Raw genomic sequence first — 72,089 nt, 5'->3', positions numbered from 1 at the left:
GGGGGCTTAACGATGCAGGTAAATAACGCGAGGTCCTTAACTGTAATTAATCAAGGGCCATATCGCAAAGTTACCCCTTCAAACCCGAAAGGTCAGGTTATTAATTACCAAAGATTCGATATTAATTACAAGATTTAGTAATCATTTCAAAAAGATACAATTTTAACCCCTTACGGACCGTAAAGGGTATGCCTTACGGACCGTAAGGAGGGGAATGATTGATTTTGATCCGCCTATGGCTTACGGACCGCAAGGCCGAAGCCATTCGGTCCGTAAGCGATGCCCAGCGACAGAAATGTGGCTGTTGGCTGATTTAAACGGCCAAACATGTGGGAATGGGTTTATCAGAGGTATGGACGCCCCCTACTCGACCCATAACACCTAGTGACACCTGCCATTCATCCATGGTCACTTGTAGACCAATGTGTGATGATCTTGGACCTTGTCTTTGACTATAAATAGGCTTGCATTGTTCATAACTATCACACACCTCAAACACACCTTCTCTGATCATTCTAAGAGCTCTCAAGCTTTCTTCTTTGTTCTCTAAGCAAGCCTAAGCTTCTGTAAGTCGTTTAAATCCTTTGTGGTTTAATTTTCTTAGTAATATCGCAAAAAACCAAACCGTCGTAACTACGGTTTGACTTCAAAATAAATCCGTGATGGCTCAGTCTTATGACGGATCAAAAGTAGTTATGTGTTGGTAATTATGTGGGTGATAAACCTCTAAAAGGGTTCCCTCTGATCACCACTCTAACTAGTTCAAATGTCGAGTCAAATGAACGTTTAAAAAGTCAACAGAAAGCCATTTTTGCGATTCTTGCATAATCTGTAATATAAATGCTATGAAACCTGTTTAGACACTCATAAAACATGATATTAAGTATATAAACTTGTTTACGCTCGTTTGAATCAACCATTTGCTATATTGACCCGGTTCGGAGCTGAATGTCGCAAAAGTTTGACTTTTGCTTTGACTTCAGTTCTGACCCGTTTTAGTGAGGTATAGATATGCCTTAGGACTCTCTTAGGACCAGGTTACATGATGGTATAACCCTCTGTGACCGGTTCATTGTTTGTCCGAGTCTTTTACGCATTTCCATTAATCGCCTAAAAGTTGACCGTAACGGCCTTTTTAAAATAAAACGAGTATTTCGGACGCGTGAACGGACCATAACCTTGCTTACTAAATTATAAGCATGTCCTTAAAGTTTCACGTCAATCCAAGGTCTAGAATGAGAGTTATGCTAAATAGCGCATGTATAAGAAACTTTTGTAATAAACGGCGCAATTAGCATAACGCCTATCTAAACCAAGATTTCGTCACCAAAACTTTTACCCACTGTTATAAAATAATATTTTTGGAATTTTAAAGATTTTTAATAATTTTTACCTTGCTCATAACCTGCGGTTATGGCTACGGTTCGGTAAATACCGAATATGCCCTTTTCGGCCAAAACTTGAGTTCTACAAGGTCTTTTGACCCGATTCCAGTTGCTACCGATTTTAAATAATAAATAAAGTATTTTAGACTTTATAAACTGTTCGGGAAACTCAGGTTTCCTGTAGAACTCGAAAAGCTCTTTAAAAATCTTTAAAATGACCGAAAAACCCCTACGGGGCGATATAATGACTAAAACTCGTTACGGGCATCACGGAAGGTATCCTACTGATACCACAACCTCTTTAAGGCATATTGACATAGGAAACAAGCGTTGGACTCTCATGGTTAACCGTTTCGCCTATTGTGCGCACGGTTCGGCTTATGAAACTAGTTTTCATAAATTAGCCGATATGGGTCAAACCATATGATTTTGACCCCAAAACCCAGAGTGTGAACCTTAAACCCATATAAAACAAGTCTCTGAACTTGTTGGGTCAGAATCACACTCCATTCTCGGTTTTCGCCTTTTCGCGCGATTAAACCGTGTTTATCTTTCGAAACCAACCGGTCTAGGCTACGGCCAATATAAAGACCCGTTAGGATTCTAATAGGTTAATTAAAACCTTCGTTCCAGAATAGGAGCCCCAGTAAAAGCTATCTGTGACGTAATCCATTAAGGAATATACTTGCAAAGGTAAATACTTTAACTTATTTTCCCTTATACGGGCTTGGGATACGGTATATTAATACCGCTTGATTGAGCATCATATCTTCCATCGCTTAGGTGGTTAATTGAATAATGTGATCGGCTCATTTAAACAGTCTTGTTACTTAAAAGCCTTTGGGGGGTTAATGACCGTTGTCCGGGATATCCTTGGCATCATTTTACGAAATGGCCACGACCTCGACATCCCGGTGTAGGCGTACACCCGGTATTTTATGTCGACATTATTATTATTAAAAGACGTAGCCGTTGGTTTTTACACTACGGTTTTACGCAATGTGGTGTGTCTATTAATCTTTAACCCGGACAGGATCCGGGCTACTGAACGCATAAAAGGACATGTAATTCGTTCACAAGATTTTAATAATTTTCCCAAGTTATAAAAGAGTTTGTGCCTTGTGCATTCAAATCAATTTTAATAAACATTTTCAAATGTGTCAGTTGAACGTATTTACCAGTGTAAACTGACGTATTTTCCCCAAAAGATTAAGTGCAGGTACTACACGAAATTTGGCTGGTAATAGCTTCCTAGCATCACGAATAGTCTCGCAAACTTGATGCTGTATCTGACTGAACAATACTTTATTTTATTTATGATCCCCTGTGGATACAATTCGACTTCTGTAATACACTCGATATTACATTCAAAAGGTTGAATTATATTTATCTTTATGCTTCCGCTGTGCATTCATATAATTGTGTGGTTTGACTATATTGTTGCCAACTACGTCACAGTAATCCCCCACCGGGCCCACCGGTGAGACACGTGGAAATCGGGGTGTGACAATATGTGTGTGTTGGATTATAAAACAATGGGCCCGTCGCGAGCGTCAATGGAGGGACGATGGGGACAGGACGAACCAGGGGTGTGGACGTGCCTCCACGGGGCTCGACCGCCCTCCGCGGTCCCCCACACCTCATAGCCTTATCATAGCCATATGGGGGAATAAGGTGTTCTTTAGGTTGATTTTTATGTTATTTGAATTTTCATAATTTGAAAATTATGAAACTATTCCAGAATTTAAAAACTCAACTTTGGTTATAACCTGTTAAGAGTTAAATGTCTGGTTGGTCCCTGTGGTTTGCAGATATTGCAGAATTGGTCCTAAGGCTTCAATAATTAGGGGGGACGGGGCGCCCCGTGATGGCACCTCCATCACTCGTGGAATGCAAGGGAACACCGCCGCCACCCCTTTTTATCACTCGTCAAGTTTATAACACGTTGAGATTTTCACGCGTAAAGAACATGCAATTTATTTTTGTTTTTTTAATGATTTTGATAGTGTGTGATGAATGATGTACATTTCCACTAAAAACCATCACTAGTGATGGATTTAGTTTTGTTTTTTTAATGATTTTGATAGTGTGTGATGAGTCATGGACATTTCCACTAAAAACTATCACTAGTGATGGAATAAAGCTCGATGACATGGCGAAAATTGATTAGATGTTGTGAGTGATGAGTGAGTAGTAAGTGATGGGCGCCCCTACCCCCTTACAGAGTTGGTCCCAATATTTGTAATTTTTGCATTCGTGTGGTCCTTATCACTAACTTGTGTTAAGTTTTTCAGTTAAGTGTGTATGAAATGACTAGATTACCATTTAACAATTTAAAAAAATAATAGAGACGACTCACATTTTTACTCATCTTCCCTATCTTTCTTTCTATTTTTCTTTCTCTTTCTTCAACCCGTCTTCTACCATAACCACCACCATCCGTCTTCAATGCGGTCCATCTACCACCATCCATCTCCACTTGTCTGATTGTGTATTTTTGTGTAGGGATAGATTATGGTACAAACTTTTGTACTTTTCTTCTAGTTTTTCTTGAACAGTTTTTTCTGTTTTTTTTTTTAATTTCTGATCAGTAGTTATGTGGTTTAACGGTTTTCTATGGTTAGTTATCAAATAACAAATAATATTAGAAGGGGTCATTTATGATAATAGCAAAGTATGAGGGTCGCTCATATACACTTGTATTAGTTCTAACATGTACTTAAACACCATCTCATCATTTAGGGGTGTAAACGAGCCGAGCGGCTCGCGAGCTACTCGAGATCGGCTCGAGAAAAAGCTCGAAACGAGCCGAGCCTTATCAAGCCCGATCCGAGCTTGAGCCTAAAAACAAAGCTCGTTTGTTTATCAAGCCCGAGCTCGAGCCTCACATGTGAAGCTCGTTATAGGCTCGTCGAGCCTTATCGAGCCTTAGTGTAAACGAGCCGAGCTTATTTAAACTTGTTTACAAGCCGACCTTGAACCTAAAAATAAGCTTATTTAGTAAACGAGCCCAAGCCCGAGCTTTACTTATCGAGCTCGCAAGCCTAAAAAGTCTAGTATTTATATTATTTTTATTTAATATACTAATTAATAGATAATAAACGAGTCGAGCCCGAGCCGAGCTCGAGCTTGATAAAATTCAAACGAGCCGAGCTCGAGCTTTGAAAACAAAGCTTGAATCGAGCCGAGCTCGAGCCCGAGTTCTCATAAATTAATCGAGCTCGAGCTCGAGCCTGGCTCGGCTCGTTTGCACCCCTAATCATCATCATACTCAGTAAATCCTACCAATAGCAAAGTTAAGGTAGGGTCTCAGGAGAGTCAGATGTAGACAACCTTACGTCTACCCCGTAGGAATAGAAAGACTACTTCCAGTGAGACCTCCGACTCAATGGTAGTTTTGTATCAAGCCTTGGACATAAGGCACATAACACTCGGCAATTAATACAAAGGCCGATTAGTGCATGTACTCCCTTGTCTTTCGGCTATCAACGCCACCCTTGTCTTTCGGATATCCCCCTCTTTTAACATTATTTTCACGAAATTAGTAAAATAACGTTAAAATTAATGCACTTTCACTTTTGCCCCCCGAGCGCCCACACATATATACTTAAACACCATCTGATGAATGAAAAGGTATCAATGAATTGAATTGAATAGGGTTATTCTTTCTTTTTTGTGGTGTTCATCTCTTTATTGGTCTTGAAATCTTGTTATTATACCTTAAAACCATTTCATCTTGTCTTCCAAATTGAGGCTTGATCATTTCGCTTAAGCGCGGTTGGTAGGTAGCTTATTTCACTTAAGCAGTTGTACGGGTCTCTTTGTTGCTAACTTTTTCATTGTTTAGTTTATCTTTTTCTTGGTAATGTGATTTTTCTGCACATCTATACCAACTTTGGTCAGGGCCGGCTCAACCATTTTGGTGGCCTAAGGTGAAGTAAAATCTTGTGGCCTTTTTTTCCAAAAAAATGTTTGTGATTAAAAGTTAAACTTAAAGGGCCCAAGTGTAATTATTTGAAAGATTGTGTTATAATTTAAAAACAAGAAAAAAAAATGGTGAACCAGGGATTCGAACCCAGGTCTCACCAACATCCATACATACACAAAACCACTACACTACCAACTATCAATCTATCGATAACCCACACCCTAAATCTTTTATAAATAGACTGTGGTTTCATAAAATTGTGGAGGCCCTATAGTTTTGGTGGCCCAAGGCCCAAGCCTCATTTGGCTTACCCTTGGGCCGACCCTGACTTTTGTATCCTTGTTTATAAGTTGTTTCTAATTTTTATATTTGTATATTTTTTCCATGTACTATTTTGTTACTGGTAGCTTTCTATATGTGTGTTGTGTGTATACATAGCCCATGTATACCAATAGCTTTGCTATTCGTAGAATTTTGCTAGGTTTGGTTGTATTTATACCAACTTTTTGTCTCTTGGCTTTCTTTTTTTTTTTTTTTTTTTTTTTTTTTTTGAGATACTTCAGACTTATGGTTTAGTTTTGTGATATTGCTATACAAATGTAGGAATTTGGAACATGAAAAGTCACAAATAAGTAACTTTTGGATTTTATGGATAGTATAATGTGTGGTTCAAATCACCTGCCAAGTCAAACTTGGAAGTTAATGCGTTCCACAGATTGTTTTTTTTTTTTTGAACGGCCAACGAATCCTCCAAACGGGCTACTGGCGAAATTCATCACATTAGGATACATTCGCCTCCGAACCGGGGAAAACCCTCACCTAGGGCCGAAGCCCGTGAACACTCGCCCGAAGGCACGACAGTGCGGTGAGGTAAAACCCGCTCAGTTCAAGGATCGAACTAGCGATCTCCACCTATTCGCCTAGTCTCCCATCATCACCAGGTGCCGCAGAAAATAATGGGGATGGCAGGAATCGAACTTGGGTCCCTTAGAACACCAAGACTCTCCCTTACCACTCCACCATCACCTCCAGGTTCCACAGATTGTATTTCTTGATTTTTCAGCGAACATGATCATTTTTGGTGTAAAATGATAAGCCTTGATGCGGAAATGTGGAGTCCACGACCTTTTATGAGATGTTGTGATGTCATTCATTTGTTTATTGAGTGCCAACTAATACTGATTTAAATGTACATGAATTCTGTTATGATGTTGCTCGATTCGGTTGGACGCATACATGCTCAAGATGAATCGGTATGAACAGAAATTGAAATCGGAAATTGCAAAGTATTTGGCTAACACCCAAACGTTTATTACTATTCAAGAAACTGACTCAAAACTTGAATTACAATTACTAATACCCAAAGCATGGTATTTATAATCTAAACACTCCTATTAGACTATAACTAGGATTGCTAATAAACCTATTGTTTTGGACATGATAATTATCACTAAATAATTAAACCCAAACACGTTTAAATATTCTAATAATTATCCACTCCATAGTTCCTTGCCTTGCACGCAAAGGAATCTCTTTTAATTCGAAATTTCCAACAATCACCCCCGGAATTTCGAACTCGTATCTGACAAGTCTTCAACTCCAAGCTTTTCAGTCATCTCCTTGAACTTGATCTTCCCAAGAGCCTTCGTCAAAATATCCGCCTTTTGATCAATGCCACTAACATGCTCGACCACGATATCTTCACGATCAACACATTCCCGAATATAGTGAAACCGGGATTTAATGTGTTTGCTTCTTCCATGGAAAACCGGGTTCCTCACGAGAGCTATTGCCGATGTATTATCAACACGTAACACCGCCGCTTGAATTTTCTTGTCGAGTAATTCACCAATTAATTCTTTTAGCCAAACCGCCTGACACGCGGCTGCACTAGCCGCCATATACTCCGCCTCACACGATGATAAAGCAACTATACTTTGCTTTTGAGAACACCAAGTAATTGGGGAAGACTCAAAATAAAACACGTGTCCCGTAGTACTTCTTCCATCGTCCGGATTTATGTTGTGACTACTATCACTGTAACCGACCAACATATTTTCTCCTCGAGTATAGGTAATGCCATAACTAAAAGTACCTTTTAAGTAGCGAAGAATTTGCTTGATGAGAGCTGCATGAGATTGCTTCGGGCATTGCATATACCGACTGGCTACTCCGACCGAAAACGCCAAATCTGGTCGAGTCTGTAAAAGGTACCGGAGACACCCGACCATCTTTCGATATCTCGTTGCATCAAAATCTTCTTCGTCTTCAAATTTAGAAACTTCCACGTTCAGGTCTATGGGAACATTAGTAGGATTGCAGTTAATCATACCGGCTCCCGTCAGTATTTTCTTTGCATACGCCTCTTGCTTAATTTTTATCTCGTCCTTGCTCTGCGACACTTCAATTCCAAAATAATAAGTAAGCATTCCCAAATCCGACATTTCAAAGTTTTTAGCCATCCCGTGCTTAAACTCTATAATAAGTTTCAAGTTTGAACCCGTCACAATTAAATCGTCCACGTACACGCCGATTAATAAGATGTCCGTTCCAACGGTTCTTCGGTATACGGCTTGTTCTTGCGAGCACCGGTGAAATTTCATATCTAATAAAATATTATTTAATTTCGTATTCCACGCACGTGGAGCTTGCCTTAACCTGTAAAACGCCTTCGATAATTTATAGACTTTATGCTCTTCGCCTTTTTTAACGAATCCTTCCGGTTGAACGACATAAACTTCTTCTTTTAATTCGCCATGTAGGAACGCGGATTTAACATCTAGATGATGTAATTCCCAACCTTCATTCGCTGCGAGAGATAAAAGTAACCGAACTGTTTTGAGTCAAGCAACTGGTGCGAACACTTCGTCAAAATCAATTCCGGGTTGCTGAACATAACCCTTTGCCACGAGTCTAGCCTTGTGTTTATTTAGTGAGCCATCCGCATTTCGCTTAACCTTGAAAACCCACTTCAAACCAATCGCTTTTGCACCATGCGGTAACTCGGTTAATGACCAAGTATTATTTTTATTAATTGATTCGATTTCTACGTGCATTGCTTTCATCCACTCCGGTTTATTTTTGGCATCATTAAAATAAGCCGGTTCGTCATCCGCAAGCAATAAAAATTCTTCATCAATAGTACTCGAATTTAAAACATAATCGTTAAAATGTACCGGTGTAACTGTTGCGCGATTAGATCTACGAACAACCGGCTCGGGTGTCGCCAAATTATTTTGTTGTGCATTACTGTTCACAAAATTAGAGTTAATATTTTCTTGAGATTCACGCCCAACTATACTGCCTTCATGATTTGAGTCATGTGATCCATTATTCCAATTTGATTTTTGTGAAATAATATTAGTAATTGATGGAATTTGCTGCAACAAATCACGTGACCCAACATTCACATTGTTAGTTGGGCCTAATGAGCTAGATGTCATAGTTAATGGGCTATGACTATGTGTATGTGCTGAACTGCTGCTGATGAGTTCTTCTGAGCTGCTGGTCAACGGACCAGTTGACTCAGTCCCAATTTCATCATTAAAATTTTCCGAGCTTGCATCTGTTCCAGAAGTGGACCCACCAAGTTCGGTATTTACGGTTCCATCTCCGGTGTCAATTACGCCACCAAAGTCTACCCAAAACATACCCGGTTCGCGAGACTCTTTGTTATTAAAAACAATATTTTTCCCCAATTCCAACCACGCGTTTCATCAAACTCCGTATCCCCGTCTCGTCCCACAACAATTCTTCGAGTCGTTGGATTGTATAAACGCTACGCCCCCGAACCTTTTTCGCTTCCAAGATAAACTAGACGAGTCGAACGATCGTCTAATTTTGGAAGATGCCCGCCAACAATTTTCAAATAAGCGGCACATCCGAACACCTTAAGAAATTGAAGATCCGGTTTCTTTCCTTTTAACATCTCGTACGGTGTTTTGTCTTCGTGTAACGCTCGTGTTGGAGTTTTATTTATTAAATTGGTTGAGTGCCTCACCGCCTCACCCCACATAAAATTAGGAACTTGTCGCGCTTTTAATATACTTCGAGTCATCTCCATTAAGGTACGGTTTCGCCTCTCCACAACCCCGTTTTGTTGAGGTGAACATGGAGCGGTTAAGTGTCGAATAATCCCTTCGTTTTCACAGAACCGGGAGACGTAAATTCTCCCCCTTGATCGGTTCGAAACGTCTTGATTTTTCTCCTTACTTCAACTTCCACCATGACTTTAAACTTTTTGAAGGTTTCAAACGCTTCACTTTTTTCCTTCAAAAGAAAAGTCCACATGAAACGTGAAAAATCATCAACTAAGACAAATACATACCTATTTCCCGCTATTGTGCTCGGAGAAATTGGACCGCATAAGTCTCCATGAATAAGTTCCAAGGCACGCGTTGCCCGAAACGACGCCGTCTTCGGAAAAGATTGTCTCGTATGCTTCCCGACTAGGCACGAATCACATATTTGATTTTCATGATTGATTTTTGGCATCCCCACAACCATATTTTTATTCACCATTTGTTTCATGGACTCGAAATTTAGGTGACCAAGTCTCGCGTGCCATAGCCAATTTTCGTTATCAATCCGAGCTTTCAAACAAACGGGTTTTCCAACTTTTAATTTAATCGTATAAAGACGATTTTTAGATCGAGTAACATTCATTAATACCTTGCCTTGAGCGTCACGCATTAATAAATAATCGTCTTTCATACGAATATCACATCCACACTCCGTTGCTTGACCGAGACTAATTATATTACTACGTAAACTAGGGATGTAATAAATATCGGTCATTAACCTTTGCTCCCCCGTTTTACCCAATAGTAATATAGACCCTTTCCCGCATATTCCGACTTGAGAACCATCCCCGAATTTAACTTTGCCACCAACACGCTTATTTAATTCAGAGAAAAAAGATATATTACCCGTCATATGGTTGCTCGCGCCATTATCCAAATACCACAAGTCCTTTTCTTCCGAACCGCTCTCGTAATTTTTTGGAATTACTTTTTCTTCATTCAAGTAAACGATTTCTTGAACATCTTGCACCATAAACAAAGACGGGTCAATTTCTTCCGCATCGATCAAGTTTGCTTGTTTCTCTTTCTTTCGCTCTGGACATCTCGAAACAAAGTGGCCGAACTTGTCGCATCGAAAGCATTGAACCTTCGAATAATCCTTCTTTCCTTGTTGTTTATCCCCTTCGTTGGACCCGTTTTCTGACCCGCGATTTTGACCAGATTGGTTTCGACCGCGTCCACCACCACCACCACCACGTCCACGGTTCGAGCCTTTCCCGCGTCCCTTACTCGAATCGCGTGAAGTCTGTCTAGAACTTGAAGAGCAATTCTTCATCTTTTATGCGTTCTTCATACGCCTTTATTCGACCAACAACATCGTCGAATGCAACTATTTTTAGATCCACAAGTTGCTCAACTGAGGCTACCATATGGATGAACCGCCTTGGTAAACCACTAAGAAACTTTTTCACGATCCTTTGTTCCTCTATTATAGAACCGAGAGACGCCGCTTTTGAAGACATTCCTGTTAACTGGCTAGAAAACTCATCAACTGTACTAGAATCCTTCATCTTCAACGCCTCAAATTCAGACATGAGTGTCTGTAGTCTTGCTTCACGTACCCGATCGGCTCCCAGATGGCGCGCTTTTGATGGAGTGTGTGAAACCAGGATGTTAAAGTGTGTTATATTACATGTTTACGGTCGTTTAGTTGATTATACGCTTTGAATATGTTGACTACGAGCGTTTGTGGTGTTACAGGTAAATCGGGTTAAATCGGCGAAGTTAGAGAGTTCAATGATGAAACGGGACAAGCGCGGAGGATTATGAGAAAGATATCAAGTTAAACGGGAGTTGTGCGGGTCAAAAGATAGCTCAAGAGAACAAGAAACATGGAATATTGAAGTTGAGGGGCCTGGATGTCATTAGTTGAAGGTTGATATGTATTTACAAGGGACCAAGGATAGCGACCGTAAGCTACAGTATTCAAACCATAGCCTACGGTGGAGTGATGCCAGAAAATAGAATGAACAGAATATTAAAACCGTAACCTACGGTAATAACCGTAGGCTACGGTTGCTTCAAAAGGCAGCCATATACATCATCATCACACGAAAAGTCAACAACATACATCATCCTAAAGTTGGACGTGACTTTGAGGGTTTGGTCAACAAGCATCATCATTATCACACCACATCATCCATTATCTAAAGAGACATCACATATTGAAGTCAGCCATGATTGAGGTTTGGCGTCATCACAATCCCAACAAAAGTTAATGGGCCAATTCATCATTAAATGGGGCGGCACTTGTGGACTTTATTTTTTTGATTGGGCCGATAACTGGATCCACACACAAAAGAAGCAAGACATGTGGGAGGGCATTACTTCCAATCACATCAATTTAATATCACATGGATCAAGATACATCACGTGAATGCAAGCTTATGGGCTGACATCATCATGGGCTTTAACATCAAATCATGTGGGCTTGTGGACTCCTTTTGACGGCAAATATAAAAAGAATAAAACATCACAAATCATGGGGAGTTCGACCGCAGATTAGGGGGACCGAAGCTATAAGCTATTGAAGATCAACAACTGAGCGGCTAAATCTCTCGTGAACATTCCGGGTGAATGATTCTTGTTAAACACTTTTAATTCTAGTTTCTGTTTTTATTGAGATTTGGATTTGTAGTCGGGTGACAGCCGACTATTTGCATGATTATATTATTTGTGTGACAGACAAATCCTGAGTGACAGTCAGAGTTATAATTGTACCCCGAAATTATTTTAATACGGGAATAAGCGAAAAAAAATGAATAAAACTAATATAGATGGTGAATTATGAAAAGTTACAAGTTAAATCATGGGAAGTGTTTAAATCAAACACTTAACAAGCTTGAGGGGGGTAATATGAAAAATTGTAATGAATTAAGGGTTAGTAGTGCCTAAACCCCAAACACACACTCTGTGCGTGTTCTGGGATCGACCAAGGGCAGGAGAAACAAGGGTTTACCCTTGTTCTTGGTAAAACTCATCAATTAGCAAGAGAATTCGATGTTAATCGGCTGCATGTCTTGAATTTTCGATCATCTAAGCATACCAAGTGAAGTGGTAAGTCGAATTTCTTGAATTGGTGAATTGCAGAAAAAGGGTTTCAACCTAATCATGAATCTGTGATATGATATGTCTAAATTGGATGTTAGGGTTACTCCCTAGAGTAGAAATCATGCTTGATTTTAGTTTAATTGAAAGAAAATTCTATAAACCCACTTGTAGTAGTAGAGATGATGATGATATGGATGACTATACATGTTCAAGGCTTGTGTGATGTTGATGTTTGATGTTGTTTGTAAGGAGTAATTGTTAGATAATGGTATAAAAGTTATATGATTCTAGTTGAAATTGATAATCTATGTTGTGAACTAGGAAGAGTATGCATAAAACACTTGTACTATATGCTTAAATGATGGCATGCACACCAAGTGTTTGATGAAATGCATATGTAAGATTATTAGATGAGATTGGATGTAAATAATGAAATGAATAGTTTATTGATAAGTGATAATGTTGGAGTTATGTCGTGTACGTATGTAAGATGATAATTTTGATTAAGTGAATGTTGAACAATGCGGTTGTCGAATGTAGAGTTATGAAAGCACAAGTAGGTGTAAATTGGTTGTGTATATTGTGTATGTGACTAGGTGATCATGTAGTTGTATGTGTTATACAACATTATGTATGAAATTAACATGATGTCATTAATATGGTCTATTATATCAACATAAATGCGTGTTCGAAATTGGAAGTTATATGCTAGAAGGTTGACTTTCTGAAAGTCAACAGAGAGTTTATAGCATGGTTAGGCATTTTGACACAAATATAAGAATCGAGAGATCATGGAATATGTGTTACATCAAGTATGTGTTATGTGTGATAACGAATTTGGATTTCAAAGATATTGAACTATGTGGTTGACAAATCATGTCGTATGCGTGTTAGTGAAAGTCAATGTAGATAAGAGTTGGAAAATGTGTGTTAATATGAATGAGCATGAATACTAACATTATCATGGCATGACGGCATGAAAGAATAGGAACCACACTAGCATGGACCAAGCATGGAAGGCTAACGGGTCAAGATGAGGCAAGGAAGCGGGTATGAACACGGATGCACAAGGTAAGTGATTCCGTAATCACTTCTTAGTTGTTTATGTAATGTTATATGCAATTTAATCATATGTGATAATTGAGGTCAAATAGGAATGAATTGTATGATGTCAATGAAGTATTAAACGGATCTTAGCCTTGATCCGAGCAAGGTAGGTGTGATTAAGAAATTATAGCTAAGTAGTGGAATTGGTTACTTATGTAAGGAATTCCTTTGTTATTGAGGATAGAGCATAGTTGACTAAAATGCCCTTGATAGGTATATCGGGCAAACGACCTTAGAAGTCGTTTGGAAACGAGCTATTCGATTAGAGTAATGTCTTGGACAAGTATGAAAGCGAAGTATAGGGTTTTGTATGTCATAGTCCACTTAATGTGCAAATACCCATAACGGGTCAAAAATAAGCTTTTGAGCGAAAATGGGTTAAGAGGATGCAAGACGTCCGAGAATTTAATCTTTTATGATAGGTGCTAATGAAATTATTAAAGTTCATATGAGATTGAGGTCAAATAAACGGATTATGTTGATAAATGCACGAACCGGTCAAATAGTTAGAAAATGATAATATGTCGAATGCACGTAAGTTAAGAATTTCCTTAATCCAGAGGTAGGATTTTAAGTTAATATGATAGAATATGAATTTACAAGCATGTAGGAAGAAACGGGAGGTTAAACGGGTAAACGGTTCAAAAGTTATGCGCGTTTTAGTGCGTACGGACGACGAAACGGAACTGCAGAAAACTGCAAATTCTAGAGGGCGTCGCCGACGGGTATGGGGGCGTCGCTGACGGGCTCCAGAAAGTGAATTTTTGGCTGACGGGTTATTTGACTGTCTACGGGGATTTTTGGCTACGGGTAATTGCAAGGGTCGTCACCGACGACCCTAGGGCCGTCGCCGACGCCCTCCCCAAGTTCAAAAACCTAAAAATTTGTTATTTAAGTTGATTTATGTATCGTAGGCTTCGGTTTGTTATCCGTGGTCTACGGTGGACTTTCCAAACATGATTTTGATGGTTCCTTAGATGTCTATGGGCTATAAATCTAAGTCTAAGTCCCATGTAAATATTGTATGATTATATAAGGATGTAGGAAAGATATGTACGTATGTGGTTGTGTATGTATGTATGTGTAAAGACATGTATGCGTGTATGCACGTATGTAAAGTTGTAAGAAAGGTATGTATGTATGTAGAGGAGTATGTATGCATGTAAGATGGTACGTGTGCATGATTTAAATACGTAGAGTTTTAACGTTACTAATTATGCGTTTGAGGTTGGTATGTAATGCAGGAACGAGTACATCGGATTCTTACGAAATTTAAGCCCAACCCGGAATAAGAAGATGAGTAAGGATAGTTGGATGAACTAATGTTAAATTGTCAAACGTTATTCAATCCTTAATTATATGAGATTAATGATATATGATGTTGTCGTTGACTAATGGCTAAGTTGTATGTGATGCCCACAGGTGATACACGGACTTCTTCTGCTACTTAGGAAGTGAAGCAGACGTAGATCGAGTCAAGAGCAAGGATTGCACGGATAGATCGATCATATAGTTGAAATATATAACGTCTAGAAATGTAAATTTTAGTATGAACGTTGTGAATTCTTTTATAGAACGTTTAACATTTTAGCTTTTGGAACCTTCTCGAAAGTAATGTCGTTAATAAGGAAAGAAATTTTAAAGCTCTTTTCCGCTGCGTCATTTTTAAGGTAAAACGTGTTAGGGCGTAACAATAATTATGTTTTGAATCCAACTATACTTTTGTTGATTGAATGATTTCTATGTGTGTTTGTTTTAATATTTATCTGATCAATTAACATTAAGATTTTGGACTGCATAGGTAATTGGTAGATGTGACAGATTTACTATTTAATCAACAGCATCCAATAAAATCAGAACTAGGTTATTAATAATTACAGAATCTGAATCCCGGAGTGATCACCTTTTCTCATCATTGTTTTAAACCACAATTTTTATTCATTAATTTAGTCATTTATCATAAACAAACAAACTGATTTTCCAATTCTGTATTAGTTAATTAATACCTAGCATAATAACACTTTCCACAATCCTCCTCTGGTTCGATATCCGACTTATCCTATCTACATAGTTTAGTTGGTTTTTGCATGTCCATAACGACAGACATCAAAATGGCGCCGTTGCCGGGGAGGCGTGCGCAAAGTGTTTAGTGTTAAGTTTTAGTTTAAAAAAACAAATAAAAATAAAAAAATAAAAATCCAAAAATAGTGTCAGTTTTGTTTTGTTTTGTTTTGTTCAGATTTATGCGTGGGGCTTGTGTTTTTGTGTTTGCGCAGGATGACAGATCTTACAATATTCTGCAGCTCTCTCAGATGCATTTTGTGTAGGGAACCACTTCACCCGTGTATCGGTTGCCACGAGGCCCGATTTAGACGGGAAAAAGCGAAATTGGAAGAACCACTGATGCCTTGCTATGATAATCCTTCCCCTCCACCATATTTCTATGATTCTGATACAACGATGGAGGATGGTTATTACTCTGATGGATGGGATCGGGACGAGGATGCTTATTATGAGCCAAGGACGGATGGACGATGTTTCTGTTGCGGTCGTGACCATACTTCTTATTATGATGATGTGTGCGCGGTGTATTTGGAAAATCCAGAGTATTGGAATAAAAAAATGATGGATGCGTACATCTCAAGACCGTATCAGGGATACCGACAGTATCATCCCGAGGAATATTCTAAGCCCGAGGGTGTGTATGCTTATCAGACCGAGGAGGAGAAAAAGCTTGCTATGTTGGAAGCGAGTTTGTCCAAACTCGAGCAGTATTTATCAGCACCCAACCTTTCCGATGAAGATCGAATCAGCTGCCTAGTTTCCAAGTGTCAGAAGTTAAAAATGAAGATAGAAATAGAAGAGTGTCTCTCACCATTACCTGATGATATTAGAGATTATTCTCACATGGAGGAGGAGGTTGTGGAGGATAATACCACACCAATGAATCCTTTATCTGATGAAGAGTCACTGGTGGATCAGATGGTGTGTGAGGATGAGGAGGCAGAGCAGTCTGATGAGATAAATGCGTGTACCGAACCTCTCCCCATATCAATCATTCAAATTAATAAGTGTGGGGAAGAGGGTTCGAGGAAGAAGATGAGAAAGGTGAATCTACAAGACACCAGGGTACATATCGTGAAGTGGATTAGCAAAACCCGCAGGTGCAGTCTGAACATGCCAATTATACTTACAAAACTTATGGAGATGGCATGTAAATTTTCGGGCATTCGTTGGGAATGTTTTAGGTAAGTGTGCATTGAGACCACCGTAACGCATAGCAGGTATGGTCTGGCTGAAGACCTTTAAACTTAGCGCTCTCGGGAGGCAGCCCGAGGATGTAGAGTTTGTACTTTGTTTTGGTTTCGTTTGGTGTGTTTGTGTTTTGATAGGTTTCTACATTCCATCTTCACGGATGCAATGAATCAAGTGTAGGGATGTTTGGCAACATCCCCGGCGAGATCTCAAAGAATCTATGAGGGGCGTATGTTCCGGTTAGATCGCAGCAGCTACACCACTACAAACACTCACTTGTTTTCTGATCAGGTGCATGTGTTTATCTATCCTGTGTTTTATTTGTTTTCGTGTATTTGGTGGTGTGAAATTTTTGTGTTGGGAATGGTGTTATTTGTCGCGTCGAGTAGGTTGTTAGCCGTTCATGGTTTGTGGGGGGTATCTCTTGAGTTTAGACTATAAATTGCACCATACATTGGGGACAATGTATCCCAAGTATGGGGATGCGGTAACTCGAGAGAGGGTTGGTAAGATTATGATCTTAAATGCTTGAAGGGTTGAAGTTGCTAAAAATTGAAGAATTTTTTAAAAAAAAATTGTCTCAAGTATGCTTGAACTACATGAAAACCAACATTATCAATCACTAAGGGGTTTCTTGCTGATATTAAACTAACTTAGATCCCTAGTCATGGTTGTCCCTTTAAGTTTCATGAGAGTATTTCTGACAGGTTTTAGATAATAGTTGAGAAGAGAGCCTAACTAGGGGTAACATGCTTTAGGAATTACACATGCTACGTGTCGGCAACCTATATTCCTTTTATTCGGTGAGATATTTGAGCCTACTAGATTGTTAGTTTAAATTGCAATAACTGTCATTTGTTGAGAGTAGGCCATATGTTGCTTTGTGTTAGAACTTGTGTAGTTTGATACATGCCGAGACTGTGGTTTAGCGTATGCGCATAAATGATAAAGGCATTAGGATCCCTTCTATGGTGTTATTTGTTGATTGTTTATCCATTCCACCTTAGTTAACCATGTTGAGATTTATACCTTTCGTTTGCTACACCTTGTTTGACCTGTTTGATTACCAACCATGAATGACAAGTATGTTTAGAAGTATGTATTGAAAAGAAAAAAAAAATGAAAAGAAAAAAAAAAGAGAAAAGAAAGAAAAAGAAAAAAATTCATTATTATGTTCGTATTAAATAAATGGGTCAAAAATAACCCAAAGTATTAGTAATTATTGTGAATAAGTTGTCATGGTTTGGTATATTCATTGTGTTCGCCATATTACTAGAAAAAGCCAAAAATAATTCCCTACCTTTACCCTTAACCCAAAACCCGAAAAGTCCTTTTGATATGTGTTACGTTATTTGATACAGTGAAGGTGTGATTGCTTTACAAGCTTATGATTGCAAGGTAGCATATTTGGTTTTGAGCGAATTATATACTAGCACATTACACGCTAGTCTTGATTGAGCCGAGCGGAGTGATCATTGTGAGGGGCGTGTGGCATGTGTGTAGTATCACAAGCATGTTAGTTTTAGTTAGGCAAGTCTTAAGTTGTTTTAAATGCGCATATCATTTATCTGTCAGATTGTCAATCTCGATTGTGTTAGTCTATGGGACGGGTATGACTTGGGACCTTAAATTGCTAATTCGGTAAGGGATTTAATAGTGATTTGTTAATAAGGTGAGTATTGTTTGTAATGGTTGCTTGAGGACAATCAATGTTAAGTGTGGGGATGTGATGGAGTGTGTGAAACCAGGATGTTAAAGTGTGTTATATTACATGTTTACGGTCGTTTAGTTGATTATACGCTTTGAATATGTTGACTACGAGCGTTTGTGGTGTTACAGGTAAATCGGGTTAAATCGGCGAAGTTAGAGAGTTCAATGATGAAACGGGACAAGCGCGGAGGATTATGAGAAAGATATCAAGTTAAACGGGAGTTGTGCGGGTCAAAAGATAGCTCAAGAGAACAAGAAACATGGAATATTGAAGTTGAGGGGCCTGGATGTCATTAGTTGAAGGTTGATATGTATTTACAAGGGACCAAGGATAGCGACCGTAAGCTACGGTATTCAAACCATAGCCTACGGTGGAGCGATGCCAGAAAATAGAGTGAACAGAATATTAAAACCGTAACCTACGGTAATAACCGTAGGCTACGGTTGCTTCAAAAGGCAGCCATATACATCATCATCACACGAAAAGTCAACAACATACATCATCCTAAAGTTGGACGTGACTTTGAGGGTTTGGTCAACAAGCATCATCATTATCACACCACATCATCCATTATCTAAAGAGACATCACATATTGAAGTCAGCCATGATTGAGGTTTGGCGTCATCACAATCCCAACAAAAGTTAATGGGCCAATTCATCATTAAATGAGGCGGCACTTGTGGACTTTACTTTTTTGATTGGGCCGATAACTGGATCCACACACAAAAGAAGCAAGACATGTGGGAGGGCATTACTTCCAATCACATCAATTTAATATCACATGGATCAAGATACATCACGTGAATGCAAGCTTATGGGCTGACATCATCATGGGCTTTAACATCAAATCATGTGGGCTTGTGGACTCCTTTTGACGGCAAATATAAAAAGAATAAAACATCACAAATTCATGGGGAGTTCGACGGCAGATTAGGGGGACCGAAGCTATAAGCTATTGAAGATCAACAACCGAGATGAACGGCTAAATCTCTCGTGAACATTCTGGGTGAATGATTCTTGTTAAACACTTTTAATTCTAGTTTCTGTTTTTATTGAGATTTGGATTTGTAGTCGGGTGATAGCCGACTATTTGCATGATTATATTATTTGTGTGACTCCTGAGTGACAGTCAGAGTTATAATTATGTTTTGAATCCAACTATGCTTTTGTTGATTGAATGATTTCTATGTGTGTTTGTTTTAATATTTATCTGATTAATTAATATTAAGATTTTGGACTGCATAGGTAATTGGTAGATGTGACAGATTTACTATTTAATCAACAGCATCCAATAAAATCAGAACTAGGTTATTAATAATTACAGAATCTGAATCCCGGAGTGATCACCTTTTCTCATCATTGTTTTAAACCACAATTTTTATTCATTAATTTAGTCATTTATCATAAACAAACAAACTGATTTTCCAATTCTGTATTAGTTAATTAATACCTAGCATAATAACACTTTCCACAATCCTCCTCTGGTTCGATATCTGACTTATCCTATCTACATAGTTTAGTTGGTTTTTGCATGTCCATAACGACAGACATCAGCTTTCAGTGCATCCCACATCTCTTTTGCCGTCTTCAGATTACCAACTTGCAAGATTTGTTCTTCCGGTATGGATTGAAACAACAAAGCAATCGCCATATTATTTTTCTTCACATCGGTTTCAGTTCCAGGTTCAATGGCCTCCCACACACCATGAACGTTAAAAATCGCGCAGATATGCAACGCCCAAATAGTATAATTAACCTTATTCAACAGCGGGCATTGAAGCGCTGTTGAATTTGGAACCAATTTCTCGGTAGCGTCGACTATACGTACAATTAAACAAACCCGGTGTAACTGGTTCAGTTTCTTCCAGTCTACACGTTTAATTCTGAGTTCCACTCCGAACACGAACCCGAATAAACAATGCTAAATTTTGTCTTGAACTTAAAAAAATCCAAAACAAAAAAAAACTTCTTTATGATTATGTACTGCTCTCGTACAACACACCAGCACCACACTTAGAAATAAATTGGACTATTATGTTTTCAATTTGGGCCTTTTCATATCTAACCCAAAATAAAAAATAGGGAAAATTACCAAAATGTCTCTTGACCAAGTGCATTTACAAAAATGTCACCTTCCTGCGTCCTTGGAAGGTCCTCCCTGCCTCGGAAGCATCCGCCTTTCACGTTGAAGCGTCCGCCTTTTACTTGAAGCGTCTGTTTCCATTCAAGCGACATGTGTCCGATGTTGAAGCGTCCGCCTTTCACTTGAAGCGTCCGCCTGTCACGTTGAAGCGTCCGTTCCATTTCAAGCGACACGTGTTGAAGCGTCCGTGTCACACCCCCAAAATCCACCTGCGGAGTATCACCGCTTGGGAGCGTGACTGACCAGGATCAAGCCACCAATCATATCGAACATGTAATTAATATTAAGTAAAATAAATGTAAACCAATCACTCAATACGATAGGTGTTCAAAACATAATCATAGTTTCAAAGTGTAGCGGAAGCATAAGTATGAAAACCCAAAGTGTAACATAAGTTCAAATGTTTAAATATGTTAACATGGCATCCACGATCCATGCTCCACAACGACCTGCTCCTCCCTGTGCAAGCTCCATGTATCTAACGACCTGCAAGGCATGTAACAGAGGATCAAAAACTAGTTGAGCGAGTTCACAGTTTATAGTTCGGTATTTGTAATAGTATAGTAAGCTTTGTAATCGTTCATTAAGTCATGTATCGTAATAGTTCGTATCGCGGCCCTTCAGGCATGTATGCGAAGATTAGGGAAAGTTCTCAAGTATTCTAGACTATGTATATTTGTATCGCGGCCACCCTGGCATGTGTGCGAAGTTTTAGTATATAGTTTGCGGCCTTTCCAAGGCATGTGTGCGAAGATCAGTCATAATATCGCGGCCAACCCCTGGCGTGTGTGCGAAGATCAGTTCAATTGGTATACTAGTCTAGGTCGTATCTCATTATTACCCTTCCTCACCCTGAGGACCATATCATTAAATTCTATCATCTGAGTAAGTACGAATAAATAATCCAAAACTCATTCCCACCCTGGGAACCCCATGCCTTGGCTGTGTGAACTCACCTTGGTTTGCTCGGTATGCTATGTTATGCACTCACAAGTAATCAGTCAAGTCCTAATGATTGCATGTATAATAAATCAGTTCAAGTTTGTAAAGTTTCACACGCAATTAATACCATAGAGCATGTTTGACAATCGATATCATGCATCATTCGTCAGTTAATCACATTCGTACAGAATCCACGTTTCGCATAAGGGCTTTCTCAATTTAATCTAACCATTTCATCCGCACTTAACTGGGTTAATGCACTTTGCATAGTTCACATGCATAACCGAGTTAAACTAGGGCCATATAACGGTTAACTCACATAACGACATTATCATCACAGTGTTAACACATACTTAACATTTTAACATTGTTCAGCAGAGCTAGTGGTTAGCAAGATAACATACGTATGTAACAGACTCAACAATACATAGCATACAACTCATGGCCTCAAATAAATCACCACCAAAGTCGGACAGGGTCTTACCCTTATTAAAAGCTCGGACAAGAGTTCCTAAGCACAAACTCGGACCAAATCAAGGGGGAAGAGGGGTTCAAAACTCGGACATGAGGTGTGGGAGGGTTAAAAGTCGGACAAGGGAAATCCCTATCAAAATTCGGACCAAGTGAGGAGGGGTTAAAACTCGGACCACCTCCTTGAGTCCAAACAAAGTCGGACCACCTCCCTTTAAGCAAAACTCGGACATTCATGCGGTATGAAACTCGGACATAGTGTTTGCCTTATAAAAGTTAGGACATAGGTGGTCATTAAACTCGGACCCTTAAGACTTTGAATAAAGCTCGGACATAATGCTTCTTATAAAACTCGGACCATCATGTTCTTTATAAAGTTCGGGCAAAAGTGTTCTCAATAAAAATCGGACCATATCCCTTGTTTAAAAGTCGGACTTATGTGTTTCACGTTTAGCTCGGACTTAATGTTTTCACTATAAAACTCAGACAAACATTTAAACAATCTTCGGACCTTGCATATCATTCTAAAACTCAGACATCAATCATGCGTTCAATGTGATTGCAACAGTTATGCTTCATACAATTCAACAGTTACGTTCTTGGTTCATGCGATCTCAAAACCCTAATTCATATCTGTTTCGCAGTAATCAACATACAATCAACATCTCTTCCTATCATACATCAAAATCATCAAGCAATCGATTAAGCACTAGACAAATATTATAACCACAATAATCAGAATCACATTAACAATTACAGAACTTAGCATGTGAAGAACTAGGGTTTACATGATCAATCAATCAACAATTAATCACAAACAATGATTAAATCATTACCTTGATTCGAATCTAGATGGATTGGTAATCAAACTTGATGCAAAAGAACTTGTGAATCCAAGAATGATGAGAAGATGGTTGTAGAGAGGATTAGAGAGTACAGTGCTTTGGTTTTTGTGAAAGTGATTAGTGAAAAGGGATTAGGTTTATCAATGATTAGAGTTTCACTAATTATTCTATGCATCCCTAAGTATCAAAATTTACAATAGCACACCATCTCAAAATAGTTCACAGTTTCACCACCACATTCATACATTTGACAAAACTTTCATAATCAACACATATACTTAACTGAATCAAAAACGTTACAGTTTCACAGCAACTAATTGTGCAAGCAAACAAATAAACAATCAATAAACGTGCAATAAATGCGTAATAGAAATCTTGGAAATTCGAGTTGTCACAGTCCGTTCCGTTACGAAATTGCGTCACTCACCGACGCATGATAACCATAATTTCTTTAATGCGTCCATGTGTACGTTTCCGAGGCCTGGCCGACGTTTCCGAGGCCTGACCGACGTTTCCGAGGCTTGACCCCGACGCCCCCCCGATGCTTGACCGACGCTTCTCGACGCTTCGGTAAAAAAAATGAAAACTCAAAAGCCGTTTAACTTTTATCGTTGCACACATTTACCCCACTATATAAACCGTTCACTTATCACTTACCGCAAAACACCCGCCGTTTTCAAAAAGATTTGCAAACAAATATCAGCCATTTCACTAGAAAATCTGACGCCGTCAACGACCCGACAATGGCCGCCTCCTGGACTGACGTTGAAGACATTGCTCTATGCGAAGCATGGGAGCAGGCAATGATCGATCCTCCACCTCGAGGACAGGGTGGGCTCTGGGTCCGTGTTCAACAAAATTTCGCCGAACTACGTGGTCCGGAACACAACCGGAGAACACAACCGGACCGTTGACGCACTATCCTCTAGATTCCGTGTGCTGCGGTTGGAGTGTGAGAGATTTGATCGATATTTCAAGAAAGTGGAGACGGAAATGCCGGACCTTGGTGAGGACGATCAGAAGGAGGTGGCCCTCATCAACTACCGCCATGAAGAGAGACATGATTTCAAACATGTCTCGGAGTGGGAAGCTATTAGGATATGGTTTTAGATAAATATATATTTTTATGTGTTGTTTGTTTTTTTTATTATGTTATGTTTTTAATGTTTAATATAAAAAATTTTAACTAAAAAATAACATGTTTTATATCGTTTAAAATTTGCTCCGTTAACATACATATAGTTAATTTTTATAAAGAGAATACACATGATCCCATGTTAGAAAAATGTTTATAAGTTATATATATATAAAAAAAATTGAACCTGCGTCGTTGGCCGACGCTTAAGAAGCTTCGTCGTTGGCCGACGCTTAAGAACCTGCGTCGTTGGCCGACGCATTGCATCGGACACGTGTCGCCTGAAAGGAAAACGGACGCTTCAAGTGAAAGGCGGACGCTTCAACGCGAAAGGCGGACGCTTCAACATCGGACACGTGTCGCTTGAATGGAAACAGACGATTCAAGTAAAAGGCGGACACTTCAACGTGAAAGGCGGACGCTTCCGAGGCTGGGAGGACCTTCCAAGGACGCAGGAAGGTGACATTTTTGTAAATTCATTTGGTCAAGAGACATTTTGGTAATTTTCCCTAAAAAATAATCCAACGAAATCCCTTTGCTTCTTCCCCCTTTTGGTCGACAGAAAACAACAACACGTTGCACACGCACTGTTCCCTTCCCTGTCTAGATCCCAACAAGCAGGGTTGTAGCTCCGATTAAACTTCCGGTCAAGCAATTCAACAGCAGCCAAGTTCACGCTACTGCTTCCTCTGTTCCTATGATCCCAGTCTCGATCGCAGGTACGTGATATCTCCCAGGTCGCTCTGATACCAATTCAAGATGAATCGGTATGAACAGAAATTGAAATCGGAAATTGCAAAGTATTTGGCTAACACCCAAACGTTTATTACTATTCAAGAAACTGACTCAAAACTTGAATTACAATCACTAATACCCAAAGCATGGTATTTATAATCTAAACACTCCTATTATACTATAACTAGGATTGCTAATAAACCTATTGTTTTGGACATGATAATTATCACTAAATAATTAAACCCAAACACGTTTAAATATTCTAATAATTATCCACTCCATAGTTCCTTGCCTTGCACGCAAAGGAATCTCTTTTAATTCGAAATTTCCAACACATGCTTGCTTAGCGAGTTGCATATTTGGTTGTCTTGAGTTTGGACAAAAGGTAGATTCTTGAATGATTATCTAACAAAGAGTAACCTAACTACTAGGTTGAAAGATGATTGTGCCTTCTTATTCCACAAAATGTGCCATTCTTCAAAACACAAGTCTTTGGCTTTGTTATAACTCCAAAAGATTGAAATAACTTTTTATAGTACCTTCCTTACCTTGCTAATTCTAAGAAACCTCAGTGATTAACCTCAGTGATTGTCTAAAGCTTTTGGGAGTGTGCCACTGCTAAATTGCTTCGATTTAGATTTCGTAATACCTTTTGAGATTATGAGATTATATGTTCTATATAAAGACCAACAATTGTGTACTTTTTAGTTGAGTTTTAGACAAGAGAAAAAAGAAACGTGGAATAGGTTTGCATAAGTTATGTTGGTTCGAACAAACCAATAATTGTTAAGTCTCATTTATCGAGTATCGTGGTTATTGGTGGAGATGCACAAATTGGAATCGGTTTCGCCTTGATTGGTTTGTGAAGAAATCGGTTTGGTGGAGTAGCTGGATTGGATCGGTTCTGAACCGGTTTTGGGGTGCGTGAAACACGAACCTATGGGAACGGTTTGATTTGAAAACCAGTTAGTGTATATATTCATTTTAAAAAATGTGATTGTGTGTATATACGTGTATGTGTGTGTTAGTTTACTGGAAGCAAAGCAGCCTCTTTATTTCTATGGGATAGAGGTAAGGTTGTCTACATCTTACCCTTCTCAGACCCTAACTTATCATTTGCTATTGGTGAGATTTACTGAGTATGATGATGATGATGTGTGTTAGTTTATGTTTTACTGTATGTATTTGTATGCGTAATGCAATGCGTGTATATGTGTGTGGGGTATGTTTGTGTATGTGTTCTATATATGATACTGTATACATATGTGTATTACTGTATTAGTGTATGTGTTTGTATGTGTGTATGTGTTGGGTGCAAACAAGCCGAGTCGAGCTCGTTTAACTTCTGAAAGCTCAAGCTTGAGCTCAGCTCGTAGATAGTTTTTCAAGCTTGAGCTCGACTCATTTATTATTTAATAATTAACTATATAAATAATGGGCTCGTTTAGTCTCGTGAGCTGGTTTGAGCTCGATAAGCGAAGCTCAGGCTCAGTCTCGTTTAGGCTTGGCTTGTTTTTAGCTTTTTTTTTCGACTCGAGCTCAAGTAGCTCGTGAGTGGCTTGCTCATTTGCACCCATATGTGTGTGTGGTATGTGTCTGTATATGGGTGCAAACAAGTAGTTCGAAAACACGCGTTTGGCTCAGACTCAACTCGTTTATTAGTTATTATTCATTTAATTATTTTTATATATGTTCACATATAAATGTATTAAACAAAAATTATATAAAGAAACTGATGACTGTCGTTAGGGTCAATCAAAAACCTAATCAAACTACGTAGATAGTGTAAGTAGGGTATCGTATCCACGGGTAATTTGTGGTTAATGTCGAGTTTGTATCTAAGAACTAAATTATCTAAATTGGGAGTTTGATGAATTTGTTTGTAAAAACACGAAAAAACTAATTAAGAAGATTGTAATCAATACGAGAAAGTGTAACCTCTACCCGGAATCCCAATTACCCGTTTAACATAAAAACATGTTTACTGATTCAAAACACCACATAGACATGGCCTCGGAATTAATGAATTTGATTAGTTAATAGGGATAGTTTTTAAGATTCACTATGCAACCTAATAACCGGTTTGTGTACCAACTACCCACCGATTTACCAACCCGCTAACAACGCAAGAAAGTTGCCAATACGCTTAATAAATGACAAGTAATTCAAACACAAGAAACGTTTACCAATAATCCAACACAAGTGGTCAAGCTGTACCAGTTACATAAATCTGTAAACAAAGTTCAATGCAAAACAAAGCAAAAGTTCATCCGGGTAGAAGTCACGGGGAGTTTAGCCGCGCATGGTGATCTTTGCCGCTTCGGTTGTCATCCCGATTAGGTTAGACTTCATGGATTGGCTTGAGATATGAAGAATGATGATGAAATTCGTCCCTGATGTTCGTATTTGACGGCTGCCTTTCAAGATCCCCCTATTTGAAAGATGGATCCTTAAATAACAATATTGGCCGACTTCCTTAAAAACCCCAAAGCCCATGCATGTCATGATCCTCCAAAGTTGTTTCTTTGAATTATATTTATGTAGTATTAGCCCATAAATCCCTCGTAGCTTTTCACGATCACTTCATCTAGATACTTCAGCCCACTTGCCATGATCAGCCCATTTAAACTTTGAAAGTTTGAACTCAAATTCCATTCTTTGTTTCATCTGTACACATTAAACAATTACACCAATAAATGAATTAACCAACATCATCACTATATTAATTGCAATAATAGCACTTCATCAATTTCATTCAGTTCATTTGTTTTCTTTTTTTTTTTCTACGTATCTCCAAAATTTGAGAAACAAAACAATTTTCCTCATTATTAAATGCAAACATGATTTTCCAAATTTATTTTTATATCTTATTTTATTATATAATTATTTGATCACAAAGATATAAAAACACTTCAAAATAATATACTTTGAACTCGTATCAATGCATTTTTATTATGATTAATACTAAATAAAGTGTACAAAAATTGCACCGATCAAATCCCCACACTTATCTTTTTTCGTCCCGAAAAAATTATTTTCAATGGAATCACAATCGGAAACATCGGCATTCAATATATTCAATTTCTTTATTAACAAAACTAAACCACACGTTAACCAAGATTGCAGGTATATGATCCACATAAACCCAACCACCAGCTTACAAGCCCTTATTCCCGATTCATTTAAGTTTGAATAATTTATAGTTATCTATGGGTCTCACACTCAAAAGACTACCACGCCACCTAATCCCGTTTCAAGCTTATGAGGTTAAAAGATTTATAATCTACCGTCTTATATAAAAAACCCTTATGTTATTCCGATTAAACTTTTGATGGATAGATGGATGATATTGTGAGCTTTGCATGTTTTTGCTTATGATCAGTTTAGCGGACATACGCCACACAAGTCACCATCCCCATGGTTAACGCCATAAACTTCACATATTTTTTTATAACTCCACCTAGAGTGTATGTACAGCATGAGTCGCTATCCCCGCGGCAATACTATAGGGTTCGTTTTTCCCTTTTTTTCAACATATAGCTCAAATGGATTGATGGAATATATTTTTTTCGGGCGCCACACTGTTTCGGATTTGTTTTCACAAAAAGAAACAGGTGTGCCAATTTAATCGGAAAAACTTATAAATTTTTTTACTTGTGACGTACCTCTTATACTCTCCACAGTTTCAGTTTTACCATAGCTCCTAAGGCGAGAACCCACAAGATTCCTAATTTAATGTATATTATATCGATCCTAAGAAACTCATCAACTGGCTGAGCCTGCCCACATATCCTAAGTTAGACGTGTGACCGATTATTTATTATCTCATATATATAATAATCGAAAAGCCAATGCTCCAATTATATCTATCATTTTCCATTAATTGCAAAAACTTTCTCGAAACATTTTCTTTTTTTTTTTTCAATTTTTTTGGATTTTTCTTTTTTCAAATTTTTTAAATTTTTTATATTTACGACACGACACTAAGACACAACTAGACAGACGCTAGTCTCCCCTCCCCACACTTAATTCCTTCATTGTCCTCAATGGAGCGAGAAACTATCTACGACACAACTACCAATATAAATAAATATACAAAGATAAATGGAACAGACTCCCCTGATTTGACGCGGTTGAATTCCTATGAGCCTTGTTCCACTACAACCGTATAGCATTTCATTCGCGGCTGCTTCAACACTGGACACTTGAATTGAAATTATTCGAATCACTTTCGTCCAAATGGAGATTGAGTATGGACAAAAGTGATCGTCACCTCCTCAGACTTCCCCACACTTGGGTAAACGCATCCGTGAAGATAATTAAAACCCGCAAGAACACACACACAATACAACACAACACAAAACAAAACAAAAATACAATACTCTACATCCTTGGGCTGCCTCCCGAGAGCGCTAAGTTTTAGATCTTCAGCCAGATCGTACCTGATATGCGATACGGTGGTTTCAATGCACATTTACCCCTTGTATTTCCAATGAATGCCCGGAATTTTACATGCCATCTCCATAAGCTCGTCAGTATAATTGGCATGTTTAGAAAGCACCTGCGGGTTTAGCTGATCCACTTCGCGAGATATACACCGATGTCTTGTAGCTTCGCCCTTTTCATCTTCTTCCTCGAACCTTTTTCCCCACACTTGTTAATTGGAATGATTGATATGGGAAGAGGTTCGGTACACACATTTATCTCATCAGACTGCTCTGCCTCATCATCCTCACACACCATCTGATCCACCAGTGACTCTTCATCAGATAAAGGATTCCTTGGTGTGGTATTATCCTCCACAACCTCCTCCTCCATGTGAGAATAATCTCTAATATCATCAGGTAATGGTGAAAGACCCTCTTCTAATTCTATCTTCATCTTTAACTTTTGACACTTGGAAACTAGAAAGTTGATTCGATCTTCATCGGAAAGGTTGGGTGCTGATAAATATTGCTCGAGTTTGGACAAAATCACTTCCAACGTAGCAAGCTCTTTCTCCTCCTCGGTCTGATAAGTATAGACACCCTCGGGCTCAGAATATTCCTCGGGATGATACTGTCGGTATCCCTGATACGGTCTTAAGATGTACGCATCCTTCATTTTTTTTATTCCAATACTTCGGATTTTCCAAATACACCGCGCACACATCATAATCATAAGTATGATCATGACCGCAACAGAAACATCGTCCATCCGTCCTTGGCTCATAATAAGCATCCTCGTCCCGATCTCATCCGTCAGAGTAATAACTATCCTTCACCGTTGTATCAGAATTATAGAAATATGGTGAATGGAAAGCATTCTCATAGCAAGGCATCGGTGGTTCTTCCAATTTCTCTTTTTCCCGTCTAAATCGGGCCTCGTGGCAACCAATACACGGGTGAAGTGGTTCCCCACACAACTTGCATGTAGAAGAGCCGCAAAATATAGTAAGATCTATCATCCTACACAACACAGCTCAACTACCCATGTAAATCACGAACAAACCAGATAAAACAAAAAAAAATATTTTTGTTTTTTTTAGATTTTTTTTTAAAAAAACAAGAACAACTAACTAACTAACACTAAGCGCACTAATTCCCCGGCAACGGCGCCATTTTGATGACTGTCGTTAGGGTCAATCAAAAACCTATTCAAACTACGTAGATAGTGTAAGTAGGGTATCGTATCCACGGGTAATTTGTGGTTAATGTCGAGTTTGTATCTAAGAACTAAATTATCTAAATTGGGAGTTTGATGAATTTGTTTGTAAAAACACGAAAGAACTAATTAAGAAGATTGTAATCAATACGAGAAAGTGTAACCTCTACCCGGAATCCCAATTACCCGTTTAACATAAAAACATGTTTACTGATTCAAAACACCACATAAGCATGGCCTCGGAATTAATGAATTTGATTAGTTAATAGGGATAGTTTTTAAGATTCACTATGCAACCTAATAACCCGTTTGATTGTATCAACTACCCACCGATTTACCAACCCGCTAACAACGCAAGAAAGTTGCCAATACGCTTAATAAATGACAAGTAATTCAAACACAAGAAACGTTTACCAATAATCCAACACAAGTGGTCAAGCTGTACCAGTTACACAAATATGTAAACAAAGTTCAATGCAAAACAAAGCAAAAGTTCATCCGGGTAGAAGTCACGGGGAGTTTAGCCGCGCATGGTGATCTTTGTCGCTTCGGTTGTCATCCCGATTAGGTTAGACTTCATGGATTGACTTGAGATATGAAGAATGATGATGAAATTCGTCCCTGATGTTCGTATTTGACGGCTGCCTTTCAAGATCCCCCTATTTGAAAGATGGATCCTTAAATAACAATATTGGCCGACTTCCTTAAAAACTAGGGGTGTTCAAAAAACTCGTGGCTCGCAGCTCGCTCGAAACTCGCTCGAAAAAAGCTCGAAGAAAGCTCGGCTCGAAATTGGCTCGGTTGTTAACGAGCCAGCTCGGCTCGGCTCGGTTTGTAAACGAGCCGAGCTCGAGCTTGGTCTGGCTCGGCTCGTGAGCTCGTGAGCCGGCTCGATAAGGTTTACATCCTTCATTTTTTTGTCCCACATCGCTTAGAAAACAAAAACTAAGGTAGTATTTCCCCTATAAAAGAAGGTAAAGACAATTTACAAAGGGAATTCACCATTTATACTTGCATGTTTAGCCATATGGTTAAATTAAATGGCAATTATGGCCCTTAGTCAATGAAGAAAATCATTTTAAAGGCTTTTTAATTAGTAAATTTTGCGGTTTTTTGTTAGTTCGAGCTACATCGAGCCGAGCCGAGCTAGCTCGAATTCTAATCGAGTCGAGCTCGAGCCTCAAATCTCAGCTCGATTTGAAATTCGAGTTCGAGCCGAGCCACCTCGAATCGAGTTCGAGCCGAGCTCGAGCTGGGTCTAGCTCGGCTCGACTCGGCTCGTTTACAGCCCTATTAAAAACCCCAAAGCCCATGCATGTCATAATCCTCCAAAGTTGTTTCTTTGAATTATATTTATGTAGTATTAGCCCATAAATCCCTCGTAGCTTTTCACGATCACTTCATCTAGATACTTCAGCCCACTTGCCATGATCAGCCCATTTAAACTTTGAAAGTTTGAACTCAAATTCCATTCTTTATTTCATCTGTACACATTAAACAATTACACCGATAAATGAATTAACCAACATCATCACTATATTAATTGCAATAATAGCACTTCATCAATTTCATTCAATTCATTTGTTTTCTTTTTTTTTCTATGTATCTCCAAAATTTGAGAAACAAAACAATTTTCCTCGTTATTAAATGGAAACATGATTTTCCAAACTTTTTTATATCTTATTTTATTATAATTACTAGGTTAATGCCCGCGCGATGCGCGGCTTCATCCAAAACCATATTATTTACTTTGAAATATAATATTTTGTACAAACGCATACATTGGAAGAAAAAAACAAAATTATTGAAATCCCAGAAAAAACTTCCTTGCAATCAGATTCGTGGAATATACATTTTTGTCCCTACGTTTCGTCTGGATATAATCCCAGCTTCTATAACACGTGTGTAAAGTTAGTAATACGTAATCACGTACCGTTGCATAAAGCATTTTGTTGATCAATATTTCGAACCAACATTACAGGTACACCGACTTTAAGGACTAAATGATGATTAGGCAAACCGGATATCATAAGACCATTAAGAGCACCTGAGAAAATTAATTTGTTTAAGCCCTTCCAAACGGTCCACTTCGCCTAGTATTCTATGATGCTCAGTGTATCCATACGAAGTTACAATTTCCTCCTAAAATGCGCTAAAACGGCCAAACAACTATCATAAAAACACCACAAACCAAAGTATTATAACCGAAATTAAATAAAAACAATAAAAAAATTATACAAATCATGACCGCCACCTATTATATGGTATCAGAATGGTAAGCACAACCATCACGGACAACTTCATCGCTTCCCCCAAAAGGCATCATCAAAGGCATTTGAAATTGTTTCTAGTTGAGAACTACAACAGTGCAGCTTTGTCTTATATCGCATTAGCTTGGAAGCTACTACATTTGTTATCAACAACATTCTCCACATCAAATAAATAGTTATGTATCTAGACAATAGAAAAATAGATATCATGTTTTAACTAAAAGTAATTCTAGTCATTGGATGCAAACGTACAGCTAAAATTAAACACTGAATAGTTATGGAAGTCGAATCTCAAAATTTCAGTTATAAAAGTAAGTAAGCCTCCTATAAGATGTTCTTAAAGTGTTACAAAGAGAGCCAAAAATCCACTCCTAAAATTTATAAAAAAAAACATCAACAAAATATTAACTACTAACATTGGAGTTATTCAAGTAATGATTGATTGGAGTTATTCAAGTAATGATTGATGAACATGATTGAGATAGATTTTTACACCTAAGATCTAAATGCCATGCCTTTTTCAAAGAGACTCGTTTTGACCCAAAACAAAATAACCCTTTTTGATCGACCCATTCTGATCCAAAACAAAAATAAAACTTTTTAATCAACCCGTTCTAACCCGAACCCAAAAAAAAACTTTTTTAATCAACTATATAAATAGTCAATTAATTCGTAAAAATCGCAAATGAACTAAAAATAAAAGTACAGTACATTACCATAATGAGGAATCTGACTAAAACCCCACCTACCTTTCCTTCATTGTCTAATTCCGTCGATTAAAACCCTTACGACTGAATTATAGAAGCATCCAAACACTTCCTAATAAGAGAAGGTGAACAACATTGAAAATAAGGTTCACAAAAATATGTAAATAGAAGATGAAGGAAAAATATAAAAAACAAAAACTGACCTTAATCGATAACCTTGTCGTTCCTAGCTTTAAACATCGGGCGACGGTGAGGTTTGATTTCTGGTTGCTTGAAGCTGAAGCAACGATGGGATGAACCGTGAAAGTGGGTTTTGTAACTTTGTTACTAACGTGATGATTACATGTTGGTAATTAAGGTCTCGTAGAGACGTGTGTTCATGTAGTGGCTAAAAGATCATGATGTACACGCATGGAAAACTGCTCATTTCCACTATTCATCAACCTTGGTATATAATATATAGAGTTAAGCAAGCTTTTATGATTAATCAGAATTTCCATGCCAGCACATCTCGGTAAAAGCGAAAAACTGTTCATTTCAGCCATAAAATCTATATATAGAGAATGTGTCATTCTTCGTTTCTAACCAAAAAGTAAATTGATAATCCATATTTTTTTTCCAAATGTTTGCCCAGCTAATGAAATATGCAGAACAACTGAATCTAACTTTTATGCAAAAAAAGAAAAAAAAACAAATGTAACAAATGGCAATTCAACCCATTAATATACAAATGGGTCAATATGATTATGCTATATTTCTAAGGGGCAAATGGGTAATCTAAAAGATTTAATCAAGATGGAAATAAATCATATCGGCTAAAAATCAACCAAAAGTGTTTGTGGGTTCATGCACTTGAACCAGACATTTTGAGGTGAACTGGTTTTGACCAATTACCCAACTCGCCAAACCTGCCCATTTTGCAAATCCATAAGTAATATGCTTCATATCCATTCAAGTTCAACTTATAACTTACCTTACAATGCATTTTGACTATACGTACACAAAGCATAGGTTGCAGATATAACACATGACCCCTAGCCTAACCGGATGTTGACATGAAATCTCCAGACCAAGTGGTTAGCGATTTAGAACACATCTATAATTATAGAACTAAAAAATAGAAATATCAATAACCAAATTAATGTCATGATTATTCAAATCATTCACCCATATTGTCAAAGTTACTGTCATCGGAATCGAATAAACATAACTTGACTTTTAGTGCAGAATAAAACTATTAAAACAAAATAATCATTGTACTTGCCTTAGTACCAAACGGTGAGAACTGATATCCTAAATATTTCGACCCTGATTACACAAAACACATAGCAATCGATATCTCCCCAAACGAAACAAAAAATTAACATGTTACAAATTTCTCTACCGATTGAAACAACACAAAAAGTTGAAAACATACCTCAAGCTCCACTTCAAGCTCCTCATGCTCATAACCAGTTGCAATAGGCATCACATCTTTGAAGTTCCTGTCTCCACCACTCTTTGAATCAAGGGTTGGAGCATCAATATCAGCAAAATATATTTATCCAACTTTAGTTAATATCATACTTAACACTCATAAACTAAGCCCCCTGTTTCTGCTGATTGGTTGTTGATCCCGTCTGATAACCGTTGGCTAGAATCAAAGCATTTTGAGGCTCAATTTGAGAATTCCCAACAGTGACAATAATAAAGGACAAATCAGATACAAATTATAGACTTGCGATGTGCCACCAATTTATGAAATATTTTTTACAGAACTAAATTATTATTATTATTATTATTATTATTATTATTATTATTATTATTATTATTATTATTATTATAACAAAAAGATGTTATAATCATATTTACTACATTAAGTACTTTTAATTTTTTTATAAAAGGAAAAAAAGAATGTTGGATGGGTAAACCTAAATCAGACCCGACCGACACTATAATTGACCTGTTATTCAACCCGGTCATTTTGCCTATTCAGCCACATAGAATACAAAAAAGTTCATTTTATTTGCCGCTTTCTCACCCAGCTAAGCATGCCACCATCCTCTCTGGATTGACAAATTGAATATTCCACTACCAAATCACTTAAACCCATTATGAGAAAGACAACTTGATAAGTAATAATCAAACTTACGACTCGTATGGTTTCTAAAAAACTCAAGCGCGCTGTGAATTTCCATCATCATACATGCAAAATCTATGCAATATAGGCGTTTTAGATCATATATTTGAAGAAAATGAATAAAAGAGCTAACCTGATGAAAGTTGCACACCCTTTTTTATCTTGTTTAATGTTGCAAAATAGAATCTTGTCTTACGACTATGTAACCCCCAAAGAATCAACTGCAATGAAAATTGAACTACTCTTTTTTCCATCGGCTGCGTGAAATATCTGCTCTGCAAAACCTAGAATTTTGAGTACATTATTCAACGGTGTAAATAAAAACAGTATCTAATCATGTCCATGAAACAATTGTTTACCACGTTTAACCAAAGAAAACCAATAGTTGACCCGTTGTGCTACTAATACAAGATAATACAGTTATATAAACTCAAGTAGTAATTGCATCTATACAATTGACTATATGCTCACTCCATTCATTTTCAACCAGAGTCTATTTCCTCCACACCGAAAAGATTCATGATAATCACTAAATACACAAATTATTATTACGCTATGTTTCCAATTACAAACAAACAAATCAAATATGGTTTAGTTAATTTAATAAACATCAACAAACAGATGGACAATTGCAAACGGATGGAAGGAACTGAAATAAAAAAAAACAAAAAACACAGTGATGAAGTAGGATAAATACTTTAGAGCCTTCACTTATTCATATTGTAACACCATAGTAGCTTTGAAGTCCATGTATGCTTTTTTTTGCTTCATGTGTGAAAAGATTTTATCATAATTATCAGTCTACAATAAAAATGGCATTAGGGTTTGATTGGAGTACATGAATATATGTTTATAGACTATACAACGATCAAAATCGAGCCGACTAACTAACCTAGGCGGAATCAGAAACTAAGAGCAGAATCAAGTCACTGAAATAGATTCAAACAATAGCAGTTTTAGTATCAATTTAACATAAGAACATTCAATAGCTTAAAAAAATAAACAAAATACCTGATCAAATATGTTTTCCACTTCAAAGTAAATTCTCTAACATTGAACTTTTCATCTATTTTGATAGTAAAATCACATTGATATACCAATAGAACACATCGAATAAGATATAAATTGTAAACAAAAGTCAACAATTTTTGAAATAAACCCCAAATACGAACTTGATTAAAAAATTTAAAGGGCTTGAGAAACCATTAATCTGTTTCGCTGCAGTTTCTTTTCATCTTTGAACTGAAATAACCAAATACCATGAAATCGATGGATGGAATAGAGGTAAAGTGAAAAAAAAACATAAACACAAACATACCTTGATTGACTGCGAGATAATCGATTATCTTCCCAAATGAGAAGTATACCCCTTTGATTGACGAACCAGATTCATACCTTAAAAAGAAGGAGATATCGGAATCAATACCGTCGATGATGACTATCGTCTATTGAAGATTGATTATACCTCTTCGCAAAGGATCGATTGAAAGGGTCAGCAAAGGAATCGCCAATTAGGGTTGCTAAGTAGAGGAATCGCCGATTAGGGTTTTGGAGAAATCGTTTGAGAGAATGAGAGAGAGAGAGAGAGAGAGAGAGATGATACAAAACGTATGATAGAAGCCAAGTTCAATCCTCTCATTTGAGATATGCCACATGTATGCTTATGTGGCTGCTTATTTGGCATCAACCATAGGGTGACATGTGTCCCCCAATGATTTGCTTTATTAGATACTAGTTTAAGAACCCGCAAACTTTGCGGGTTGGTAAAAGAAAATATCTTCATTATCATCATTGATATAAATAGAATGATTTTATACACAATAAAACACAAAGAAATATACTAGAGTACAACAACAAATTGAAATACATGAATATGCAACGATCACAATTCCTTGAAAATCTCGTCATAAACCATATTAGTTGTTCTATCCGTAGGTTTGCCGTCGTCGAACAAACAGAACAACAAACAATTACATAAATTCATCAAACTATCACCAATTCTGCCAATTAATCGCCTACTCCTTTGATCTGTTATTGACCCATAGTATTATAGCATGAAGTATGTTTTTTGGTACCTACTACACTTGGTTTAAGAGATCTAATTAATTATAATTTTTCCATTTTGCTTCCTATAAACATAAATAGATCAGACATGTGATACGGGTTGTATGACAAATCAAATAGCATAAAGTTATATCAGCCATGTTAGTATCTTACACATTAAATAGCTTACCAAGAATCGTCTGGTTCGGACCCTTGACTCAGCCAAAAATCTTCTGGTTTTGCCCCGTGATTCAGCCGAGAATCATCTGGTTCGGCCGCGTGATTCAACCAAGAATCATCTGGTTCGGCCTCGTGATTCAACCAAGAATCTTCTGGTTTGGTGCCGTGATTCAGCCAAGAATCTTCCTGTTCAGCCGTATCTAGATGTTTAGGTGTAGACATTATAAGATGCGGCGATAGCCAGAGCTGATGTTTGTAGGACGGAAAAGGAGTTATATATGAGTTCAAAAGCCCATGACACAACTTATAGGAGTTCAAAGGATGACTTCTTGTAGCCTGCTGCGGATAGATGAAGATTCTAAAAAATTTAAAAAACTTAATTAAAAAATTTAATAGTAATTGTGTCATAGATCTGAAGATTCTAAAACTTCTTGGATGCAAATTTGAAGTGAAATTTACGCTAAATACACTAAAATTTCTAGAGGTAAACAAAGAAGCTAACAATTACCAAGTGCAGACATGCATATAGCATCTTCTGTTCTAGCCACTTGTACAGACATCTCATAGTCATATATAACTAACTACTCATAGAATTTGACGCATACTTGAAGTAAAGTCAACTTACCAGAGCATTACATCTTACATTAACTCTTAATCAAGAAAAATATGACAAATCAACTTAAACTAAAAACTAATATAAAAGGTAAAAGAGAGAAATTGGTCTAGAGATTAGAATATATACAAATATACACTAAAACATCAGTATGAATGCAATTTACCTTCCACAAAAGTCAACATTTATCTTCAAGATGAGATGTGGGTTCTTACTTAACTCTTCGCATAACCTAGAAAGTGTAACCATAAATTTAAGTTCTTGCCAATAAAAAAAATTCAACTAATACTCCCGTATCTATGTACACATAGGAGGTATCTTCATACTTATTTTGAAACTTAACCACATTTCTATTACCCCTTAAAGCTTGCCATATCTTTACTTCAACTTTAACATTCTCGCGACAGCCAAAAGAATCAACTGTAAAAAAAGTAAATAGTATTATATATAAATCAAGATAGCATAAAAAGAGATAAAAGTAGGCAAATTGCTTGCTCCTTTAACTTTCCCAATTGAAAAAAAAAACAGTTAATAATAATAATCATAGATTCTCTCTCCATCAAACATTCTGAGTTGTTATAGTTTTATTCATAGATAGTGCTATTTCGAAATTTATTATAATGCAACATTATCATATTAACGCGTGGCGAAATTCGAGAACATTCCATTGGTACAACATGACCCGACAGCAAAACTATGCATATAGTATACGGAGACGAAATACATGATTTAAAAAAAAACATATACCTTAATGACCCGCTTCCAGATGATAACTCAAAACGGTGCCTCAAGAGATTCATCCCACACATCTGCACTACCATTAGAGGCATCTTCGGCATTTTCCTCCATTGACAGCCTGATGTAGTCTCGATGAGCAAACCGATCTCACTCTTTTAACGTTGGATTCTCACGTTCCTGTATTATAAAAATGTTGATAAAATTTGTCAAAATAAATAAATAGCCCAACGATTACTTATTTAGCAAGCCATTTACATTTCATAATCATAATGAAAAAAAAAGCTCCATATAAAGACATAATATTTAAAAGAAATTGCGCCTGTGGAAAACTCAATGCATCAGCTAACATAGTTAGGGTTTGTGAATGATAAATCGAGATTAAATAATATGAAAGACGAATCATAAAAAAAACATATATGGATCCAATCTAGGATATTCAATCCTTGCTATAGAGACCTAGGAACATCCAATTCACGAACTGCATACCAAAAGATTGTCAATGGTCAAACAACAACTTCATAATTAGATATAAAGACAACACAAAACCATTAATTTTTCTTTTGTATGAAGACCTACCAAGCGAGGTAAAGTCATAGAAGTTCCCCCTGTCAAAATACATTTCTGAAAAAAAAGACATAAATCACACATCGACAACAACGAAACCAGTGAACAATATCCCAATTTTATTGAATAAATTTAAGAAATAACCAAAAGATTAAATAACATACCTCTTTATACCTCCTTCAGTGCCTTGTTACTTTCCTGAATCATCTCCCTAAAAAGAAAAGTAGATGACCTATATCTTTTCAAATGGTGAGAATGGAAATTGACATGGTATTCAAAAGCAATAACAAATTTAAAATAAGTTGTCTCGGTATATTTGGAAATAAGTTACAATTTCCAAAATTTTGATAAGTATCCATAACAAATTAAATTTCAAATTTTGAAATAAAAAGTCAAAACATGCAACATAACTTTCAAATTTAAACATAATAATAATAACACTTTCTAAATTCAAAATTCTCTTTTATGGTTTTATAATTTCTTGTCATCTTTTCACTAAAATAGTTATCTTTCATGAAGATCAATATAGAATAAGATACATATTTTAAGAAGTCAAACAATAAATCATACCTTTTAGTTGTTCCCAAATGCAGAGCGCGATCCATCGTTCAATTGTCTGATGTTGGTGAAGACAAAATCCTAAATCGATGCAGGGATCTGAATCGGAATATAGAAACCAAAAATTAAAAGAAAAAAAAAACTACAACTATTGTATTTCTTAGTCAACTCATGAAGTTTTAACTTAAAAAACTACCAGGATCTGATTTCATAACAAACATATGCAAAAAAAAAAGGATTTTTAAATGATAAAACAGATGAGAGTAAACAAACCCTAGATAGTATTCGAACCTGCAAAACCCAAAATTGATGAACAATCGATGCTAATAGGAACAAATTACTACAATTGAACATGAAGATTACAGTTGAGAGTAAAGAAATTAATATATATAGTAAGAATTAAGGGATTAATTAGAGAAAAAAGTGGAAACTGAACAAATCGATTGTTGTAGATGATGTGTGAAGGAGATGATGATAGATTTGATTAAGACGAACATGATGAAGATTCATTGCTGTTGTTCAAAAAAATCAAATCTTTAGAAGTAAGACGGAGGCCAGGGGAGAACCGCAAGATATGGAGCGTCAATGGAGGAGCAAGGAATCTAGGGTTTGATCTTCGATTTGTTTGGTGAATTGCCTGATGAAAAAGAACGATTGAAAGAAAAAAACCCTAAAAATCCCGAAGCGTTTTATGATTTGAAAAGCATAAATGTTGGGTTCTTGATAGGAAAAAGATGAACTAAAATGGTGAATGAAGTAAGGAAAATAGTATTAGAATGTGGCGGTGCCTGTATGAAATTGAAATTAGGGTTTTAAGGATTGATTGAAGAGAAAGGAGAGAGCGTGTTTGAGAAGCCTCCTGATGAAAGAAAATAAAAGGAAAAAAATTCCCGCCCATGTACCAATTCTCTGCTCAAAGAGACATGCCACATCAATAAATGATTGTTTAAGAAAAGGACATGTGGCATTAAGTGTATTTTTTTAGTATAATAGGTAGATATAGATATAGATATAGATTTGATTTAAACTCATTTTCTCTAAACCACAAAGATATAAAAACACTTCAAAATAATATACTTTGAACTCGTATGGATGCATTTTTATTATGATTAATACTAAATAAAGTGTACAAAAATTGCACGGATCAGAAACGCTCATTTAGACTTGTGAGCTGACTCAAGCTTGATATGTAAAGCTCGTGTAGCAAAATGATCACCTTAACAAGCCATTTGTGTTGTATATTTGCAATTTTACTTATGTTTTTTTGGTGTAGATTTGTAATTTCATAAGCTATAGAAATGTAAATTAATAAAATATGAAGTTTGAAATAGTAAATGAGGTTTGAAAAGAAAAAAAGTTTAAAAACAGGTTCATGTTGGTTCAGTTCTGTTTGTGCATGAAGGAAAACAATATAAATCATACCTGTCACAGCAGATAGTGCAGAGGAGAATCCTGTGAGGGAGTTCGACATGCCTGTCATCTTGATTTGGTTCCTCCTTAGGGTGCTAACTGATGATGGGGACTTAGAAACCGAAAAGGGTATCGGTTAGGAGAGGAGGTTTCGTGATGATGTTATGGCTAATGGGGTGTGTGAATTGTGTAACTGAGTAACCCTTAAACCTCCACATAACTCTCCTTATATAAGCACCCAGGAGGAAACCTAATTAGTTACTAAGGGTAATATGGTCCATCAACAATTACCAACTAATTAAATAATAGGTTCTAATATATTTTGATCTCTATAATGTAAATGATTATGATGGCTATAGATTAAATATTAATACGTAATATATTTAATCTTACATTCTCCCACTTAGCCGAGTAATCATTTACTATGAGTATTAGATAAGCCTGATCAGGAGTTAACACTCATTTTAGCCTTAAACAAGTACTATAGCAGAAAAATACAGCCGTTGAATCATTATGCGACTCAGGACCCCCATTAATCATACTATAGCCTTAATTTAAAACCTAATCGTCATGATCAAAATACGCGTAAGCCCTTTGTTTGATTTGTAACTTTTATTTTGTCTATATGCCATTATACCGGTTGAACATATTCTAACAGACATACAAAATCAAACTTGAGGAAATTTCATTAAACATAAAACATAAGCTAGTACAATATGCTCAAATAAGGTCTTTACATAATCCCATATTCCGAACATGTTCTTCATAAACCTTAGGAGGGAGACCTTTAGTCATCGGATCCGCAAGCATATCCTTAGTACTAATATACTCGATACAAAGATTATTTTCCTCAACACGTTCACGTACAAATAGATATTTCGTATCGAGATATAAACCAGCTCCAGTCGAACTGTTACTGTTCGAGAAACTAACGGCAGCTGAATTATCACAGTAAAGCTTCAATGGTCTAGAAATGGAATTAACAATTTTGAGTCCAGTGACCAGATTTCTAATCAACATTCCATGACAGGTTGCGTTATAGACAGCAATGTATTCTGCCATCATTGTGGAAGTTGTGGTCAACTGTTGTTTATGACTCTTCCAAGAGATAGGGCCGCCTGCTAACATAAAGATATAGCCCGAAGTGGATTTCTTGTCATCTTTGCATTTGGCAAAGTCAGAATCAGAATAGCCCACCACTTCTAAATGATCACTTCTTCTATAAGTCAGCTTATAGTCTTTCGTCCCTTGCAGATATCGAAGTACCTTCTTAGCTGCTTTCCAATGATCTAAGCCAGGATTAGTCTGATAACGGCCTAGCATTCCAGCAATATAAGCGATATCTGGACGAGTACAGACTTGAGCATACATCAAGCTCCCGACTACTGATGCATAAGGTATCTGGCTCATTTGCTCCTTCTCAACCTCTGTTGTCGGACACTGAAACGAACCGAAAACATCTCCCTTAACTACTGGAGCGATGGAGGGTTTGCACTGTTGCATGTTATACCGTGTAAGGACACGATCTATGTAGGCCCTTTGGGACAATCCTAAGATCCCTTTGTTTCTATCTCGGTGAATTTCGATGCCAATGACGTAAGATGCATCTCCGAGATCCTTCATGTCGAAGTTATGCGAGAGTAACCGCTTCGACTCATGCAACATGTCTAAACTATTACTTGCCAATAGAATGTCGTCAACGTAAAGGACAAGTATAGTAAAGTTGCTCCCACTCATCTTGAGGTAGGTGCATTGATCCACTTGATTCTTCATAAAACCTTGCTTCTTCATGACTTCATCAAACTTGAGGTACCACTGACGTGATGCTTGTTTTAACCCGTAAATGGATTTCTTCAGCTTACAGACTAGATGCTCCTGACCTTCAGGCTCAAAGCCTTCAGGTTGCTTCATGTAAACATCTTCGTCCAAATCTCCGTTAAGGAAAGCGGTTTTAACGTCCATCTGATGTAACTCCAAATCGAAATGAGCTACTAGGGCCATGACGATCCTTAATGAATCTTTACGAGAGACAGGTGAAAACGTCTCTTGATAATCAATTCCCTCTTTCTGAGTGTAGCCCTTTGCAACCAATCTCGCTTTGTAGCGTTCAACGTTTCCATTCGGATCCAGTTTTGTTTTGAACACCCATTTGCATCCTACGGGTTTGACTCCGTTGGGTAATTCTACCAAATCCCAAACGTCATTTTTCTTCATGGAATCAAGCTCATCAATCATTGCTTTATTCCATTCAGAAGACTGATCACTGCTAATGGCTTCATTGTAAGAGATAGGATCATTTAGCTTTCCGGGATCCATTTCAGTCAGGTAGGTAACATAATCATCCCAATTAGGAGGCCTTCTTTGCCTGGATGACCTCCTGAGTAGATTATCGGGTTCAGCGTTGTCTTGGTTTTGAGCGTTTGATGTGCCTTCGTCATGAGGTATAATGGGTTCTGATTGTAGACGTGAATTTTGAGTTGGTGCAGTAGCTTCAGGTGTAATAGTTGCATTGGGTACAAGAGGAGTAATCGGAGTAATGGTAAGCGACGAGTCTCTCCCCCCCGCGTCTTGTACTTCTTGCAATTCTTCGTAAGGGTTGGTACTGCTCCCACTGACCTTGAAATCCTCCAGGAACGCGGCACGCTTGGTTTCAACAATACGGGTGACATGGGAAGGACAATAGAAACGATAACCCTTGGAGTTCTCAGGATACCCGATAAAGAAACAGGTAACTGTCTTAGGGTCAAGTTTCCTTAGGAAAGGATTGTAAAGTTTTGCTTCAGCAATGCAGCCCCATACTTTCATATATTTAAGACTCGGTTTCCTTCCTGTCCAAAGTTCATAAGGAGTTTTAGGGACAGACTTAGAAGGAACTCTATTGAGTATATGAACAGCTGCTTTTAACGCTTCAGTCCAGAGGAATAATGGTAAGTTAGTGTTGGCTAACATACTGCGCACCATGTTCATAAGGGTACGATTTCTTCTTTCAGCGACACCGTTCTGCTGAGGTGTACCAGGCATGGTGTATTGGTTCACAATCCCCTGGCCCTTACAAAACTCATAAAATGGACCAGGAGCTTGACCCACATCAGTATGTCTTCCATAATACTCACCGCCTCTATCTGATCTCACAACTTTAATCTGACGATCTAATTGCTTTTCAACTTCAGCCTTATAATCTTTAAAAGTTGTTAGAGATTCAGATTTCTCCTTAATAAGATACAAGTACATGTAACGAGAATAATCATCAATAAAAGTGATAAATGAAGTATGTCCTGTTATGCCAGCGATTTGGTAGGGACCACTAATGTCAGTGTGAATGAGTTCTAATAAATTAGAGCTCCTAGTGGCACCTTTCTTATTCGCTAATGTCATTTTACCTTTAAGACATTTCACACATGTTCCAAAATCAGAGAAATCGAGAGGAGGTAAGACTTCATCCTTTACGAGACGATTTAATCGCTCTTTTGAAATGTGGCCTAAACGCTGATGCCACAACATGGATGAAGTCTCTAAGTCTCGTTTCTCTTCCATCTTTGTGAGTGATTCATTAATATTATATGACAACAAAGATTTGGAAAAGCCATCATCTAGTTCTAATCTATAGAGACCTCCATCCAGAACACCAGTACCATAAAGAACAGAATCATAATGGATAGAGAGTTTGCGATGACCATGGGAAACAATAAAACCGTCCATGTCTAACTTTGGTCCTGATACAAGGTTCCGAGTTACCTTAGGAACATATAAGGTATCATAAAGTTTAATACATAAACCAGTTTTCATAACTAATTGTAATGTTCCAATGGCCTTCACTTCTAATTCTCGATCATCCCCAACCTTAAGCGTTCTTTGGTTTCTTTCCAGCTTCCGGATTGAAAGGAATCCCTGAGTAGAATTGGTAACATGAACCATAGAACCAGAATCAAACCACCAAGAATTAGCAGGAACACTTAAATTATAGGACTCAAGTATCATAAAATAATCGTTACCTTTCTTAGCCAGCCACTCCTTAAAGTCAGGGCATTCCTTCTGCATATGTCCTGTCTTTTTACAGAACTTGCAGCGGATACTGCCTAAGGAGTTCTTAGAGCTGGAAGGTGCACTTGTATTAGGGTTAGGATTAGACTTATGGATTTTAGAAGCATCCTTCCTGTCACACCCCAACCAATGGCGGAAACATCGGGATGAGACGAAGTGTGAAGATTGCTAGAGACATCATAACGCTATTTGTGACAATATTTAGAAAATCCAAATTTCATTTCATTTCATAACTTCAAATAGTCAACATTACAAGAAATTCAAATACGACAAGTTTAACAAAACAACATGATAACATAACAAAATTTTGATACAACATTTTAAACCCTAACGTTTATATGTGTATCTAGGCATCAACGCTACTTCATTTCATAGCATCATCGTCCTCAACCTGTAACATGTTTAAAATAAAGTTCAATGCAAAAGCAAAGGCGAGTATACAAGTTTGATACGTACATAGCAAAAGATAAGTTTGAACAATTCCTCATAGCAAGCATGTGATTCAAGATAAACATTTAAATATGGCATGTGTCTAACATATCAAACCAAGAAAACGCAATATGCTCAAGACATAACCTCAAGTTTACGGGCGGGTCGTTAATCCTATAGCGCTACATATGTCAAGGTTTGGCTCGTACGAAGTTAATGATAAGTTCAACACATAAGAATAACCCAAGTTTAAAGTATCAAGTCATCACGTATACAAGCATGTTATAGGAACGTTCATGTGTTTAACAAAGTGTTCATGTGTAAGTTAATAGGTAAACATGTTACACCCCAAAAGTGGTAAAAGTAAAAAGGGGGAAATACGAGTATACTCACAAAGTTTGCATATGTTTTCCGATTATCCAATTGTGGACGAGTAGAGATTTAGAGTCCGAATGTATAAGGGTTAAGGTTCAAGTATGTTTAGAGTCGAGATTCGGTGTTTAAAACAACATAAAAATAAGATATGAGAATAACATGGAAAATAATCATTTAGTACATATGATGCTTGTTCTTGACACTAGGAAACTCGAAGGAGTTTAGATGTTTTCATGGAACAAGGTTCCATTAGAATCGTGACAAGTTATCATAGTCTAGGATGATGTAATCTAGTACCCCGACATATGAACACTAGTTCATCATCAAAGATTCGATTATTCGAATAATATATTTAGGTTATATAATATATGTCCAATAGTTCAAGCATGAGGTAGAAGATTAAAATCTTCATTTTGGTACCTCTAAATGTCATAGAAGTCATGTAGGAGGTAGGAAGATCAAGTCTTCCATTTAGGCACCTCTATGTGTTCACCACTACACTTGATGTAAAAAAAACAACCAAGGAGGGTCATGAACATACAATAAAGAATAAGAAATATACACACTAACTAAGAGAAATCATCAAATCATGTGAGGATTGTATGTTTGGACAACCCAAGTTGTTCCATAATCACTCATGTATCAAAGACAAAGTTTGACATGACTTGTGGGTTAAAAACCCTAAACAAAACACCAAGTTTATGAGGTTTAATCCTCTGATTTTAAATGTCTCAACCTTGTTTTTAAGCTTAACCAACCATGGGATAAGTTGTAAGCATTAGGACATAGGTATGAGATGTGTTAGACACAAGTTGCATAGGTTTAAACAAGTTTTTGATGAACATAAAAACAAACAGAAAGTTTATGGACTATTTCGGGGCATTTCCAGGTCTGATTTCTCCAAGGAGAAGTCTAGGAATCGAACCCCATGATTATACAAGCAAGTAGGAAAAAGAATCGAGTGAATCGGATAAGAATTGAGTGAGTTATGCTCATTTTCGTGAAGGGGTGTCAATCTACTCGAACCCTTGCTTTCAGCTACGGTTTGGTGGATGTTTTGGGAGTTTTTAGGGTTGCAAAAGTGGTAGGGAGGCTGGTTATAAGTGGTATTTATAGGGGGAAGGATTAGGGTTTCAATGGGTTGGGCTTTGGAAGTGTTTAGAAGGGGTTACACCTTGAAACTAGCCCACAAAACCCAACTATATGGGGCTGAATTTTGCTGAATTGGGCTGCCATATTTCTTTATTTTTTTTATTTTTTTAAAACATTATAATGAGTAATTTTGTTAATTAAGTTGTGTAATAATATGCAACAATGTTTCCCCTAACTTGTAACAAGGTGAAATATGAAATAAAACATGATTTAACTAGGTAAAAAGTGTAATGTACAAGTTTTATTTACGAAGCAAGTTCCGTATTTTACAACGATTACGATGAAAGAATGGTTATAAGAACACAAGATTTCCAAAGATAGAATTTCACGTAAGGTCTCTAAATGTAGGAAGTTTGAAAACGCAGGGCGTTACAGTCTCCCCTCCTTTAGGAAATTTCGTCCCGAAATTTATTCAAGAGGAAGGCTTGAAAGAGTTTTTGGCATAAAGGTGATCATTAAGAATTGAAACTTGGGAAGTTTGAAAGTTTTGAAAAGTACCAAATTTTGGAGAACGTCAAGGTAGATTTGCAAGGGGAACTTTTTAAGGATAGTATAAAAAAATCATACTTTCGTAAAACCTGTTTATTGAGAGGAACGAAAAGGTTTGTTACTTTAAATAAAGCAATAGAGGTATACTAAGTATAGTTTCACAAGAATCAAGAATAGGGAGGCTATTTTATAGGTAACGAGGTAAGTTAGGACTCAAATGTTTAAACAAGCTGGATTGCGAACGAGTTTTGTATAAAATAATACGAGTATAGAATGAACGAATGACTCTTAAAGAGTACAAGTACGTGAATAGCATAAGTATTGGATAGATGAACGTAGTGTGTTAAGGATGAAGTCTCGTCATGAATAATCGGATATAATGCGTTTGTGAGTTGCGTGAAGTTGTATTAGGTCCAAAAGGTCTGCAACACACTGAATTTCTCATGGCACGTTTTACGAAAGTTTGGTAACATGGTGAAAACACTTATATATACGAAGTACCAGCGGCGTATCCACCATGTTTTAACCACATTACGTCCGTTTTGTTACTCGGGGTCATGTTACGTTCCGTGTCTTACCATACACAGTAGTACACTCTATGGTTCTCATATGCCTATCACTATAATCCCGTGTGCACCCGCGATTATACTGATCGTCGCATGATCCACATAGCTTGTACTAGTTATGTATGAATCAAGGTATACATGAATTTGAAAATAAGAATGTGTACGTAGAAGAATGTCGTATGTAAGCATGTTTATGTTTAAGCATGTATGGGACCCACGTAAGCGAATCCCTCGGATTACGCTCGCGTATAGGTACGAATGTACGAATCATGAGTAAGGATGAAAGTATGAGCATAAGTTCAAGTATGAATACGCATGTATGTATGAGCATAAACATAAAACGTGTAAGTTGTATGTGTACAAGTAGAAGCGTAAAACGTATAAGTAGTATGTGTATGAGTACAAGCATAAAACGTATGAACATAGGTGTAGGTATGAAAAATAATTATTGCGTATATGGTGTACGTTGAGACATTGCGGAGAAAAAAAAGTTAAGTATGTAGATACGAACGATATAAATGATGTTATCGCGAGATATCGTCTAAAATGTGTATGATGATGTGCATGTATAGTTGTTTAAACAAAACGTTGAGTTTGTCGAATCAAAATTAAATTGAGCTTGGTTTGAAAGGTAGAATATAGTTTGTATATGTAAAGGAACATAAAGTACTCATTGGTCATGCTTAACGTATTTTGTAATGATTGAAATGCTACTTTTGTTTAAAAAAAAAAGAAGTTCACGTATGTTGAAAATTGTCGGTCCCCATGAAGTCTTCTAGCCCACGTGTTTTGAAATTTGGATGACGAGTTAAGCGTTGTAGAGAAGGTTTTTTTTTTTTTAAATAACGGGTTTGTTTCATTTGCATCAAAACATGAAATTTTGAACTTTGAAAGTTCTTGTGAAAACGTCGACCCTTAGAAAAGAAATTTAGTAAAAGAACTTAGTGATTGTTTAAAAATAATTTTAACAAAGGATTTATTGATGTTGGAAAGAGTATTTGGTAAAACGATCATATAACATCTATGAGGTCTTATAAGTAATTGAGAAAGGTTAGTTTGATTTCGATTAAGAGTGGAAGTCTCTAGTATGATGATATAATGTGAACGTGTTTCAGTTAATAAATCAGATGTGAAGTTCATGGGCAAGAGATTCATTAGACCGATTAAATTGATAGGTAACATTTCGTAAGGTTTGGAAATTCGTGTAGTAAAACGGTAAAGACATGATTAAGAATCTCGTGTATATGATTTGAGTGAAAATGGATGGTAGAATAAGAAGTACGTTTGATAAACAATGTATTTTGAAATCGGTATAAGTAGGTATTTTGAATAATGATAAATGATTTAGGTATAAAACATGATCGGGTTTGCATAATAAAATATTTTGAAAGAGAAGTTTTGGGTAACGGTCACCTAAGTAAGGGAATCACCCCTAACTCGTTGGTGAGGTCGTTTTAAGGGAAGAGGGGTGGAGTCAATCATCAAGGTAAGGAAGTCACTCCAATCTCGATGATACCTCTCCACTAGTTGTTACAAGGAATATGAATTTAAATTATATGAAAATCATGCATATATAAATGTATCGAAAAGGTTCGATATGTTGTGCGTGTGAAAAGAGAAATCAAAGGTAAACTCGAGGTTGAAAGATTGCATCGTATAAAATGAACAATAGAAACACATGTTTGACCAAAGTTTGGAGTGTTCCAAATGGAACTTTGACTAACCAAAGTGGTCGAAAAGTCTTTTGAATTTGAGGAGCATGCTTTGGCCTAATAGGTAAAATACTCTCGCCGACAAGTCGGTTAACGGTATTTACCCTTCCGGTTACTACATGTCCCAAATCAATCGAAATTTCGAGACTTGGCGGGATTTATGAAAAAAATCAAGGAGTGGAACTAGTCGACAAGGTGCGGGTTTCACCCCTATCTTGACGATTTCGTATCCTAAGTGTGGTTGGTACTCGTCGGGTCAAAATTTAAATTTCGACATGTTGACGAGGGTCCACTAGAATTTGAAATATGAGATTTGCCATTTAGATGTGGATTTCACTCCTAGCTCAAGGGCGATATCTCGTGTAAAAAGAAGAATAGATAGATTGAGAGTCGTTCACTAAATTGTGGGTTTCACGCCTATTTTGGTGAATTCGTCTCATTTGTACAATATGAGTGTTGTCGGATTTAGAATAATTAAGTAAAATGCATGAGGGAAGTGTGTGTTGAAGGAAATACACAAGCAAGTATAAACACATAAGAAAGCATATCAAGAATGGTGCTTAAATAATGAAATGATAAAACAAGTGTTAACACATAATAGAACAAGCTTTAATGCGTACGAATAACATGTCAAATATTACACATGAGTAATATACATGTTTAAAAGAACATAAATAAGTAACAAATAAGGTATCATGTAGTAGTCCAAGCAAAGCATACGAATAAGGCTCTAAAACTATAGACTAGGTAAAAGCATTCCTACTTTTCCTAATTCCCTATAGTTATGGCTCTGATACCAATCTGTCACACCCCAACCAATGGCGGAAACATCGGGATGAGACGAAGTGTGAAGATTGCTAGAGACATCATAACGCTATTTGTGACAATATTTAGAAAATCCAAATTTCATTTCATTTCATAACTTCAAATAGTCAACATTACAAGAAATTCAAATACGACAAGTTTAACAAAACAACATGATAACATAACAAAATTTTGATACAACATTTTAAACCCTAACGTTTATATGTGTATCTAGGCATCAACGCTACTTCATTTCATAGCATCATCGTCCTCAACCTGTAACATGTTTAAAATAAAGTTCAATGCAAAAGCAAAGGCGAGTATACAAGTTTGATACGTACATAGCAAAAGATAAGTTTGAACAATTCCTCATAGCAAGCATGTGATTCAAGATAAACATTTAAATATGGCATGTGTCTAACATATCAAACCAAGAAAACGCAATATGCTCAAGACATAACCTCAAGTTTACGGGCGGGATCCAATCTGTCACACCCCAACCAATGGCGGAAACATCGGGATGAGACGAAGTGTGAAGATTGCTAGAGACATCATAACGCTATTTGTGACAATATTTAGAAAATCCAAATTTCATTTCATTTCATAACTTCAAATAGTCAACATTACAAGAAATTCAAATACGACAAGTTTAACAAAACAACATGATAACATAACAAAATTTTGATACAACATTTTAAACCCTAACGTTTATATGTGTATCTAGGCATCAACGCTACTTCATTTCATAGCATCATCGTCCTCAACCTGTAACATGTTTAAAATAAAGTTCAATGCAAAAGCAAAGGCGAGTATACAAGTTTGATACGTACATAGCAAAAGATAAGTTTGAACAATTCCTCATAGCAAGCATGTGATTCAAGATAAACATTTAAATATGGCATGTGTCTAACATATCAAACCAAGAAAACGCAATATGCTCAAGACATAACCTCAAGTTTACGGGCGGGTCATTAATCCTATAGCGCTACATATGTCAAGGTTTGGCTCGTACGAAGTTAATGATAAGTTCAACACATAAGAATAACCCAAGTTTAAAGTATCAAGTCATCACGTATACAAGCATGTTATAGGAACGTTCATGTGTTTAACAAAGTGTTCATGTGTAAGTTAATAGGTAAACATGTTACACCCCAAAAGTGGTAAAAGTAAAAAGGGGGAAATACGAGTATACTCACAAAGTTTGCATATGTTTTCCGATTATCCAATTGTGGACGAGTAGAGATTTAGAGTCCGAATGTATAAGGGTTAAGGTTCAAGTATGTTTAGAGTCGAGATTCGGTGTTTAAAACAACATAAAAATAAGATATGAGAATAACATGGAAAATAATCATTTAGTACATATGATGCTTGTTCTTGACACTAGGAAACTCGAAGGAGTTTAGATGTTTTCATGGAACAAGGTTCCATTAGAATCGTGACAAGTTATCATAGTCTAGGATGATGTAATCTAGTACCCCGACATATGAACACTAGTTCATCATCAAAGATTCGATTATTCGAATAATATATTTAGGTTATATAATATATGTCCAATAGTTCAAGCATGAGGTAGAAGATTAAAATCTTCATTTTGGTACCTCTAAATGTCATAGAAGTCATGTAGGAGGTAGGAAGATCAAGTCTTCCATTTAGGCACCTCTATGTGTTCACCACTACACTTGATGTAAAAAAAACAACCAAGGAGGGTCATGAACATACAATAAAGAATAAGAAATATACACACTAACTAAGAGAAATCATCAAATCATGTGAGGATTGTATGTTTGGACAACCCAAGTTGTTCCATAATCACTCATGTATCAAAGACAAAGTTTGACATGACTTGTGGGTTAAAAACCCTAAACAAAACACCAAGTTTATGAGGTTTAATCCTCTGATTTTAAATGTCTCAACCTTGTTTTTAAGCTTAACCAACCATGGGATAAGTTGTAAGCATTAGGACATAGGTATGAGATGTGTTAGACACAAGTTGCATAGGTTTAAACAAGTTTTTGATGAACATAAAAACAAACAGAAAGTTTATGGACTATTTCGGGGCATTTCCAGGTCTGATTTCTCCAAGGAGAAGTCTAGGAATCGAACCCCATGATTATACAAGCAAGTAGGAAAAAGAATCGAGTGAATCGGATAAGAATTGAGTGAGTTATGCTCATTTTCGTGAAGGGGTGTCAATCTACTCGAACCCTTGCTTTCAGCTACGGTTTGGTGGATGTTTTGGGAGTTTTTAGGGTTGCAAAAGTGGTAGGGAGGCTGGTTATAAGTGGTATTTATAGGGGGAAGGATTAGGGTTTCAATGGGTTGGGCTTTGGAAGTGTTTAGAAGGGGTTACACCTTGAAACTAGCCCACAAAACCCAACTATATGGGGCTGAATTTTGCTGAATTGGGCTGCCATATTTCTTTATTTTTTTTATTTTTTTAAAACATTATAATGAGTAATTTTGTTAATTAAGTTGTGTAATAATATGCAACAATGTTTCCCCTAACTTGTAACAAGGTGAAATATGAAATAAAACATGATTTAACTAGGTAAAAAGTGTAATGTACAAGTTTTATTTACGAAGCAAGTTCCGTATTTTACAACGATTACGATGAAAGAATGGTTATAAGAACACAAGATTTCCAAAGATAGAATTTCACGTAAGGTCTCTAAATGTAGGAAGTTTGAAAACGCAGGGCGTTACACTTCCTCTGATAATTGTTCTTCCTTTTCTTAGGATTGGAGGTAGTAAAGTTGGCAACATCAGTATGGCGATCCATCCTCATACGCTCCTCCTCCTGTACGCACATAGCGACCAGCTCACTCATCGTCCATTTTTCCTTCTGAGTGTTGTAATTGATCTTGAATGCTTCAAAGGATGAAGGAAGCGAAGTAATGATGAAATGAACAAGGAAACCATCACTGATTTCCATTTCCAGCCCCTTCAGCTTATTGGCCATGTCATTCATCATCATGATGTGCTCGCGAATGCCGCTCCTCCCATCATACTTAGTTGTCACCAGCTTAAGAATAAGAGTACTAGCGTGCGCCTTAGACGTCCCTTTGAACTGCGCCTCCACATGTTCCCAAGTAGGTTTTAGCATCTTCAGAATCAGGAATAGCTCCCCTGATTGCATTGCTTATGGATTGCTTCATAAACATGAGAGACATGCGGTTACACCTAGTCCACTTTTCATGAGTTAACTGCTCAGCAGCAGTACTTTGAGTGGTAAGGTCCGCTGGCTTTTTCTCTCTTAGAGCATAATCAAAATCAAGCAATCCGAGAGTGAGCATGAGAGCATCCTTCCATGCAGCAAAGTTATCACCAGTCAAAAGTGGAATCCCGCAGTTGGGTGCTGATAGTGGAAATAAGATGAGCAAGTTATGATACTAAGGAAGAAATTCTAATGTGATCTATGGGCACGTTAATCTAAGGCAGGCAAAAATAATGACCATTTTACATAATGAAGCTGTGATAATGTCTATTACTAACATCAAAATAATAGACTTAACTAAAAGTTCTACTTAAACGAAAACAAAACAGCTTTGGCCAGAAGTGTAATCATTTAAGCATATGTGCAAAGTGGTTGCAACAAATCAGCTTTGGCCAGAAATTGAAACAATCACTTTAGTTATGCATTTGCTAAGTATGCCATCTATGAAAGAATTAAATCAGCTTTGGCCAGATATTAAAACATTCATGCTTATGATGCACACTTAGCATAGCTTTCGTAATACTTGAATGATAAGTAGATGTATCAAGTCAGCTTTGGCCAGAAATGATATATCAAAAGCTCATTCAAGTTAAGCTATTCTGGTTTTGTAAAACATTACATTATCTGATTCTGATTAATTAACTAAGTAAATTACAAAACCATTTATTTAATAGCAAACTACCCGTTAGCGCGGATCGAACTCGACTAATGACGTTATGGTTGCGAGTCGCAACGACGGTCTCGACTAATCACGTTATGGTTGCGAGTCGCAACTACGGTCTCGACTAATCACGTTATGGTTGCGAGTCGCAACCTCATGGTCTCGAGTGATGACGTAATGGTTGCGAGTAGCAACCTCATGGTTGCGGGTGATGACGTTATGGTTGCGAGTAGCAACCTCATGGTCTCGAGTAGCAACCTCATGGTTGCGAGTAGCAACCTCATGGTCTCGAGTAGCAACCTCATGGTTGCGAGTAGCAACCTCATGGTTGCGAGTAGCAACCTCGCTAACAGCTGTTAATTGTGATATCATAACCGAAAATTCGAAATCTAAGGGATTATGGGATATTATTTCCTGTTTTAAAGTGATCTAATTTTATCAACATATTTCGAAAAATAATAACTGTTTATCTAATAACAGTTTCGAATAAAATTAAAAAAATAAAATTAGATCAAACATGGAAAAAACACCCATTAATCCTAAATCATTCCAAATCATAACAGAATTTTCGAATTTTCACATGAACATGATGAACCCTAATCATAGAAAATAAAATTCTGGAACCCGAAACCTGAATTTTAATAATTTTACTAAACAGATTTCGGCTAAAATTATAATCCAGTTAATTCGGTGAACAAACAATTAATCTTTTTCATCGAAAATCATGATTTCGAGTCGATACTTATGACTCGAAACCGGCTGTTAAGGTTTTAAAGGTTTCAAAATTCCGTTTTCCAAGTTTCAATCCCAGAATTATGGATACGAAAACAGAACTGACTAATCAACATATGCTCTGATACCACATGTTGGTTCAGTTCTGTTTGTGCATGAAGGAAAACAATATAAATCATACCTGTCACAGCAAATAGTGCAGAGGAGAATCCTGTGAGGGAGTTCGACATGCCTGTCATCTTGATTTGGTTCCTCCTTAGGGTGCTAACTGATGATGGGGACTTAGAAACCGAAAAGGGTATCGGTTAGGAGAGGAGGTTTCGTGATGATGTTATGGCTAATGGGGTGTGTGAATTGTGTAACTGAGTAACCCTTAAACCTCCACATAACTCTCCTTATATAAGCACCCAGGAGGAAACCTAATTAGTTACTAAGGGTAATATGGTCCATCAACAATTACCAACTAATTAAATAATAGGTTCTAATATATTTTGATCTCTATAATGTAAATGATTATGATGGCTATAGATTAAATATTAATACGTAATATATTTAATCTTACAGTTCACTCCTAGCTAGTTTGGTCTTGTGCATGGGTCGAACCGGTCCGTTTCGTTTCGGTTGTGCATACATTTAAAAATACTTATAAAGCCTCCATAGAGGACCTGCCGCCACATATGTTTGATTAACCTACTCATCGCATGCGACATTCAAATTTAATATTCAATGGATTATAGATAGATGCGTGGAAAATTAGAGAAAACAATTGCTTGTAGGCAGTAGTCGAATAAATTATAGAAGGCATGCAAAGTGGGGTTATTTCGTTTGAAATGTTTAAACACGACTAATTTAAATACAATAAATATCATAAATGGTCGTTTTCTCTTAAAAGAATATTATTTCGTTTGAAATGTTTAAACATGAGTAATTTAAATACAATATATCTTATAAAGGGTCGTTTTCTCTTAAAAGAATATTGTTGGTTACCCAGAACATCATATAATATTTTAAACAACTATGGTCGATGATAATATTTTAGTAGTTATGATTAAAATATATTTAATTTACGTATGTCTTTGTTTCACACAGATACAACATAGTTTGTTTGAAATCCATGCTTAACAGTGGCGGATCTAGAAAAGCCTTATAACGAAATCGAAAAAAAGTCATTTTTCCAAAATCTATACTACCACCGGAGCGTCAAGGGGTAGGCTACCCCTATTTACAAGCTATATCAGCCCTTGATGCTTAAGCCGTGAGTTTCAAGTGTTCAAATTGAACAATATTAGTTGATACCAGAGAGTTTGATGGTACAAAAGTAGAAGTGACACGAAGGGATGAGTGCGGCTGGGCGGGTAGGGACCGCTTGGTCTGTGTTTAAAAATCGAAAAGCAATGAACACAAAGAGTCTACTACTCTTGTGAAAGCCTTTAAGCCTCATAAACAGCCAATGATCTCTAGATCAAGTGGTGAAACACTTGCATTTATCTTAAGAGATGCATATTTAACTCTCACTTGGTACAGAGTGACGCACTAGTGGGCAAATGATAAAAGACATAGGGAAACGTGGGTTTTATCCTTGAGCCAAACGAATTTTACCTGTAATTTCACCGTCGTGCCTACGGGCGGGTGGGTTATCAGGTTTTCCCCGGAATTGGTGGTGGACTCGGGTTACTCTCGGAGTACTCCGTTTGGTCCAGTGGGTGCGCCGAAAGTGCTCGGGATTGATTCTGTCGGTCGTTAAAAAAAGACAAACCAAATTGTCTAAACCCAAAACGTAAAACATGTTTCATAATTTTACAAGCCTCACAAACCAAATGTCTAAACCCAAAACGTAAAACTATTATTCGTAAAAATGGGTTTATGGTTTTGTTGGTTGAGCATCATCGAACTTTGGTTTATTATCAATTCATTATGTGCATTAAATTAAAAAATGTCGCGCGAATGAGTCCATTAAAAGTTATGTTACATGAAGGAAACAACTAGCTAAAAGGATATGTGTAATACTTGTCCATAGAAACAACGTGAGCCGACGAGGACGTTACGTGCACAAACCATTTTTGAGCTCAAACTGATTCTGGTTACAAATCCGTTCGGTTTTTCAACAGAAGTCAAAGGCAGTTTTTGCCCAAACCTTTCCAGTTTTCAAGTGGAAAAGTATCAATTCAGTTTCAAAACTTTTCCGGTTTTTAAACAATTTAGTTCGGTTTTAACCGGTTCTAAAGTGGTTTCAAGGAGGGTTCCTAAACCAATCTCAAACCCATTGTTCGGTTTGGTTCCTAACCAGTTCTTGCTAAGTTGGTTCTGGTTCCCGAACCATAATTTGCCGAAACCTAGGGCCAGGCCGATAGGCATAGCATTCTAGGTGCCTAGGGCCTCCTAGTTTTTTTTTTTTTTTTTCATATATTACATGTGTGTTTAGCCTAAATGAATAAACACATAGGTAAAAATATAATAACCCAAACAAGTAAAATGTCTACAACCAAAACTTAAAAGATTATTGGCCAAATCATTTTTTTCTTGAATCTATAAGTCACCTAGTCCCTTTTTTCTTGAACACGATTATGCACCCTTCACTTCTATCTTGATTACTTACGACATCGCTAACTGCAACCGACGTGAATGGCGATTGGGGGAGAAATTAGGGGTAATTGATTGCCGTCGATGATGCGATTGGCGATTAAGTAACCATAAAAAACAATTTTGCAATTTGATATTCGCGATTTTACGACTTTATTTTGCAATTTGCTATTGCCAATTAATATTTTTTAGGATCAACTCTCACAAGGGCCCTTACTTTGTAGTTTGCTTACGGCCTCCAAAAACATTAAGCCGACCCTGCCCAAACTACGTAGAAAAAATAAATGCAAACTACTCTTAATTTAAAATGTTAAAAACATCTAGGAATCATGAGAAGTAAACTTGTATCCCCATATGTTTGACTAACACTGTTGTTTATTTCCATAAACAAGTACTAGGTGCGTGGAAAATTAAAGAAAACAATTGCTTTGCACACAATAGTTCTCGTTAATGTTAAAGGACTTCGTGTTACTATAAAATTAAATACAAAATGTGCTTATTTCGTTTGAAATGTTTAACTACGACTTATTCTAATACATCAAATAAATCACACAAAGGTGCTTCTATTTTTTTCGTTGGTTATGCATGTTCTGTAGTTCAATCATAAGTACCAAAGACTTGTGAGTTCTGTCAAATACATAATATTTTGTCCTCCCATTATAGATGAGCTGTAAATAAAATATAAATTTATGTTAAGTCTTTAACCGTAAAAATAATCCTAAGTTCTATATGCGTTACGGCCTAATAAAGAGGCCCATCAAACCCTATCACCTATTTTACGTATAAATGGGCCTACATATTCATGGACCATGGTAAGGGATAGTGGTGCACAAATCGGGTTTTCTGAATATCCAATTGCGGGTATGGAACCGGGTTCGGGTACGATCAGGTTCTACAAAATCGGGTATTGACAATACCCGGGTTGGGTCCGGGTCCGGGTTTTATATAAAAAATGTATACCCTATATACCCGGGTTCGGGTCGGGTTTTCTAATACCCGGGTATTATAATACCCTATTTTCAGGTTCGGGTAGGGTCGGGTATGGATCGGGTTGGGTTCGGGTATGCCTCGGGTATTCATTTTTTTGGATAAATAATAAAAATATATAATGCAAAACCTTTTTATTCCATAAAACATAGAAATACATGACACCTAAATAATCATTGAATCGGATCGAATAAGATGATTAACATAGATAGCTTCGAATAACTTGATCGTCTTCGTTTATTGTTCGTCATCAAAGACCCCTTTTATAGGGTATAGAAATACAATGTAAACCAAACAAATGATCAAAATACACTTTCTAACGGCTATATAGCCGTTACCAAGGTACAAAACTCGAAAAAACACAAAAAAAAAAAACCAAAAAAAACCTGAAAAGGGTATTGGGAAACCCGGACCGGGTATTGAAAAAACCCGGTTCCGGGTTCGGGTTGAAACCGGGTACTCGTAAAACCCGGGTTGAAAACGGGTATAAAAAAACCCGGTTCCGGGTTCGGGTTTTATAAAAGAAATGCATACCCAACCCCTACCCTATGGGTAGGGTCGGGTTTGGGTTCGGGTATTAAAAACCCGGGTTTTATAATACCCGGTTTCGGGTTTTATTTTCGGGTCCGAGTCCGGGTTCGGGTTATTTGTGCACCACTAGTAAGGGATCTTAAATTCTTCATCATCCTTTTTTTCCCTAATAGATCACTCATGTTCTCTAGATGAAAATCAAGGAAAAACTCTTACTTGTGAACTTTGAGAACTCGGTCTTCTCGTGCGAGTTTTTCAAAGTGGTGTTTTCGGCCCCTTGCTGCTGTAAAAAACTGATGTCATCGGCATTTACGGCCGCTGTAAACAATAACAAACTAGTTCTGTTTAGAAAAGTTGATTTTTTTAGGATTTTTGGTAAAAAGAAAAAATTTGAAAAAACCTTTCGTAAGCCCGAGTTCCCTAAGTATTTATATAAATATTTACATATAAATATATTAAGTATAAATTTTATAAAATAAAAGCTCGTTTAGACTTGCGAGCTGACTCGAGCTCGATATGTGAAGCTCGGGTAACGAAATAGTCACCTTAACGGGCCATTTGTCCAACCTTCTGCATAACGTCCCAATTTGTTGTACATTTGAAACTTTACTTTGTTTTTTGGTGTGGATTTGTAATTAAATAAGCTATGAACATGTATATTAATAGCTACATCTTATCCTTCACATTCATAGACTCCACTTTAGCTTTGCTATTGGTGAAAATTACTGAGTATGATGGTGATGTAAATTAATAAAATATAAAGTTTGAAATAGTAAATTAGTATGTAAATGAGGTTTGAAAAGAAAAAAGTTTTAGAACAGGTTCACTCGTACCTCGTTTGGTCATGTGCATGGGTCGAACCGGTCCATTTGGTTTCATCTGTGTAAACATTGTAAAATACCTATAAATTAAATTAGCCTTCATAGAGGACCTGCCGCCACATATGTTTGATTAACCTACTCATTGCCTACAAAATTCAAATTTAATATTCAACTAGGTTTTTTTTCAGTCGCGCGTTGCGACGAAACGGGGCAAACGATAATGTAAAACAAACATTATTTGAAAATGTAGAATGTTGTTTAGAAAGCCAAACCGTTAGAATCGGTTCGTTTTATCATCGTATCATTTTACAATAGAAAATAAATACTTTATTTTTGAATATAAATTTATTTTTAATAAAACTTATATCAATCGAGGGTAAAAAGTAAGTCAACTACGTACTTAAGTTTTTAGAAAAAAATTAACGAACATAATTTATTAAAGAAATATAAAATTAATTAATTGATAAAGTAAAGGTAAATTTAAAAAAAGAAGAAAATATTATGGAAAACAAAATAAATAATAAAGAAAATATGGTTTTAGAAAAGAAAAAATAATCAAATCAATTGATAAAGTAAAGGTAAATTTAAAAAAAGAAGAAAATATTATGGAAAACAAAATAAATGATAAAGAAAATATGGTTTTAGAAAAGGAAATATAAAAATACGTTAAAAGCTAAAAGTAAATAGTTTAAATTAAAAAATTTTAAAAGTTCAAAACAAATATTAAAAAATATATTAATATAATAAAATATTAAAAATTAAAAATAAATATTAAAAAATATATTAATATAATAAAATATTATAAAGCTATATATTATTTTGAAATTGAAATTACTATTCATCATCCTTCGAAAACTATATATATATATATATATATATATATATATATATATATATATATATAGGGCTTGGCTATATAAGAAACTCTATCTTTTTAAGAAAACTATGCAAACCCATTGTCATCCATTGATTAGCTTTCATCTAACTTGATCAATGGCTCTCATCATTTTGGTAAGAATTATAATTAAAAGAAATCTTATAATACACATTAATGATGCTCGAAGGGCATTTTCGGTAGAAGAAAAACACTTTTTGGCATTGGAAATGACAAAACCCACTAGTATCATCATCTCTCTCCTCTTTCTTCTAATCAAATCTTTCAATACACTATTATCTCTCTCCTCTTTCTTCATCATGTGAAAGAGAAAAGCTTCATGGTCTTCAATGGTGATCCTTCAATGGTGATCTTCATTTGAAGATAATTTCAGCATCATGTGGTCTGAAAAAATCACAAAGACACACGCACGAGTGTGTGTGTGTGAGAAGAACGATGACAAGATGAATGTTTTTAGAGAGAGAAAGTTTCGATCTTCAAGTTCAGATCTACATCGTGTGAAAGAGAAAATGTTTGAAGATTGTTGTTTTAGAGAGAGAACGACGGTAGGATGAAGGTTTTTAGAGAGATGAATTTTTTGTTTTAGAGAGAGAAACAACAATCTTCATCATGTTCATCTATAACACCAAGAACACACATACAAGTGTGTGAGAGAGAAGAAGTTTGAAGTATGTTGTTTTAGAGAGAGAACAAGAAACACGCACGAGTGTGTGTGTGAGAAGAAGGTTTGAAGATCTTCTTCGTGTTCATCGGACGGTTATAGATCCGGTAAGTGTTCTTGAAATATCATTTCACACCTGATTTTGTGTTGAAATGGTTATTAATATGTTTTTGTGTGCTGAAAGTGTTTTAGTAATGGTTGTCAATATGATTTTGTATTTTAAATAAATCAAAAACTTTAGGATGAGATTTTGAACGATTTTTTTTTGTTGGTTTGGTTGCTTGTTAGGGGCTTTTGATCTTAACAGTAGCTGTTTTTTGTTGGTTTGGGTTGCTTGTTTGGGTTTTTGATCTGAACAGTAAGTGTTTTTTTGTTTGGTTGCTTGATTCACAGACTCAGACCCATAACATGTGTTAAGCCCCTTGTTAGAATGTTATATAACGTGTGTTGATTTACAGAAACAAACCCATGAAGATATTCAATTGACAAGCTGGATGGATGTAGGCAAAGTTAATGCGTGTTCTAGTAATGGTTAATGTTCATCTTTTTTAAATAAATCCAAAACTTTAGGATGAGATTTTGAACGGGTTTTTTTGTTGGTTTGGTTGCTTGTTTGGGGCTTTTGATCTTAACAATAATTGTTTTTTTGTTAGGTTGCTTGATTTACAGAGACATACCCATAACATGTGTTAAGCACCTGTTAGAATGATAGGTAACGTGTGTTGATTTACAGAAACAGATCCATAATAGATATTCAATTGACCAGCTGGATGGATGTAGGCGACGTTAATGCGAGGAAATTGAATAAGTCACATCCTTTGGAAAAGAAGTCTTCGTTCATTTATAACATGTGTTGGTGGTTCATGCTGTAACAGAACACCATGATGTAACCCAACTTGTATTCATGTATATGAAAGTGGTTTGTAAAACACCACGATGTGCATATACTGATCGTAACACATGTACAAGTTAATATGGAACATACAAGTAAATATTGTAACACCGTATACCTGGGATAACATTTTGGAATGTATAACATGTGTTAAGCCTCTGTTATAATCTTTTTGTAACCTGACATGTATTCATGTATAAGCTAGTGGTTTACAAAACACCATGATGTGTATATACTGATCTAACATGTGTTACAATTTGTGTGTTCGGAACGTGTAATTGCTTAACATGTGACAAGGGTAAAAACAGTCGACGGGGGCGATGAGTTTAATGGTGAGCTTAGTTAATATCGTAATTTTGTTGTAACCCCACTTGTACAATATCGTAATCTTGTTGTAACCCCACTTGTATACATATGATAACATGTAAGCATCCATTATAACCCGACTTGTATTCATGTATATGAAAGTGGTTTGCAAAACACCATGATGTGCATATACTGATCGTAACACGTGTACAAGTTAATATGGAACATACAAGTAAATATTGTAACACCGTATACCTGGGATAACATGTGTTAAGCCTCTGTTATAATCTTGGTTTAACCCAATATCGTGTCATGTATAAGCTAGTGGTTTCCAAAACACCATGATTTGTATATACATACTGTAACATGTGTAACGTGTGTTAAGCCTCTATTATAACGTGTGTTAAGACTTCCAGAATGGATGCATAAACTCTAATAGTAACTTAATAACAAGATAGTATACCTGATATAACGTGTGTTAAGCCTCTTTTATAACGTGTGTTAAGACTTCCAGAATGTGTTAAGTCCATATCGTTTTAACATCGTGTACTAGACAAAACAATAAGAGTCTCACATTACATATTACTAGTAAACGAAAATACATAGCACTAAGAAAATGATGTACCGGTAATTTTGGAATATATAATATGAAACGGGTCATTTGTTTCGCACATTTTGGAATGTATAACATGTGTTAAGCCTCTGTTATAATCTTTTTGTAACCTGACATGTATTCATGTATAAGCTAGTGGTTTACAAAACACCATGATGTGTATATACTGATCTAACATGTGTTACAATTTATCTGTTCGGAACATCTAATTTCTTAACATGTGACAAGGGTGAAAACAGTCAACGGGGGCGATGAGTTTAATGGTGAGCTTAGTTAATATTGTAATCTTGTTAATATGGAACGTACAAGTTAATGTTGTAACACCGTATACCTGGGATAACATGTGTTAAGCCTCTGTTATAATCTTGGTTTAACCCATCATGGTGTCATGTATAAGCTAGTGGTTTCCAAAACAGTTACTATTCAGATCAAAAGCCCCAAACAAAGCAACCAAACCAACAAAAAACAGTTACTATTTAGATCAAAAGCCCAAACAAGCAACCAAACCAAGCATAACTTTTTAACACAAAAATAAAAACCTGTAAATTAATCTTACACAACTGAAACAACAACTAACAAAGTACACAGAACTAAAAACCTGCAATTAATTCGTCATACCCTAATACATGTCTCTAATACATCGTCATACCCTAATACATGTCTCTATAACATGTTACTATGGTTTAGCTGTGAAACAGGAGTTCAGACTATAACACGTGTTATGTTGGTTGCGCTGTAAGACAAACTTGGCTTAGCTATGAAACAGGAGTTCAGACTATAACACGTGTTACGTTGGTTGTGCTGTAAGACAAACTTGGCTTTTCGTTTTTAAAAACAGATGTCCAGAAGTTCAAACTATAACACGTGTTAGTTGTGTTGTGCTGTAACATAAACATGGTCATGATCCTTAAGCATCTGATCCACGTTTGACGAGACCAATGGTCCCGAGAATTGGATCTTGTTTCCCTTGTATCCATCACCATCCTAATAACAAAGAGATAAGATAACCGTTAAGTCGTTAACCAGACATAACTATTAACACATTCATAACCATGGTTTTTTCATTCAGCAAGTGTAACGGCTGAAAATGAGAAAACAACATCAAATAAGGACACAAATGAAGATAATGACATAAACATTAAAGATCTAAAATACGAAACATTAACGGTCTATAATTTGTAATCTATACGAACATTAACGGTTGTTCGTGTTTCACAATAACGGTTGGAATTATACAAACTGTAATTTGTAATCTATAAGACACATTAACGGTCTAATTACGAACATTAACTATTATACTTGGTGTTCGTGTTTCAAAACCCATATTCTATAATCGGCTGAAAAGAAAAAAACTACTGAAGCAAACAAGCAAGATAAAAACGTGAGCATTAATAGACTTGTTGTTCGTGTTTCACATTAACGAGATCCCCCTAAATCATCATATCCAAACAACAAACAAAAACCGACAATGCAATAATCAAATCAAGAAACTAAATCAAGATTACCTCATCGCAAATATCACCACAAAAATCGGACCCATATCGAATCAAATAATAAAAAAGGAAGAAACTTTATTCACACCCCTGTTCACCACAAGATCTGGACGAACATTGGAAGGTGAGAGAAGAAGAAGAAGAAAAGCGAACCAAAGCCCACTAGCCCAGATTATAGTAAAGATCTTGTTTAGGAAGATGAATACTCCACAGTACATTAATGGTGCTCCATAGATCTACCATTGTTAATGGATGCTCCATAGTTCATTAATGGTGGATCTAGTTTGAAATAAGTGGTTTAAGAAGATGAAGAAATTATGAAAAAAGAATCTTTCTAATTTGAATTTGGTTCATTGAAAATGGAGGAGGATGGAAGAGAATGATGTGATGTTAGATATTAATGAGGGTGTCAAATCACTTTGGGCAAGATAACTTTTTGAGTGGGCTAGGAATATGTAGAATTACCAATGTGCCCTCAAGATTAAAAAAAGATATTATGGAAGCGGGGACATGTGGCCAAATGTAGGCCATTAGATAGGTTTCCAAGGTTTTCTAAAAATTCAAGGTTTTTTTGTAGAGCATTGCCCTATATATATATATATAATATAATGGATTATAGATGCGTGAAAAATTAGAGAAAACAGTTGCTTGTAGGCAGTGGGCGAATAAATTATAGAAGGCATGCAAAGTGTGGTTATTTCGTTTGAAATTGTGACACTCTAGATTTTCCCGAGCAACGACATTGTTTAGCATTATGTGTATATGTATTAACTAAATGAAAGTTCGTGAATTTATCTTAACGAGTTATGTGATCTTTGTATTAAGTATGTGTATATATATATATGTATGATAGTGAACCGAGACCAAAATGGACCCGACTCGAGACCACCCGGCCTCGAGTAAACCAAACCGGTTGGGTCGTTTGGGCCGCACCTCCTTGAGCCCACTCGGAAACCTATTAGGGTGCATGGCCCTTGAATGGGTTATAAAACCCCAACATAAGCCGACACCTTCCTATTTTGGACACTCAAACCCCCAAACATTCCCTCACACTCACTTTCACACTCTCTCTCTCTCTCTCCCCCCTCACTAAAACCCTAAGACATCACCACATCTTGCATTCTTGGAGCCGATTTGGAAGGAGAAGACGTGTAGCTAGGCCATCATTCCATCTCGGACACACACTTACACACAATCGGTTTCGGTTAGTGTTTTCTCTTAGTTGTTTGTAATAAAAATGCATTTAATAATATTGATTAAGTGATAATATGCATTGTGACTCTTAAGTGTGATGAATGCAAGATGAACATGACTTCCTTTTGCAAGAATGTGAATCTTTGTAGGATAATATGATGATAAGAGGTGTTAAATGGTAAAAGAATGATAGTTGGGATTGTTTATGAGCATCCGATTCATGCTAGATATTATGGAACATGTGTGTTATGATGGTTTACAAAGATTGTTTTCGGATTTAGAATGAATGCATACATGATTATTGGTATACAAAAATTGTATGATATGTGTTCTAGTTGAATGAAAACCCTAAAGGTTGAAAAATATGAATATGATATGAACATGTTATGAATATTTGAAAAATGCTTGTTTGATCCATTTTGTTTGAGAATTAGACAACAAAACAAGTTTGTGCATTTTCATTGGATAGTACATGGGATCATGAAATGAGAATTCCATTGGATAGTACGATTTGTGCAGACATTCTAGAAACAGCAGGTATTGGAGTCGAAACCCTTGGTCTCGACTCGAAACCATTGAGTTACAACTCGAGACCGCAGTGATTGCGACTCGAGACCTCGACCAAACTACTCAAAGCAGACTTCCGGGACTCGAGATCATCATAGTCTCGACTCGAGACGGGGCTCGAGACCTCTGAGGTTGCGAGTTAAGCCTGCACTACTCGAGACCAGAAGTCCATGACTCGAGACCTCTTGGTTGCGACTCGAGACCGCATGATCTCGAGTCGAGACCACCTTGTCTCGACTGGGCTGCTTACTTTAGTTATTGGGCCACAATGTGATTTGTTTGGGCTGCCTGTTTAACTGAACTATGTGTTATCTGTAACTGTTTAACTGGTAGGACAGACCCAATAACGTGATATGTATGCTATGTGTTAGTTATGTGTAAAACCTACGTGACTTAACTGTATCCGAGCCTGACCTATACTGGTAACATGCTAGGACGTGGTGACCAACGTGTTTGACCAAGTAAACTAATCTACCGAGCAACCCAAGGTGAGTTCACAACTATTAAGGCATGCGTTTCCGGTGGTTTGGGAAACGGAAACTTAAACAACGCTATCCCTTGTAAGGGATACAAACCTATTTTCTCCCCTTGCGTGGGACTCTTAGTTAATTACTGTTTATACGGAATGCAACGAGCAACACTAAACGAAACTCTATCACTCAAGTCCCTACTACATAATACCGATTAGTCACCGGGGCCAGGTGAACGGGTTATTAGTTGATAGCGCTATTTAGGTCTTACCAGCCTAACATCGTGCCTGTAGAGGATCGGTCGTGAACTAATGTACTCTGGCAAACCGTCAATGATGATAGAACATTGACAAACGGGGCACTGCGGAAACGTACGGTTACCTAGTATTCAGTATTGGAAAAACAGTTTAGTCGCTTACTTATGGGGTAGCTCCCCATGGCATGTATAAACGGATAAATTAACTGGTGAAACAAGTTTTTCGAAATTAAAAACTGGACAACTCGTGAACTCGCCAACATCATTGTTGATACCCTACTACATGCTTTGCAGGTACCCAGTGACTCAGGAGCTTGCTACTTGGGGATGTGTAGTGGTCGTCTAACCCCTGTGTTGGGTGCTAAATAAATTTGAACTATGAACCTTGTTTAAAACTGTTTTGTCTATGCTTCCGCTACTTACCTAAACTACTATTTGAACTTAAAACTTTTAAACTTTGATTATAATATTTGCTAACCCTGTGGTTGGTGAGTATTACGTATGTTATTATTCAAATTGCTCAGTATAATTAGTGGCTGGATCCTGGTCAGTCACGCCCCCAAGCGGTGGTACTCCGCATGTGGATTTTGGGGGTGTGACAGATTGGTATCAGAGCCATTGGTATAGTGAACTTGGTTTTAAAAAGGAAGTCTTTTTGAGAAAAATAGACTATAACCCGTGACTCGTGACGACACTACACTCCAAGTGCAAGACTCAACGCATTAGACCTCATAGCTCGGACTAGTGTTTATTTGCTTGCTTACTTTATGCTTTCTGTTCTGCTATACGTACTAGTGTGCCTAGTTAGATAGATACACCTCCCTCTTCTATCTCATTCTCGCTACAATACGACATCACACTCATACTATGTTTTCTGATTATGAAGACAATGAGTGGACGCGGAAGGGGAAACATTAACATGACTCAGGCTCAATTCACTAACCTACTTAACATGGTGGCTGCAGCTTTCGCAGCTCACCCTGGAGGTAAACTCGTTATTTTAGGATGTTTAGATCCTACCGCCGCATCGTCTTTTCACCCCTAAACCTATTCGCTTCGCTTCTCACAACAGGTCAGCATGCGCCTGCGCAACCACGTGTTTGTACTTTCAAAACCTTCATGGATTGCAAGCCTCTCCCTTTCAATGGCACTGAGGGTGCCATAGGTCTTCTGCACTGGATCGAGAAGGTCGAAGCTGTGTTCGCTGTCTGCGAGTGTCCCCCTGTTAATTGGGTGAAGTTTGCTACTGGCACACTTGAAGGAAACGCGCTTTCATGGTGGAAAGCATAGATCCAGATGCTTGGTTTGGAAACTGCTAATGCTACGGCATGGGAAGATTTCAAGGATATGATCAAGGAAGAGTATTGTCACAGGGATGACATCCACAAGCTCGAAAATGAGTACTTTGAGCTCAAGATGGTTGGATCGGAGATCGAGGCATACACCAAACAGTCCAACGACTATGCTGCTCTTTGCCCAAACATGTCTCGACCTATGTATCGAAGGATCGAATTGTACATCAAGGGTTTGCCCCCAGAAATTCGGAGCCATATGACCTCGGCCAACCTCAATACCATACAGCCGGTCGTCCGTCTTGCTCACAAACTCACTGATCAGGCCGTGGAACAGGGTAAGTTGCCCAAAAGGATCAGTGCTACTGATGGAACTTCTGGTGATAACAAGCGTAAGTGGGAAGGAAACCAAAGCAAGGATGCTAACCCCACTCAGGCCCCAACTCAGCAAAGGAAAACTGAAAACAACAAAGGCCCGCAACAACAGGGTGGCTATCGGGGAAACTACCCTAAGTGTAACAAGTGTAACCGACACCACAATGGGGCATGTAGCAAAGGTCAGTGCCATCGGTGCAACAAGTTGGGGCATGAAGCCAAAGACTATAGGAGTCAGTTTCTGGCTAGGCAGAATCAGCAACAACCACAACAACAGCAGCAACAAGGGAACAACCGTGGATGCTACAGGTGTGGAGCGACGGGGCACATACGCAGGGATTGCCCCGAACTGAACCAGAATCACAACAACAATCAGGGTGCTGGGAACAACGATCAAAACAACAACAATGCTGGGAATGGTGCAAGGGGAAGGGCATTTGTTATTGGAGCTGGAGAAGCAAGGAATGACCCCAACGTCGTGGCGGGTAAGTTCCTACTTGATGATCGCTATGTTTCTGTATTATTTGATTCTGGAGCCGATGCTAGTTTTGTATCCCTACGTATTAGTAAGAAGCTTAAACACCCGCCTACGTTATTAAGTTCTAAGCATATCGTCGAGTTAGCTAATGGTAGAAACATCGAGGCCTCACATGTTATCAGCAACTGCAAACTAGTATTGTCTGGTCAGACCTTTAGCATCGATCTTTTCCCTATCGATCTTGGAAGCTTCAACGTCATCATCGGTATGGATTGGTTATCCAAACATCGCGCTGAAATCCTCTGTCAAGAGAAAATGGTTCGCATCCCCCGCCGTTCTGGCAAACCCCTCATCGTTCGAGGTGACAAAGGCGAGGAAGTCACATGCGTCATCTCGTTCTTAAAGGCCCAAAGTGTTTACAAAAAGGGCACACCGCTATCCTAGCACTTGTCACCGACACGCGGGAAAATGAAAAGAGGATCGACGACTTCCCATTTGTACGTGACTACCCCGAGGTACTTCCTGAAGAACTACCTGGACTCCCTCCTCATCGTCAGGTTGAATTCCAAATCGAGCTAACTCCCAGAGCAGCACCCATAGCTCGAGCGCCTTATCGACTAGCCCCCGCAGAACTGAAGGAACTTTCTACGCAACTACGAGAACTATTGGATAAAGGATTTATCCGTCCTAGTTCGTCACCCTGGGGAGCACCAGTGCTCTTTGTTAAGAAGAAGGATAGCACATTCCGAATGTGCATCGACTATCGTGAGCTGAACAAGGTTACCATCAAGAATTGTTACCCTCTCCCACGCATCGATGACCTATTCGATCAGTTGCAAGGATCGAGTTACTACTCTAAGATTGACCTGCGATCAGGTTATCATCAGCTGAGGGTCCGTAATGAAGACATCTCCAAAACTGCGTTCAGAACTCGTTATGGCCATTACGAATTCCTCGTCATGCCCTTTGGAATGACTAACACACCTGCAGTTTTCATGGATCTCATGAACCGAGTGTGCAAGCCTTACCTCGACAAATTCGTAATTGTGTTTATCGACGACATCCTGATCTACTCGAAAAGTCAACAGGAGCATGAACAGCACCTGCGTCTTATTCTCGAACTCCTTCGAAATGAACAACTGTACGCCAAGTTCTCGAAATGCGACTTCTGGCTTCGAGAAGTCCATTTCCTTGGACACGTGGTCAACAAGGACGGAATTCATGTCGATCCAGCAAAGATCGACTCTATAAAGAATTGGCCTACCCCTAAAACACCGACCGAAGTTCGCCAAATATTGGGATTGGTAGGATACTATCGCAGATTCATCAAGGGATTTTCGAAGATTGCTCAACCCCTCACGACTCTCACCCAGAAGGGTATTGCGTACAAATGGAATGAAGCTCAGGAGTCTGCTTTTCAGAAGCTAAACGATAGCCTCTGTAGTGCTCCTATTCTCTCGTTACCTGAAGGTACCGACGACTTTGTGGTTTACTGCGATGCGTCTATTCATGGGCTCGGTTGCGTGCTAATGCAACGCGAGAAAGTTATTGCTTACGCTTCTCGACAACTTAAGACTCACGAAAGGAACTACACTACGCATGACTTGGAACTGGGAGCAGTGGTTTTTGCTCTTAAGATATGGAGACATTACCTGTACGGTACCAAGTGCACCATTTACACCGATCACAGGAGTCTCGAGCATATCTTCAAGCAAAAGGAATTAAACATGCGACAACGTCGATGGGTCGAACTCTTGAATGATTACGAATGCTCGATCAAGTACCATCCGGGCAAGGCCAATGTCGTGGCAGACGCCCTCAGCCGAAAGGACACTACACCTAAGCGCGTGCGAGCGTTACAACTTACC

At 37.3% G+C, this 72,089-nt stretch overlaps 1 protein-coding gene and 1 long non-coding RNA gene across 14 annotated transcripts; both read right to left on the bottom strand.

Annotated features, from left to right (window-relative positions):
• Positions 1–6,869: 6,869 nt before the first annotated feature.
• On the bottom strand, positions 6,870–7,916 carry LOC110923944 (uncharacterized mitochondrial protein AtMg00810-like). The gene has a single exon (XM_022167997.1). The coding sequence runs from the start codon at positions 7,914–7,916 to the stop codon at positions 6,870–6,872; it is 1,047 nt and encodes a 348-aa protein (XP_022023689.1).
• Positions 7,917–31,754: 23,838 nt separating this feature from the next.
• On the bottom strand, positions 31,755–37,148 carry LOC110921601. 13 transcript variants are annotated; one of them, XR_004886519.1, is made up of 6 exons: positions 36,541–36,618; positions 36,422–36,458; positions 36,227–36,330; positions 34,828–35,813; positions 33,614–34,718; positions 31,755–33,522 (listed from the first exon to the last, which is right to left on the bottom strand). It is a non-coding gene; the product is annotated as an uncharacterized LOC110921601 (long non-coding RNA). The 13 variants fall into 13 exon arrangements; XR_004886520.1 differs by having other exon boundaries at positions 34,828–35,804; XR_004886518.1 differs by lacking the exons at positions 36,227–36,330; positions 36,422–36,458; positions 36,541–36,618 and adding exons at positions 36,848–36,924; positions 36,995–37,148.
• Positions 37,149–72,089: the final 34,941 nt, after the last annotated feature.

This window comes from Helianthus annuus, chromosome 17 (genome assembly GCF_002127325.2).
Source record: "Helianthus annuus cultivar XRQ/B chromosome 17, HanXRQr2.0-SUNRISE, whole genome shotgun sequence".
Lineage (NCBI taxonomy): Eukaryota > Viridiplantae > Streptophyta > Magnoliopsida > Asterales > Asteraceae > Helianthus > Helianthus annuus.
This window is presented reverse-complemented; position numbering and strand designations above follow the sequence as displayed.

Coding starts and splice junctions, on each gene's coding strand:
- LOC110923944 (XM_022167997.1), bottom strand. CDS start 7,916: ATGAAATTTCACCGGTGCTCGCAAGAACAAGCCGTATACCGAAGAACC.